Here is a 72,089-nt window from a genome sequence, read left to right on the forward strand (position 1 = left end):
CCCTCATGAAGAAGGCAATAAACTGTGGCAGAGAAATACGCCCCAGGGCTGGCAGCAATGGTGTGTTAAACTGCTTCCCTGTATCCCATGAAGACCTTGACTCAGATTTGTGGGTTTGAACCCATGGCAACAACAAAGCAGCAGCTAATAACTTGCTTTCAGTGAAGTCAAAGTCAAAACTTAAGTTTCCATGGAATCAAGATTCGACCTTTTAGTTATAGTGATGATCATTTGTAGAGCTCTGCTCGCCTGTTGAAGAACACAATAACCACAAGTTCTTTGGGCACTAACGTGGAAACCTGCAAAGCGTACCTGGAGGTGAGACCATACTTCAGGAGCTGCACTGGGGATGCTGGACAAACAACTATCACCCTTCAATGCCTTTAGATAACAGAGGGTTACTCCTCTGATATTTGTTTGAAAAATAATGATTCAGACTCTATTCAGGCTCATTCTTATTTGTGTAGCTGAGAATAATCAGGTGTTATATTAAAAAGCCTGGCAGCAAGTTCTGTTCACTGTTGTCTCACATACTGATAATTGCAGCAAGTTCCAATCACTGGCAATGTCAAAAGTACTTTATAGATCTTAGTGTTATTTGGTCAGCTCTCTAAATCCCACCCTCTGTGATCATTATCTTCAAGAGCCTCTTGTCTCCACGTTTATATTTTTACTCATCACTGCTACTCACAAGTACCTAATCATGCCACATCCTGCCTGCAGTCACCTTACCCCTAAAGCAAATAGCTCTGTACTTGCACACCGCCTCAAACTGCAATCAGACAAATGAATTAAACATCGCAGAATCAGCCAACAAAGTGGCAAAATACACACAAGTCATCTTTGGGAAAAGCGGTTTCTGTGCTGGAGCATGATGCACATGTATCTCTACGTAGCATAAAAACTGTTTTTATTTTTCTGAGATACATAAAAAACCACACTAGATTCCCCTCTCTATCCCACTGGATTTTAGACTGAACAGCTATTGCTGATATCAAGCAGATAATCAGCTGTAACTGTCAAAGAACACATCTCAAACTTGCTGGGTTAAGACAGACACAAAGAAAGTGTGTATGCATTTGCCACACCTTGTATTAAAACAAAACAAAACCAAAAAACACAAGAAAACCCCCTAAAACAACAAACAACTTACCTCTGTTGAGAACATGAGGGATGGCTCTTCAGTGGCCCCTGCAAGCAGCCTGGGATGGCACCTGCTACTCAGCCAACAGCTCCTACTCACCTCTATATGAGAGGCCACCTTCAGTTTGTCATGTAAGTATGGCTCTGTATAGCTCAAAGAACTGTTGCACATGCAGTATCTCTATTATAATAACATCATAAACCAAAATAAAAAGTATGCAGTAATTGCACAAAAAACCACATTAATTTTAGTGTTTTGTAGTCTATGAAATGTTGAATATCACCAGAGGATACATTAAAAAGTGAGACACTTGTTCTGTTGTGAAACATTCACGTTAAGAGTAATGGAACATATGTCTTGACAGTATTATTAAATATATCTTGAAATAAAAATAAGCTATCTTGGAAATCCAGTTAGGTCTAATTAACCCATTTAGTAAACACACTTCCCTTCTCGGAGAGAGATTCATTGGGGGGCCTGCTTTCTTACTATAGGCTTGCTTTCATTGGAATAAAAAAAAAAAAATAAATCCTACTTCCAAAAGGAATTGATGATCTGAGCTAATTTACTCCATGATCAAAGGGAAGTGCATGTTCACCATCTTTTTAACATGAGATAGTTCATGATCACTGGAGCACAGAAAAGTTCACACTGTTTAGCAGCTAATATAGGTCCAGAACCACGGCAGCATCTGCATTGGAGGAGGGGGAGTAGCACTGTCACCCAGGAGGAGGGTACAGGGGAGAGCTCTGCAAAGCTGTGGAGCCAGCTGGGATGCAGAGATCAGGTCTGACCTGCTGCTGCCATTTGTTTCAGCTTTTTTCCTCAAGGACCAGGGATGCTTTTCCTCTATGTTCCAAATTCTCCAGGTAAACAAATCTGTTGAACCATTTTGTTGTTATCTACCACACAAGAGAATTAGCAGATTGTAGGTCTAGCCGTAGAATTATTTAAGGCAGCCACGAAAATTTGGATTCTTTCTTCTAACTGAAGTAACTATTTTTGCTTACAGCCTAGAAGCTACTTACAGAGGGACTCTCTTCCATTTCCTTTCATCCCCTGACACAGGAGGGACTCCATCACTATAAAGCTTTTAAAGGCTATTTTGCTGGAGATCACAATAAATCCTTCCTCCATTCACCTTCTTAAAAGGACCTTCTGTTAAATATATGCCATTTCTGATGATAGAATAGTTTTGTGGAAGTTGTTGTGAGAAAACATGAAATAGGTTCTTGGCTTTGAATTCAGGAATGTCTACAGGTCTTCCAGATTTGCTTAAAAATAACCTGTCTGGCCCTTTTCCATATATACTCAGTCTCCTTGAAAGTTTAGTTATATTTGTTATCTAGTTTTCATGATAAGCCTTCCTATAGTGTGGCCTACTAGGTAGAGGAGAGGCTTCTGAAAACACAAGTTTACCACTCATGGATGACAATAGGAAAACTACTCTGCCTCTGTTTTTGTCCTCTCAACAACACACCAAGACAAGACCATATTACATTTATTACTATAAAACCACTTTACATTTTGTAATAAAATGTTTAGGAAGTTGGCATCATCTTTAAGTTCAAAGGAAATGGCTTATTTAATGTAAAAACATGGCTGTGAATTGCAAAGGCTTGATCTTAAGTCTTTGTTACCAAAGGTCCATTCCCAGCTAGTAAGCAAACATTTGAGCGATCTCATACTCCGTTAACAATAACCTCAGCTATGCCTAATTCCCTTCATTTTGTACATCATACAAAAAAACCCCTGAATTGTTTTACAGCTGACAATTAATACTTTAAGAGTTACAATTCTATGTGTGCTCTTGCTCTGATTGTGAGCAATCCCAGGGCAGATACGCTATTCAGTTTCGCTCGAGTTGCTTTAAAATAGCATCTTCAAGACTCTAGTTACAGTAATTATTATAACACGCAGAAGTTAAATTAGTGTTTGCTAAGTATATTATTAAACAGATCACACATTTTGACAAGTAGTAAATAGCAAAGTTAATATAGCATGTATTAAAAAGGCTAAAAACCTACTTAAATCAGAACCAGTGGTAGATTCACAAAAGTACAGATGGCTTGAATTTAAAACATAGTTAAGCTTTCACCCCACATTGTGTTGTGAAGGAAAACTTCAGAAATGGTCTTACTAGTCAACATTTCTATAAGAAATACCAAAATGGCCTTTCATTGCATTGCAATAGGTAGTGATGACGGTGAAATTTTATGTGGTATTTTTTTTTTTTTTCCCTGCATCTTGTTGCACTGAGATACTGAAAAGGATAAATGTATTATGCATATTTTGGTCATTCCATGCCATGTACTTTACTGCAATGTGATTAGTGACCTTCATATATTGCTTGTCAAAATATCCATTATTGAGATCTCCATCAACTGCTGAATGTAACTAGCTGTGAGGAGCATAATTTATACTTGATTGTGTGCAGCAACACTACATAATCATATGGAGAATGGAAAGAAGAAACTGAGTTTTTTGATGAAAAAGCAGAGACAACTTTAGAATTCTAAACCATAAATCCTTGAATTTGACTTGTCTTATATGCCTGCTTTTGTAGGTATGAAGAAGTAGACTCCACTTTCTCTGAGTTATCCTGCCACTTCTTATAGTTCAGTATTTGCATTTTTCTACTTCATAAACTCATTTGTCCTCTTCTTACCAGTATGAGGTCAAAACACTGCCTGCATAAAAATACAGAACTTATTGTTCAGGGAAAACAGACTATAGATCTGCTATTGTTATATGTATAAATCCATATATTAAAAACCTGAACATTCTCTAGTCTCTTTCTGATGCTGCTGTTCTGCAAATACCTTTAGTACCAGGAGGTAACGTTTTCAAGGCAGAACTGTAATTTTTAAGTTAGCGAAGTCTTTTTAAGACTTTGATAGTAAAAGCTAAAGTGGGATGTGTTGCTTTAGGGCTCGACAATATAGAATGGATTCTTTTTCTATTACCTCAATAGCATAATAACATTGAAACATCACTAGCACAATAATTCCCTATTACTGTGAAAGAAAAATATCCCTTGATGAAAGAAAGGAATTGTACATTTCTCAGCAACTGTGCAATGCTCAAATAACATTTCTCTAATGAGACAAACCCAGGAAGATCAAGAAGTCATGTAATAAAAATCCAAACTACATATGAACTTAGGATAAGTTACATGTTAGAGATGTCATTGCACTACTTCAGCAGGTTTGTAACTCCACACGCCTTTCTCTCCTTTTGTAGTGAGCATCATGGTTAAGTATAATCAGACTTTTAATTTTCCTTATGGTATCCTTCTCCACATAGGCTGTGGATCCCATTTCTGAATTTTTCTTCAGAGTGTCACCGCGCTCACAGATCGCCGGTGGCTTCTACGGTTAACATTGCCTTTAGTCAGTTTGCGACTGTCCTGCCCAGGAGGTGTTGCCCTGCTGGGTACAAGGGAGTATTGGCCAGAGAAAGGTCCTGTCGAAGGGTCCATAGCAGTAGGTTCCTCCTCTGCCCACCTATTAAAGAAATAGTAGCCTTCTTCAAGCGTTTGTTTCCTGATAGGATTCACTTCAGAAGCAGAAAGTCCCTGACATCCTGTGTGCCCATGAGACACAGCTGCTGCTGCTGCTGGATGTAAAAATGGTGACACACTTGAGTGGCTGATGTTTTGCTCAAGGTCATCATTAGATGCAGGTGATGCCACAGGTGCACCAGAAGTAGTTTGCTTTCCTGATCTTAATTTCTGGATTTCAAGATCCTGTTCCTCTTTAGGAAGTTTATCTAGTTGCTGTGCTTTCAGAATCAGAGATGCTCCAAAGGTTCCTCGTAGAGCAAAAATAAAGAACCTGATAAGAGAGGAAGAAATAGTCTCACCAATGGGTTCCTTCCATAATTTGTATCACATTACACAAATCCAGTTGCTAATTTTCTGTTACTTTGCAGGCATCTGGTAGATACCTTATACCTGTTAGATGAAAGTTGACTGTTGAATCTTAATGTAACATGTAACTATACGCTTATCTTGACCTGTATAGAGCCAAATACATGTGTATAAATACTAAATAAATGATAGTAGAACCACTTGGTTGCTGAACAGTGCAAGAAAGATAAACAGAAGCTGACCAAGAGATGCAGTATTTGAGGAGATTGAAATTATATTTATACTTCTAACACAGGCTAAAGAAGGGATCTTAATTTGGTAGATCTCATAAAACCAGAAATTTAAAAACCTCAGCTTGTGGATTTCCTCAGGAAACAGTAAAATACCCTTGTGTCCTACCTGCCCTTTGCCCTTATATAACTTTATATTATGTGCAGAGAGAGAAGACACATCCTATCTCCATGTCATGTTAATTTTGCCAGAAAACCAAATTCTCTTTCAAAGCATCGTTCTCATAGGATTTGACCTTTATGTACATGGCCTGAATACACATTTTAAAACAAACATGGGGACTCTTTGAAATTACATTAATAAAGTTACAATCTTCAAATCCTCCTGCTGAATCTATGCATAAATAAGGATAGCAAGATTAAAAAGCCTAACAAGCTAGACTAAGTATGGAAAGGACTTTTAAGGTGATGGATTCCTCAGGCCTCTCTGCACAAGTAGGAGTGGGTGAACACACATTTGGTGTGCCTCTGCTCAGGCTGGTTGATCCCATAACGCCTCAGGTCTAGGAACTGTGCAGTTGCTGGTCATGGCCAGGCAGCTAAGAGCACAGCTACAGGGAGCCAAGGTCCATCTGCATGGAGCTGGTGTGGATCTTGTTGTCCTCTGTCTTCGCTCTCAAGTTGTCCTTTGTATCTTCTGTGCAAGTTGCAGGTGAACCAGACAGGAGGACAGAGAAGGGAAGGAAAACCATGTCTTCCATCCCGTGAACTGCTTTTTCATTTGCTCCTGCCCTTCCCTCAATCCTGCAGGGTGCAAGAGTCAGTTACCTTTTGGGCCTCTGCAGGGCTTCCTGGCAGACTGCAGTCTGCCTTCCACAGCTGGAGAAATAGATCTGGTTCATATGTTGAAATCCCCCAAGAGACACAGTGCCCTCCCTTGCCAATAAAAGGAAATGTAATTTAGATCCTTTTCTTCTCAGTCTCAAGGGATTTAGTACCTAACGCTGTGTAGTTCATGTCCCAAAACCAAGTTCAGAGGCAGTTTTGAGATGCAGATACACAGAGGATGCTCTGCAAAGTGCTGCCAGACAGTGCTCCAGGAAAACCCTGCACACACGCAGCCCCAGAGGGTGTCTGCAGCACAGACAGCAGCAGCAAGAACTGAGGAGAGCAAGGATTTTAACAAAAGCTCTTAGAAACCAAAATCCCAAGGCTCCAACTGGTTTCTGAGGGAGATAGGGAGCAGGCAGTGTGGTGCGATGAACCAACTGAAACTTAATTTTAAGTATGTTTTAACAAAGGGTGGTTTCCCCACTGCTGTGACATGCTGACACCACTAAGTTGCAGCAGAAACCGGGGGCTGGATGTTCTGTGAACTGACGACTCTGCAGAAAATAATCTGGGGTACCTACATGAAGAAACAGCAGTTCTCCAAATTTGAAGATATCAAGATACAAATCTTTAAACTCAGCGTCCCACTGAGACAGCAACAATCTTAACTTTGCTGAATTCCCAAGATGAAGATACCTATTCTCTAATCACGTGTTTGATGTGGCTCTCAGTAGAAAGCTCAGGGTCAAAAACAACACTGTGAATGAGGGCTGACAGGAAAACAACAGGCACACCGAAGGAAAAACAGGCTGGAAAAGCATGCCCTGCCTAGGAGACATGAGACCTTTCTGAACTATGTGTTATTTATCCTGACTTGAAGTTATATAATGTGATGTAAAATCACAAGAACGTCTCAACATAAATGGGAAATAATAATAATGATAATAATAATTTGAAGAAAAATATTATCTAGTCTTGAAAGGTTCCTTTTTAGCCAAAATTAAGACTCAGATTCTAAAGCCTTAAAGCACTTACAAAATCAGATACTAAAAACATTTTCCTGATTCCTGCAATACAATTGTGCTGCACTAGTTTATGACAACTAGGATGAGGACACCAATAAAATAGTAAACCAAACCCATTTCTTTCACTGTCCAAGCACAAACAAAGATTTTAAATAAGTGGTGCAACTCAAAGCATATATGCTGAAAGAATGATTAAGCACCAAAAGTAGCAAGGTTACCATATACATATATTGGAACACAATCATTATGTTTTTCAAACAAGTTTTTTTCAGCAACCTATAATACTGCTTATCTCTCTTCAAATATTATTCAGCCTCAGTTAACTCTATCTTTAACATACCTGATTTATTGCACAAAGTAAAAAAAAATTCTGGATGCAGAAAATTATTTCATATACAAACATGGTTTTAAATTTGGCTTAGTAATGCACTGTAATATGCTTAAGAAGTAGAATACATTTTGTACCTCTCAAAGCATATAGGAATATTTCAAAGACTTGCTTTCTAGTCTTGATCAGCTCGAGAACATTGTGTTTATGATAGCAAACATTTATGTAACAGATTCGTACCGGTAAACTCTGAAGCAACCCAGATAGAAAGTTTTCCCTGACGGGAAAACAAAAGCGGTAGATATATAGTGACTTATCTAGGGTTATATAACCGAATAAATTAACGGTTCATGTACTGGAAACTTGACTTCCACACTGATCACTTTTCCCTGTGCAACACATGTGCCCAGCATATCCCATATCTATACAGATTAATATCATTACTGTTTTTTCGCTCAAATGCCTACAAATCCAAACAAAGAAATCCGAGAGGAAAACAGTGCATCATTCAAACCTTGGCAAGAGTGCAATGACTGGGGTAATAAGGCACAGTAAGTAGAAGATGGGGTCTGACAGCTGCCTTTCCATGATCCAGTAGGGGTTGGTGGGAGGGTTGCAGAGCACGCAGGTGGCATTGTAGATCAGAGAGAAGATGAAGTAAAACGCCACACTGCCCATCATCGTTACCACGTGGAGCAAGGTCTGTAAGCAGAATTGCACAAAATGACAGTGATGCTTGTGAGACCCTGACTCTGGGTGTAAAACAGGAGGATGCAAAGAAAGATCGGAAAGAATGCATCCAATAGACCCTGCTACTGAAAAGTGCAGTAGTAGAAATAACTGGAAAATAACTTACAAACCAATGACAGTTAATAGAGTTCTTTAAAAAACAAGTCCTCATATATTGAAGTACGTAAAAATTGTGTACTTCTTGTCCAAAGGCACAGTAGAAGCAAATTCTGCCACTGTGCACATGGAGGTATTATCCTGAGGCTAATATTATAATAAATTCTGGCACATTGTGAAATCTCAGTGCATCTGTTGCTTACTTGTTGTGACCCAGAATTCAGGTAAATGGCTCTGAAAGGCAAGGTCATGTCTAAATAGCAAGCTGCATTCAGAAAAGAAAAATAGTCGTGTGAACAGGACATACCAAATACATACCCACGTTTTCATTTCTAGAGCCTGATGCAAGAGAATGGTCAGGAGAGAGATGCTATTGATGAGGTTTCCAAAGGAAAACACACCTATGTCAGAGTCCTTGTATGTCTAGGAAACAGACAGGTAGACTGTGATGAACCTCTACTCTTCAAAGGTAATTTTTTGTATTTTTTAAGGTGGAGAGGAGAGTGAGAACATTAATGACCTGTGTGGTACTTACCAAATAGGGGACAAAGAAGCAAATGAGGCTCTGATAGAAGGCATCCAACATTGTAATAATAAAAGTTGACAGCTTGTATATCTGCAGGAGTTTATAGATAACAGTCATTATGATGGAACACACATCTCTAGTCTGTCCTGCAGGCATAATTTGCTGTCTGTTTTTCTTCCATTCAGACTATTGATTATAGATAACGGGTCTAGCTTCAGGAGTAAACACCTCCTGAGCAGCTGATTTAGACCAAAGGCTTATGTGTGAACAGACATTTTCTCTGTGTTAACTAAACACAGATTTCAGAAAGATTAGTCAGTCAACTACGTCTTAAAAGCTGAATGTCAGGAATGCCCCATCCATCCTCAAAGGACCCCGTGCCTCAAATTATTTTTCAAACAAATCTCTTTCTGCAGTTATAGAATTGGTCAAAATCCCTTCTGTTAATGCTCCTTCTACTGAAACTTCTATTCTGTGCAATTTCAATTTGACTACTTGTTATATTTAAGCTTCTCCAGGAAGCTGTGAGGCCACAGCTCCTGTGCAGTGGCACGCACTAGTGTGGTGACAGAAGGCTGGGCTCCTACTCTTCCAGGGCAGACAAAATGTCAAAGCAACAGCAATGATCTCTTCAAAATGATAAAGAATGTATATTTTGCATATATGTGAGATCTAAGAGCTCCTGAGAAAAGGAATGGGAAGTTTTACAGAGAATCTTCAAATTCTGCACTCCTTTACCTAAGTGTTTTAAAACATCATTAAACATAATGTGGATCACCAGTGTTAAAAATCACAGTCCATGATAAATAAAGTAGGTACTGGGAGAAAAAGGAGAGAGAAGTTTTCCTAAGTACCATGCGATTTTGTGATTTAAAACTAAGTCCACATCAAATTTTGCTCATTAACATTTTCATAATTTCCCATTTAAAATGTTGAGGCAATTAGAGAATAAGTACTACTGTGCTTTATGTATGTGCAAAACCAGGTATGTATGTCTGCATATGTGTGTTCTTCAAAAACATACAGGGATCAGAATAGTTCTCTAAACCTGACAGACAAACTGATGTAAAAAAATAACATAGATCATGTATATTTTCCGTGGGTTACCAATACTGACTATTCAAAGTGAAAGAAGTAAATCAGTGAAACAGTTCATGCCTGGAATAACCCAGACATCAAACTGTGACAAAATCCTTTATATATTAACAAATATATTTCTGAACCTGAGAATAATAATAAAAAAATGTTGGATTGTTTATTGACTTAAGGGGTTGTGTTTCCTTGTCACTTTTTGATGTAATCTTTTCAACAACGTTTTCTTCTTCAATAGGTTGAGAGATGGTTTGAAGCATCAAATCTGAACAGAGTTTAATCGGGGACCAACTAATCTACTTTACCCTCATTCATTACATGACCTCAGTGAGAAATTTTTTATATATATAGTGTGTACAGATATACATACATACACTAATTTGCTCCATGGTCTCTTCTTTAGATCAGAAATGTCAAACACAACATTAACACATCACTTTATTTATTATAATGCAGCATGCTTATACCAAATTGGACTAGTCTGTATATTTAGTGGCAGAACAAACCTCCCTATTTCCATCTTCCAACTGTGACCAAGGACCCAGCTTCACTTCCAGGAAGCCACTTCAATCACGTGTTCCTTACTAGTTCTTCTGACAGCTACAATTGTACCTTCTTTTATTGGACATTAGTAAACTAGAAACCGTAAATGGATCATTTTGTTCCAAGTAAGTCTAAACTCTTCTCTCTCTCCTCACAAAACCAAAAATCCTGTGGTGCTTCGGCTTATCAAGCAGTTATTTCAGCAATCAAGACATACCTCTGAATTTTGTCCATTCTTGTACAACTCGGGCAAGCCTAGAAGTGTTTCTGCAGAAACATCTCTATCCAGGACTCCAAAGAGAAGAGGAGGCATGGAGGTGAAGAAGAGATTGAAAAATATCATCTGCCAGTAATCTATCATTGTGCTGCCTGAGAACCCACAGAAGAACTGGTACCAGAAGAGCAGGTTGACATAGGCCTGTGGAGAAGTAAACACAAATACAAAGTCCTGTTACAAGCCAGCTGTGGTTCCCACATGTGCAGAAGCATATCCTTCACACTGGCGTGATTTCATTTCTCTTTGGGCTGTGGGAGTCGTGAAGCTGCACCTCTTCCTTCCCCTGTGCTGTTCCCTACTATTACAGCTGATCTGGACCCTTCAGTTTGCAATGCATAGATGGTCTATACCTCATAGTTCCACCTATGAGGCTAATGTAGTACATTGGTTATTAACAAAGGCTCCCAAGATTTTGTTATTTTGGTTAAAAGTACCGTCAGTAGACAGCTCTGCACTTTATTCCATAAAGCAGTGTATTATAAGGGACTGCTTCACTCTGATCCACTGTGATACAGCTTTTTAAAAGCCATTAGGTTTCTTTAATAAAATAGCAGAGAATAATTCAGTAAACTGTTCACAGCTCTGAGCATCAGATTTTAAAATCCTTTTACAAACTGGTTGTCTGTGTGGAATCAAAGGCCTCCTGCACCCTAATGGTACTGGAGAGATAATAGAACAGCAGCATCCCAGTTTGAAGAGCTATTTCACATTGCAAATAAATAACCTTTGAACTCTAAAAGGGTACCCAATCCAGAAAAAGAAATAAAAAAAGAAGTTTCTATTTCCACTACGAATTCTAACACTGATAAGAAGCAATCCTTATTCAAAATTATTAAAAAAGTACAGATACTTTGAATTCTAAGCAAATATTCTTTCATGTTCAGAGTGTATTTCCCCTCAAATGGGCTTGTTTGCACTGTCTTGTAGAAACTGTATTACTATCAGTTTTTTCCACTTTACATTATTCTTCAATGCGTAGCTCATTTGCATATACATTAAATTTTTAATAAAAATGCCAGATATGACTGCATCGTTACTTGCAAGTTGTTCCTATCAAATTAAATGCAAAAATTCAGAGGTTTCACAGGCAGTCAATTCTTAGTGCAGAGCCTTCTTCTGTATTCGAGCGCTAATAATCTGCTCTTCCTTATGCAAATTTTATTTTGAAGCTCATGGGTATTATTAATAGTTTCTCGAACTACCATATAAAAGTTACTAAGACTTGAATCCTTTTTCCTCCTGGAATAATGCTTTTTCAAATTATATTTAGAATCCATATTTTCCCACATGCTTTATGCAGCACATTACTGAGAAGGCAGTAGCATACTATAAACTTGCAAACTGAATGAACAGGAACTGTAGCTTCATAAAAAGAGAGTATAGCCTGCAAAACCAACCAAACAAACAAATCCACCCAAGAAAACAGGAGTGGAATGGAGAAGGCAGAGCAGAGAAGAGGAAAGAAGAAAAAGAAAACCCTTCAGCCCTGAACTTAACCCTTGCAATGACGAAAATTTTAATAATCTTACCACATTTTTGTAGAAAAAGTAAATCACCATCTTTGCCAGGCGAGCATAACACCAATGGCCATGGACAAGAAGTAGCTTTTTGAGATGCTTAAATCGGGTTATTGCAAAGTCACTAGCCATCACAGCCTTGGGGAAAAAGAATAGAAGTTAATTTACAATAAACCCTTTTTCCCCACCCAATACAATGAAATTTGAACATGGACATTGAAATGATTTCCTGCTACTGAATATGTAGGAAAACAAACAAACACACACCAAACCCAAAACAAACCAAAAACCCCTCCAAACTTTGAGAAAATATTTGGAACTTCCTATCTCTGCAGAACTCTCCATCTTAGGAGAATGAGGAAAGGGGATGTATGGGAAAGAATTTGGTGCAGAAAACACTGAAAGAGAATCAACAAACCTGGTAACGCTATGTTAGAGATAATTCAGAAACCAGATGTTAACCTAACACTGGACAGGCATCTGCTAATTTTCCAGGATTATGAGCAAACACGTTTGTCCATGCATGTTAATTGTTGGCTCAAAACACACTTTTTTTTTTGCCTGAACTCATAATTGGGAACTGCATTTTAATTTACAATAGTAACTTGCATCTTTAATGTGACACTCAGGAGTACAGAGCTGGTATGAAACTTATTAAGCAGCAAGAGACCACCTGAGAAAAGAGGACAGGAAATAAATGGAGGCAATACCTGCATGCCTTCTTGGCCAGATATCCCAACTCCAACATCAGCTGCTTGAATCATACTTACATCATTTGCACCATCACCTAGAATGGGAAGACAGGAGGGAACAATAAATGTGCAAGAAGGGGTGCTCAGAACATAATGCCTATATCAGAACAAGAAAAAAAAACCAGCTATGCTGATAAACAAAGGCTATTCTATACTATTGTGCATCTCAATGAGGGTAACTGATACTCAGCATCAAGCAATCATAACCTCTAGGATGTGATGTTGGTCAGAACATCCTTCTTTCCAGGAGGCTTGGACCCACCAGGGCTAAGCCTGACGTTGGGACCGGCTGGGTGGTGGCCTGGACACCCTGACGCCGTCTATGTATATATTGTTTTGTATGTTTCTGCTTGGCAAATTCCATTTGCTCAACAACACACTTTGCAGCAATTCTCCAAACTAGATGATATACTTGATTGCAGCAATTTCAGGAGTTATTCTACTCATTTCAACTTGCAGCAATATGTCAAATACATAACCAAATTTCCATGGAAAGAACAGCCATGGTTGCTGCCTGCAACGTGGAGACTGTGAATGAGGTTAGCTGGTAAAGAAAAATAAATGAAGGCTGAAAGCTTTTATTTTGAACTCTGAGGCAAAGCAGGGATTTTTAAAAATACATCAGGCTTCCTTTTCTGTTTGGTCCATAGAGATGTATTTTTTTTAAAATCGATTCTGCAAGGATCTTAGTGGGATCACTTACCAAAAGTGGAGCAGGAAACTCAAAGTACTTCACATTATTTGGAGGTAAAACTAAATGCATCAGTGCTTAATACCACTCTGGGGATAACTTTGTTTTCAGAAGTTTGGAAACTCTGACAGGGAAAGGGCTTTATGGAAAGACAAACGGTAACTGCTATCGGCTGTGTACATACGTTTGTACTGGTGCACATGGAAGTGATTGCTGGCAGAGTTTGAATTTGGAGTGCATTTGTCTTGTTTAAATGGGGGCCAGATTTGCTCAGTGAAAGCTGAAGAAGGACTTTCGTATGGCTTTTGATCAGGAAACACTATTCGTTGCTATTTTTTCCCACTGTATCCCAAGGCACAAGAAATAGCTCATAGACTATATTCCATACATTTCCGTAACTCATAAAGGAAGAACTTGCTTCCCTCTTTCTCCCATAAGATCCAAAACAGAGGTACCTATCGACAGGGTCATCACTTTAAGCTGACTCCGGACAAGTTTGACCACCATGCTCTTCTGCAGAGGGGTGGACCGGCAGCACAGCACCGAGCGGCAGTGCTTCGTCAGCGCCAGGAACTTCTCCTCCAGGCCCCCCTGGAAGATGATGTTCAGCGTCCGTCCATCAATCACCAGTCCAAACTCAGGACTGGGGGCCTCAGAGACTGAGAAGGATGTGGGGATAATGCCAAAAAATTTCTTCTGTGATTTTTCAACCTCATAATTCTTCCTCACCTCTTCCAAGGTTAAATTCAGGAGAGATTCACATGTTTCCTATGAGAAAACAGAAGTGGTTCTAGAAATAGTTATCTCCAACTCCCTTTACAGCACAGCACTGACAAAGCATATGTTTGTATAGTCACACCAGTGGGCTTAAACCTATCAGATTAATATTGTGGAAAACTGACTGAGAAACGCACTGATTCAACAGATTGGAGATTACTTCAATGACGTGATCAAATCCTTCAGAGGAAACACTGTGTATCTTATCACTAGTTAACTGAAGTAAGAAATTATTTTAAAAGAAAATAAAATAATATTCACATCAGGAGGACATATTTGTATTTGCAGTTCTGAGAGTACAGATATTTTAAAAAAATCCTTTAAAAATCCCTTTTTTTTCTAAAGGAGATTTTAAAAATCGAGTTCTGATACGAATGATGTGAGATATTGTAGCATTTGCTTCCCTTAGAAGTAAACTGCAGTAGAGAAACAAAACTAGAGGTTCAGATTCTCAAAATTACCCAGTAATTTTGACATCTTGGCCTTTTCTAGATCACAAAATCAGGTGTTTGTCACAATTAAAGACAGAAGTAAACTTCATAAGTCTCAGCACTGTGCCTCAAACACAAATTTAGTCTTTCCCTCTTAGCAAATTTGCCTCATGTTGGACCAAACTCCCCTTTCAGATGCAAACAACTGGAATTAACTTAGTATCAAACACAGACAGATTTGAGGGGAACGTTTTTACCTCTCCTATATCTCTTAAATTGGCACACCACTGTCAGAGGAAACCCAGAATGATCTAAAAGCTATTTTGCTGCCTGATAGTACTTAAAGTCCTCCTTCTGTTGCATGGCACTGAATACCTGAGGAGCTAATCACTCCCTTTTTCTACCTTTTCTGTCAGCTTTATTGAGTGATGATTCAGTTCTAAAATGTTATTTTCACTTTATGTTGCATAAGGTACATGTGTAGGATGCTTGCAAGATTTAAATTACACTTAAGTGGGAGGTTCTGCAATCAAATGTACCTCTGACATCTAATAAAAAGCTGCATATAGCCTGTACACTGAAGACTTCTAAAAAATATTGGAGAAGAAACATCTTCCTGTGAACAAGCCAAAAATTGAAGTGGAAATTCCTGGCTTGTCTCAGCTTGCCTCTTTAAATAAATCCCCCAAACTACCTAGTTATGTTGCTTCTTCCTGAAAGATATTTAATTTCCCATATTTAAATAAGCTACTGGGTTCAGGAGGGGTGAGAGAGTCCCCTCCCACTGAAGCCAGTTCAAGGGTTAACTTCGGCAAAATTAATGGGTTACTGTGAAAGCAGAAGCACTTTGTATGTATTATTTGTTTCCCCCCCCTGCTGCCATTGGGAGACACTTTCAGAAACAGTGTTCCCAGCTTATTTTTGAAAGGGAGGGAGCTGAATCTTGTTGGGAGGCAACTCCAGAGTCCACTGAACCACATGTATTCACACAAGCACGCACATGGTTGCAGTTTGCATCTGAGTCTGGATCGAGGACCATAGGGGGTGCTATGGGTGAGTGCACACATCTGTGTTTCCTGGAGCCAGGGTGGTCTCGCCTGCAGCATCACTTCTCTGACAGAAACCATCTTCTAATTTCCATCTTAAAGATATTCATTCTGCCTTCCGTTAAGGCAGATATGCGTATCAAATTAAATTACACATTGAAGCAAGGAATGTATTCTATGCCAAATTCCATATCATTGCGTGTTTTCCTATTTCCATGGCATTAAAAGAGAGAGACATTTGCACGAGATTTTATTCTTGTTTGGAGAGCTACTAACTGCAGACAAAACCAGTTAGAAAGTAGGCCAACTAACTGCTCTGTAGAGTTGCCTATCATAAGAAAAACATTTTATCTCTATTTCCTCACAACAGCTTTATAGATAAAGACAAGTTTGTATTGGTAACCCCCATTCTGTGGGGAGTAAAACTGAAGCAGCCGAGACAAAGAACTTGCCTAGCGGCAGAAAGCAGCCCTGCCTTCACTCCCCTGCCGCCTGTCCACCCACGGAAAGGCTCGTCTCACCATAACTCCTGTTATTTCAAGTACGGGCCATGGGCACATGCTGCGCAGAAAGGACAGAGCAGCACCCTGGGCAAGTGGCAGCGGCTGTGGCCTGGACACCTCAGGGGCGTCCAAGGCTACGTGGGAAGAGCGAGCTCATGGAAAATAAAGAGGGCAACACAGATGGCATTTTGGACTCAGTTTTAGGTTGTAGAAATGGTCACAGCTGACCCCTCCTTAGCAAACGTGTCTGTTTTAGCCACATAGTGCTTGAACTCAAACCCTAAATCCATCTCACAGAGCTGTCTGTCCCACCAGAATGCCTGGAGGGATGAGATGCTTGGCTCTGCATGGCAATGGTCATCCTCCTTTTTTGCTGGTACCCTACTGATGTTACTTCACAATCTGCAAAAGACAAGGTTGCTCTTCCAAAGCCTTTTACTTTCACCACCCTTTAACAGCATTTATCCTCTTCAAAAGTTAGGACTCTATTTTCTCCCTTCTATTCAGACGGTTTCAGGAATAGCCATAGATTGCACCACAGATTGTTCACTGTATTTCAGTGAGTCACAGGATCTGACAGATGCGCCCTTGAAATGATTATCCTCATTTTGGAATATGTTTGCTTTGCCTACTCCCTGACCTCCTTATTGCCCATGGAAATTCATTCTGTGTACATCAACAGCTACGTGCACCACCACAGAACTATAATCAGATTTCCAAAAATGTGAAATTCTGCTTACAGAAAAAGATACTGGATTAAATAATTCTGATTAAGTCTAATCCTGTCAGGAAACATGTGACTAGAAAGTTCTGAATTTAATTAAAACTACACCTGCATACTTTTTCTACACTGACTCATACAGTACTTTCCAAGTGTCTTCCTACAGATATCAGCTGGGGTTAAGATATCATTGTAGCTGAAATTTCCATTGCAAGGTGAAAAAACAGATATCAATATTATTAAGGAATCAGGCACTAAACTGCATATTACCTCCTTATTAAAGCTCACTATTCAGGTAATTAAAAAAAATCATTTGGAAAAATCATTGCCATTTAATTGAATAAAACTCTACATAGCTGTCTTGCATTCTAATTCATACTGTTACATGTGGTTCAAAGAGTTTCTGGTCTAATGCTACTCTGTGGGTTTTTGGTTGGCTATTGTGCTAAATGCAGCCTAAAGCAACACAGTGCCAAGCTGCAAGACATGAAGCAAGGGGAAGGTATCAAATTCTGTGTGTCTCTCTATGCTTACCTTGCTTTCAGTGTTAATCGTGAAGACAGTGTCTCCTTGCTTCAGGAGTTTACAGGAATATGCAATGTTTACTGCTGTTTCCTGTTTGTCTCCTGTCAGCACCCAGATTTGTATCCCAGCTTCTCGAAGAGCCGTAATAGTGTCAGGTACTCCATCTTGGAGCCGATCTTCAATCCCTGTTGCTCCTGGGCAAACAGAAAAAGAAGTAGTGAACTAGTTTTCTTTCATTTGGAAATCATGTAGCCATTTTCTTTTTTCAAGAGAAGGTCTTTGACTTCCAGACATGATCCTGAACTTATCAAAAGCTGAGCTGAGGTAGTGTCCAGCAAATAAACACACAGGCACAGGATCTGCATTTGGATTAAGACCTGAATGTGTCAGCAATCAAGTTCTGGCTCTTCATTTTACTTGTTGCCAGAACAATGCATTTCATTTCTTCTTAATAATCCAAAATGACAATGTACTGGCAGAGGAATTACTCCATATGCATTTTTAAAGTATTGCATTGAGCCCATCAAAGCAAACAGAAAATACCAACTTTGGCTATTTAAATGAACGCTATCCTTATTGTCAAGTTAGATGCTTCACCCACCAAAGGGAGAAGAAATGGTACAGTAAATTTTCTTTTTAAAAATATGCAAACTTTGAAGCAGATGCCAACACTCATCCTGATGATAAGTCACCATCTGAATGTTACAACACTCCTTATCTCTTCCACTAGGGGTCAGTTTGAAGATGCTGTAATTGCGATACATTAAAGATAGATATTGATTTGAGCTGAAATAACACTTTTTCTGAAATAAAGTATGAAAGCACACAGAGCCTTAGGACTTGGCAAAGGTAACAGATTCTGGCAAGATCTACAATACCTCTTATGTGTTTCTGCTTATGGCATTTACTGTTATTACTCTAATTTTTTAAATCACTGCAGAGATTATGAGAAGCCATAATGCTAATAGCTTGCAATTACAGAAATTCAGGCTAACAAATTATGGGCACAGGTTGTATTCACAGATAGATGAGGCTGAGACAACTCTGAAAATCAAAGTCTTAAAGAACAACATGTTTGGAAACAACTTAGAAAAGAAAGTACTGAAGTGTTCTGTAATTTAACAGAATAGTAGTGTTAGATATGATAGTGATGGATGATGTACAAGTACCAAGGAATCTAAGTTTTAGCACAAAATATGCTTTTATAGAGGACAGAAAGCAAACATGACAATGCAACAACATCAAGAATTCACCAGCAAAAATGCCTATGTGTGGCCAGCAGTTTAAGTCACCGTTTTTTATAATACAGTTTAATTACTGAAATTCCCTTGGACTTTGTGCTCAAAACTGAAGTTAATTTATAGTATTTTATAAGTTTAGCTAAGGACACAGACACATGATTGAATTATGGGAACTTCATTATCTACTGTGCCAGCTGAGCCACAGTAGCAGCTGACGTACGTGTTCTTTGCTCCTGGCACACGATAGTTTCAGTACACTTTTTCAAAGTTACTGCTGCTCAAAATGCATAAAAACTTGTTTAGACACTATCATTGGACTCTATACCCTAGTTCTGAGATTTCCAAACCACAGGGGAAGACTTTTTTGTATAAATGAATAAAGTTGTTGTCTGATTGCCAAGAATATCACAGGAGAGAAAATGATACTTATGATACTTATGATACTTATACACAATGACAATTCTTATTTTTAGCTACCCAGCAAGGTGAGTTTGGTCTCCAGATGCTGCGCTGTCTCCATTAACAGCTCCTCTCTGTTGTCAATTGCAGCTTCTGCCTCCCGACGAAAATTGGCCCATTTTTGAAAGTCATCTTCATTCAGGACCTGCATAACACAATTTAAATGGAGCTCATTTTAAAATTAATACGAGAAGCATGCCAACCTTCTGGATCACAGAGATTTAACTCCTATCCAGGCTGGTAAAGTACTATGTCACCTTTAAAATAACAGAAACTTTTCCAAGAGACAACTACAAGAACTAGTAGTAATGAGAAAAATAGACCTGCCTTCCTATTTGTGTAAGTGGCCTACAGCTGAGACTTAAAAACATGACCGAGAGAAACTCTTGGTCACACAGCCTGTAGTTGGGACTCTGAATTGGAACACATGGTTTTCTGAAGGTTGCTCTTCATTTCTCCAGAGCTTAAATATGACCTATTTGTTGCACATAGACAACTTCCGTATTAAAGTATCAGGCTAAGTTGTACTAACCCAGGCTGAGGGCAAGATTTTTGAAAAGTGAAAGCCAAGCAAAACAGAAAAAGGTTGGCTCCTCTGAGGACTTTTTATTTCTTGCTTGGAATCACAGTAGAGAAGGTCAGCTAGAGTTACCATAAGAGAAACAGAAACGCATGTTTTGAAGCCGACTGAAAATTCATCATCTGCTCACACTGAGGTAAAGAGGGAAAAAAAAGATACCAGAGCACTCAAACAGAAGGACAAAAGGATGGGCTGTATCTGGCTTGCTCTCTGAAGCAGAAAGAATTATAACTATTACATTTCTCCAATAAATCTATTGACATGTACAGAGCAAAGCTGTAAACAGTATTAGGCTAATGCCCTCCTACCTTCTTAGCTATGCACAGAGTTCGTAGGCCATCACGGGCATAATAGTCCAGATGCTTCTGTGTTTTTTCTTTTATTCTCTTCATTCTCTTCTCTGCACTAATGTCATCTGTGGAATACAAGATAAAGATTCCATATTTTAAGCACAGATCATTTCAGACCTAATGGACTAAGATTAAAAAAAGAGCGGGCATTAGAGAAAACTGGGCTCCAGTATAATAGGAATTCCTTTAAAAGCTCAAATTTTTGGCTGTGCATAAGCTGAAAGCTTGCTAAAGATCCTTGTTTCCTTTAAGAGAACATTGCTTGTGTTTTTTTGGTTTGTTTGTTTATTAATGTTATAGCACACTTGCTGACAAGCTGAAATACAATGGTCAGGCCCTCATGACAGCATTATTGCAGAGTATACCGCGCACATGGGTTAGTGCTGTCAGTGAATTTTAATTAGCCCATTCTATATTCTAAGCACTACTCAGGTTAAGTAAATATCTCATTTCTGATCTGCAAGGATAACACTAGAGAAAGCTTATTTTTATTTAATATACTTCTAATGTCTTCTATTTCATGCAGAGAAGAGTACTTCAAACTTCTCGTGCTTCTTTATAGGAGACACAACAGAAATAGTTCACTGGGAAATTACCTTTGGCAGAATCTTCCAGCAAGTCCATTATAACAGAGTCAGCTCCTTTTGTGTAGACAACAATCTCCTTACTTAGAGGGTGTCTCACTACTACAGACATCCTTTTCCTTACTGAATCAAATCCCAAAGTGTAGAGAATATCAAAAGTCAGGAGTGTGCCTTGTGGCAACCGTACAGTCACCTGTTCGGGAGTTCGGGACACTAAAGTAAAACTATATGCCTGGGCAGCATAGACAAGCGCTGCCTCATCTGGGCTCTCAGCCTCATAGCAAAAGTCTGTTGGCAAAGAACTGTTAGTTACGGATTTAAAAACCTCATCGAGGGAAGCACCACCAATATCTGTGCTGCCCTTGCCCTGGAGCTCATAGCTTCTACTGCTGGTGCAGCAGTTGTCGTCATTGTCACAGCAATCCAAGGCAGCAAGATGCTCCTCAGTGTTCTTTGCACTGAAGCTAGCGCCTAGGTCTGAACTAGACTGAGAGGATGAAAAAGACTGACTCAGGCTTGCTAATTTTAGCCGTTGAAATATCTGATGAATCTTATCCAGGGTGATTCCTGAAGGTTTTAATGGTGGTGGGACTGTGACCTAGAAATACAAGAACAACTATGGTTAAAAATAAATAAATGCAGACTACAAGATACTTTTCAAAATCTTAATATATTTTTCTGTATCTAAAAAAAATTTTAAAAAAAATCTAAAAAGAAACTGCAGATATTGTGGTAGCCATAGCTATTCATCAGACATAAAAAGCCGTATTAGAAGGGGATATACACAGGCAGGGAAACAGTAGATATTACACAAAAGGTAAAAAAGCTAAAGGAGAACTCCCAAAGAAACTATTTTTCACCATTTCAGGTTTCACTGAACACTGCTCTATGTTTTTAAATGAAAGCATAATCGATTTTCCTCGTACACTTAAGGTTAGATTACCCTTTGTCTTGGCTCAGTAGCTGTGGAAACCAGGACTGTATTGCAGATGGCAAGAGCAAGAAAAAAGTCAGTAAGGGATGGGGAGGTCTTCATATGTATAAAAGGAGAAAGATTTTCAGTCTGGAGTGCAGCTTCTCTCACTCGCCTCAGCAGCCTGCTATCGGGAGCCACATCCTTTTCCTGGAAGAGAAATTACTTAATGAGGATTATTCCCATTTGCCTTTGTTCCCAAGGAAGAAATATCACCTTGATAGTTTCCTCTTGCATCTTATTGAATTTACACCTAGAATTATGTAAGGTGAATACCTTTTTTTTTTTGCTTGACATCTAGGGAAAAAAAAATACACTTTTCTAAAAACTACATAACTACATAATTAGAAAGAAATGAATCTTGATTTTATTTCTATTGAGATCTGCTAGAATTCAAGAATAATTTATACTGTATCCCCAAACTTTGAAACTGCTGACTACTGAATTAGAGTACGTTCCAGATGCAAGTGGATTTGGAATCTCCCATTTCAGTGTGGGAGCCAATTGTTATTTCAACAGAGAATATATTGTGGTTATGAATTGGTTACAGTGCTATCATTTCTTATTTCTAGAGTCTGTTTGCTTTGCACCCAGGAAGAGAAGCTGTCTCAAACTATTTTTCCTCCATTTTTACAGTAAATAAATAACTGCATACATTCTTCATTTGTTCCTGAATGTTACTGTAATTTTACTACCACAGTCATTCTAATCAAACCTAAATTTGCAAGCCAAAGTACTTAAAAAATGTCCCTTACCTACAATCCAATCTGATGTAGGCCTACGGGAGTATTACCTTTAACAGAAATTACATGTTCGCAAAGCCTGGTTTGGATTTAATTCAGGGCCATATTTAACAACAGCTTCCAAATTTAAAAGGTACTTTCCTGTGAGCCAACACTTTTGGATGCCTTCTTTAAGGAGCTGCCAAAGTGATTTAGCTGTTTCCTAGTTCATCTCAGCTACTACCCTCTCCTTCTTCATTCTGGCACAGTTTTCCTGAGTTGCCTAAATATCCAACAGAAGTTGCCCAACCACCTTCATGGCTGTGTTGTGTTGGGGTGAGGATGTTGCCTTGCAACTCCTGCTTGCTAAAGTCAATTGAGGTTCTTAAATCATCCTCATAATTGCAGATAAATCTACTGCTCTTTTTGCAGCACAGAGCTCAGTTGAAATCCAAAGATGGAGCAAGGTTTTGCACTTTCTGTGCTGCAAGAGGCTCTGGTTCCTCTGGTTCAGTGTTTTCACACTTTTTTGTTTCACATATGGGGAAAGGTTTTCTGTACAGATGCAGTCCTTTCTCTAGCAAACTAGTACAGACTGAGGACAAGCCTGTTTTTTTTTTTTACTTATCTTCTTGTGTCTCTTAAAAGAAATCAGAGTCTGAAAAGTTGAAGTTGTCATTCTCTAGAAACTCTTTCACAACATTGTACTGCAGCAGTTACTGTGGGCAACTGTGAATCTGTGGCCTGTACTGTGCTTGTTACGTATAGCAAACCCAAATAGTTTAATTGCACACTTCCAATGAAAAACAAACGTGCAGACGAAACTCTATTAACTATATTAACTTCAAAACATGAATGATTAGAAGCTCATTGACTGCTTGCCCAGCTATTAATAGAACTTCCTCATGCACCACCACCATCAGACTGAACCTCACAAACCACAAATTATTACACATGGATCTTAACCTTTCCTATCCATCATCATCCTGCCTCATTTCTGTTACATCTATATCCTCAATATCTGGCTCTAGTTCATGTAAAGAATTACAATGTACCAGGAGGAATTCAACTTCAGCAGAAATTTTCTGAGTTCAAAATTTTCCTCTGGAAAAAGAGAAAATGGTCAGGTCAATTTTGGCCCCAGAGACAGGTTTTAAAAATGAAAGAATATATAAATCAATTTTTATCAGAAAGTATTTTTTTCTTTTTTCTCTTTTTTTTTTACATTCAGTAAAATGTAGAGTTAGGCTCTGCATTACACATGTTACTTTTACTCTAGAAAAGACAAGCAATGCTATTTAGTTATTCCTCTAGGATCTGCAGGCTCCAGTTTAATTAACTTTATCAAATACCATGAAAAACCCATCATCTTCATCTCTATCTCAGAAAGGCACTGAGAAGAACATGTTAATTTATGAGAGCTTCTTGTATTTCAGCAAAACATGGAAGCTTGTCAAGCAGAGAACACTCACACAAACAGGCAGGCTGAAGCACATTCTGTAGCTGCAGAGCTTCCTAAATGCAGAACACTGAAACAAAGTCCGAACGTGCTGAGTTGCAGGCACGATCAATTAGTACTGTACAAAGCACTCAAAATACCATATGCAGCCTGCTTATCACAGTTTCATGTGAGGCTGATTGAGAGTAAGTACACTTTGCGATCACTACATAGAGAGTTTTCCTTTAAAAACTGATCACAGATAAATTTGACATTTGTAAATGATTATCTTTTGTTTGGCACAGTTACTTTCCAGTTAAACTCTTTACATTTTGTAGGATACTATTATGTTAACAGCCCTCTTGCTTTAAAATGCTTTTCTTGGCAACGGTTCTGACATGCAGGTGCTCATAGCAGATGTTGTGCTAACCCTTACCCAAAAACCACTGTGTCTTCTCAGCAGTGCAAAGTTCTTCAATTTTACTGTTACCTGAGGCTACTAGTTTTCATGAGTAGTTTCATGGGGCTGGAACATCAACCCTTGGAAACTTGACATTTATTAAGAAAAAAGCAAACAACAGCAAATTGTAAATGCCAACTACTGGCCTTTGGACTTCACATTATTATGTATTTTCTTGATCTGAAGAAGCTAAGGCTCACAATTTCACAGGGAGCATTGTGTTTGACAGATACTGACTGCCACTGAATACTTCAAAACTTTTATTTTAACAGAGCCATTTATCCAGAAGTGCTCTGCAGGCCTTAAACTAATTTAGTCAAATAGCAATCTTTGTGTTTTCAATCATGCCTTGTTAGAAGATAAAGTTTTCTTAAAAGACTTTAACTACTGAGATGCATTCAGGCCCATGATTCTACCTGTATAACTGGAGTACTCAAGATGCTCCAGATCTGTAGCAAAGTATAAATGCATCAGACTATGTGATATGAATTCCAAAGGACAGGAACCAGAGAGACACAAACAATTTTAATATCCTCATTTTATTAATAGGGAATGGGCTTGGCTGATAAAGAAAGCCACCACTATGCATTTGAAGGATATCTGCATACAGGACAGCCTCTGGGCAGCACCTAAGTGTCTCCATTTTTACTACGTGTTCATATTTGTCATAGAGGTTAAACGATTTATGCAGATAGAGCGACACCTATTAGCAGCCAAGGCTGGTTATTTCCATGACAGCAGCTTAATCTTCCTCTACAAAGATGTTTGATACTAGTTTCACAGAGGAAAAAAGAATATAACATGGCAGTTTATTTATATTCATTTATATTGCCTAGCAGTAACAAACAAAATTGAGGAAATATACTGGCAAGAGATTCCTTCAACACACTTTGAAAGTCGTGATCCATGGGCTCTCAAAAACTCATGGAGAGATTCTCAACATCCCATGAGGACTGGGCTGGGAAATGGTAGGATAACAACTGACAACCTGTCTTGTTCCAAGGGCAGGAGGAGTACTGGCTGATGTATACTACACGACAGAGGAACTGGATGAGGCAAGTAGGATCTTATAATGCACCTAAACTACTTTGCCAAGAAGAGTAAGTGCAGAAGATAAAGTTCTGAGAGTTCTGTATTCGTTAGATATTTTTAAAAACACCTAATTTGGAAGGGTTTTCTAGGAATTTAATTTTAATTGGAATTCTAATTTTGAAAGTGTTCAACCTTCTCCTAGAGCCCGTAAGAGCCTTTTCTGAAATGTCTGTTTCAAGAAGAAAAGAACAGACAGACTTTAATTAGGTTGTGTTAGATTTTAGGAAGTTTCAGATCTAAAATTCAGCTGAGTCTAAGATTTTCCTAGAATTGCAAAGAAAGCATGTATTTCCAAGTCAGTGCATGTGGCTAGGCAGAGGCTACCTAGCTATTGAAGTGGGATAAGGCTCTTCAGCAGCTTGCAGAGTTCAACATCTCGCAGGGTTTAAGATTTTATTCTGATAAGACCTTTTGGCTTAACTTTTATTATCTTTGTGAGAAGTGCCTTTTTAAAAGACAAACAAACAAAACAAACCACAAAACCTTGAAAAATGCAACATTTATATTTTGACACACTAACCAACTCCCAGAACTGCTCTGGAGAGTGACACTTGGCCACTTGGCATGGACAGCGCATGGGTGGCTGAATTTTGATTAACAGAGGTAATAATTTGCAGCACCAGCAGCAGAAGTAGTTTGTGGCTTTCTGAGCTCCCTTCAAAACTCAGACTTCAAACTCATGCCCTCTTCTCAGCCATCGCCTCCCAGGAGGACCTATACCTCCTGTTTCTGCTAAGCCAGGTGCCAGACTCATGGCCATAGCTCCTCTTGCACAACCCCAGCTCAGAATCTCCACCTCACTTCCTCTGGTGTGCCAGAACAGTACAAAAAGCTCATTCCATTTTGTGCAAAGTGTCTCCTGCCGTTACGAACCACAGACTCGATCCTTGAACTCCAAATTCATGCCTCCTTTTCCTATCAAGCAATCATCACAAAAACTCACCTGTGTACTGCAGTCTTTGGTAAAAGGACCCAGATTCCCAAGCCCTCACTCAGCTCCCCTATTACTGCAGCCTGCATGGACCCCAACGCTTTGTTTCCCCTTCCTCAGCTCCAACAGGGCTTAGATTTCTCCTGCCCACGTGTTGTCTTCCTATCACAAAATTCAACAGGAAGGAGAACTCCTTAAAATGTGTTAGTTCAGTCTGCTCGTACTCACAAGGGTACTGCTGAATGCCACTTGAGACTGGTTGCTGTCACGACGACCGAGTGACCTGTTCCTTGTATGCCCCTGAAAATGAGCTCTGGCACTCTGGCATCTCCTTAAAGGTCTCATGGTCCTCTGCTTTAAAGTGGCTGATGTCTCAGTATTCATGGGAGGAAGAGTGAAGTGTTGAAGTTTTGAAAATTCCTCATCATCTAAATCCAACTCTTTGTGTGTTTCCAGACGTCTGGCTGTAGAAAGAGAAAAATGAAACCTTACTTCTTATTCTGTTCCTTGCATTGCTCAGTAAGTATTCATCAGTTAAAAAAACTGAAACAAACCAATTCAAAGGCAAAATATCACAAATGCCTGCAACTGAAAAACTTTGCTCTCCAGTTCCTGGCAACTCCCACTCTCCAATCTTTATTATTGCAAGGAAACAAAAATGCACTTTCAAAGTAATCAGTCATTTTTATGGACTTCTAGTGCTTGCTCTCTTTAGTTGCATTTTGCAGTTGCCTGAAACAGGAGAATGAAATACAGTAATTCACAAATTTGCTAATGTTTTCAGTCAGAGAGCACAAACATCTTTCTGGCAGCTGCCTGCCGGCTTAATAAAATCCTTCACACCGTGGAGAGAGAGAAAGTGGCGACCAAGAAAGGGCCCGAGTCAAACCCCCAGGTTCAGAGCACTGAACACCAAGAGGCTGCAGATATGGACTGCAGGTAGGGTTGACTCAAGAAAACATGCATCTGTACCTTTCATATCACACAGAAGACAACGGTACTTTTGGACCCACTGAGTCTAATTACTGTCTCAGTTTATGAGTTTATAAAGGGTTGGCTGGCTTTCACATAGAAATGAAGGAGAAAATCTTCTGTTTACACTCTCAATTGCGTATTGAGTGCAGGGTAAAGCCTGAGATGCCTGCAGAGGGAAGCAAAAACCTTTCCCATCTGACTTCTGAATCTTTTAAAACACTTTCACAAATCTCAGTAACAGGAGTCCCTCACAAAATGGAGACAAATCCACAAAGCTGCACATTCAGTCAGAGGGCTCAGCAGCTTTAAATATTAGTATTTAAATTAATAACATTTATTTGCTCAGAGAGAAAAGCAAATATAAAAAAGCATCTCTCACCATTTTCCTGATGTGAAAACTCAATTCCATCGACAGTACAGCGTCGGAATACCATTTTGTTCTCTGTTAGTGTCCCGGTTTTGTCTGAGAAGATATATTGGATTTGTCCAAGATCTTCAGTAATATTTAGGGCACGACATTGTATGGGCAAGTCTGCTTCTTCATCATACAGGTCAATGTCATTGTGGATTAAGAAGACTTGGCCCAACTTGACTAACTCAATGGACACATAAAGAGAAATGGGGATTAAAATCTGAAAGAGAAATGAAATTCTCAGTGAGGGGTAAGACAAGTCTTATTGCTTTTTGTCCTGGCACAGGTATACTGACAATTTTCAGAGGAATGGTTCTTCCTAGAGAGATCTTGTAGGACTGAATAATAGTAGTTTAGTGGAGAAAAAAACCCCTGCACACAAGAACAATGGATAAAGAGGCGGGGAAATGTGACAAATGTGACACAAGATTCCTAGAACACCAAGTGCAAAGATGGGTCTTTCAGAGGATGGTCTTTCAAAGCACATTTTCTGGACAGAGGTGCATGCTGCTCTTACACTCCTGAAACTCGGAAAGGATGCACTAGCACAGACTAACTCTTTATGTAAAAAACTTTAACAAGCAGTTACTTTGCACACACTTCCCACCCACTAGATTCCCTGCCCTGAAATAATAAGGAATGCTTAAGATGTACAAATATTCTGTTTCAGTAATGAAGAATGATTCCCCAAGGAATCTCTGAAAGTTATCTTCACATTTCATTCACATTAAAGAAATTCTGTCCACTAGAATCTCAGCAGTTTCATCAAGAGATCTGAAAAGTAAACGTAATTTTTTCCCCCATCCCATAAAATGTTCTCTCCCAATTAGGCTTAATCAGACTCAGATATATAAGCATTCTACTTCTAATTTAGCTTCTTTCCCAAACCAGCAAAACCATAACGATTTATTATTTCCCATTAGCAAAAATGTCAATTTTGGTTTCACTATTTTCCTGAGATATCAAGTGACATTCTTATTTTGGAATTCTGGACTTTGACAGGAAAAAAAAAAAGCTGACATTTGGATGTAAATCCTTGTGAGGTTTCAACAGCAAGAAAGAAAAAATATGCAGTTAAAAAGAAAAAAAAACCTGACACATCATTTCACAATTGGATGAGTTGAAGCACTCCTAGCAATATTTTCAAATAGGGCTAAGAATAGCTGCACAGCTATTAGTTGATATTAATTGTTCATTAGTAATTACACTCAGTTTTGAATAGCTTCTTCCTTGAAGGTAACAGGCTTTTGTCTTTTACCTGCAAGAGGATTATCATTGTCAAAAACATGTAGAAACCGGCAAGAGCTGGAGACAGAAAATTGCCATTCTCATCTGGGATGTCATAAGGTGGATGCTCCGAGAAGTTTCCAGTCCAAATGCCATGTCCTGCAGGAATGATAGACAATACTGATATATGCTGAGCAGTCAGGTGATTGACAAAGCTTCTGAAATTTGCCGATATGGACTGCTATGATAATTAGAAAGAATGAACATTTCAAACCAACAGTTCCCAAACAATGCTGTAAATCTACTGGAGAATGAAACATGTACACAGAGCTCTGTAGCACACGTGTATCACTGAATGCTAGTAAGAAATGAGCGGGCACAGGTATTTTTATTAATCTCTCCCTCAGCAGATGTCCCCTAGGGCTCTCACCTCTGCACAGATCTCTCCTCACTCCATGCTTTGCTGCTGGAGGATTCCATCTCTACCACCTGTCCTTAAAAATCCTCAGTGCTGAAGACTGCCATTTCACTTTCTAACAGAAAGAAACCTAATTGTTATGTAGACAAACCAAAATATTTCTTATCCTTCCTGACCATTCTTGATTTCCGTCTGTCTTATAAGCTCCTACAATTCAGTCTGGGCAGCTCTTTTTTACGTTCCCTTCAGTTAAGTCATACCATGAAACTGCTTTTTCCCCTGTGCCTTAAATATCAGTAGATAAGACTGAATTGCTACAACAAAGCCCACAGTTCAGGACTTACCAGCAGCCCATCACAATAACTTTACCACCTTTCACATCGCCTTTACTGAAATGAACTGCGCAAAAGGATGTTGCTAAATTTACAGCATCAAAAACTTCACACAGAGCTAGGACCAACAACTGAGTTTCCCTCATTACATCAGTGCTCCAGATGCCAAAAACCTCGATTAGTCCACTTTGCATATTCAGCTCTGATAAAACATCTATGGGCACTAATTAAGCAAGCAGTTGTTTTGCAGCATCTGCCCACTAAAATGCTGCCAAAGGAATTAAAATTGTTTCAGTAGTACTTTTTGGCTTCTAGAGACCACAAGCACATCTGAACACGGACAGTGGTGCTCTACAAGCCTCTTCTTACACAATTTTTCACTGTGTGTGAGAAAAATCCTGATCACAGAATCACAGAATGTCAGGGATTGGAAGGGACCTCGAAAGCTCATCCAGTGCAATCCCCCTGCCAGAGCAGGAACACCCAGGTGAGGTTATACAGGAAGGTGTCCAGGTGGGTTTGAATGTCTCCAGAGTAGGAGACTCCACAACCCCCCTGGGCAGCCTGGGCCAGGCTCTGCCACCCTCACTGAGAAGAAGTTTCTTCTCAAATTTAAGTGGAGCCTCTTGTGTTCCAGTTTGAACCCATTACCTGATAGCTGATTCACCAGTAATATAATAGTTCTTCCTGGAACCCCCACATTCAGACAAGGCCAAAAAGCAAGAACTCATGGTAGAGCTACAGGACATTTTGAATGGCTGAAAGCTAATGGACTCATTACTGTTTTACGTGTTTCGCTTAGATTATGAACACTTCATAGATATATTTTTTTTAACCAGAGTAGATAAATTGTTTTTTAAGTGATTTTTTTTTTCAGCTGAGATTACTTTAAATCTTAAATTAAAGAACTTTATTACTCAAGGGCCCCTACACACCAGACAAAGAGAAGCCTCTGAATCTACATAACAGCAGCCAGAGAACAATGAAAATAAAGTCTCTCCCTCACACAGAGCTCAGCTGTCAAACTGAAATCCCATTTCTGTGCCAAAAAATCCCACTGCAACATCAAGCAGCAAAATTAAAAAGTGACTAAGTCAGTTCAATTGTTCATCTTTTTGGATGGACCTTGCTTCTAATGGTATTACACTGATGACTGGCTGGTACGTCAAACCACATGCCTCGAGGGCAGGTTCAGGAAAACTTGACAGAAACACGTGATTTGACTTTGTTGTTATTAATACAAAAATAATTCAGAGCAGTAGCACTAAGCAAGTTATCACTGAGATAAAACAGATTAAAAAGAGACTTTGAACACAAGTGCTTATGGGAGCCTCTGTTATTTCTTCAAAGCTCTGACCCATTCAAAAGTCCATGGGTTTAAAATTTGGCCCTTCCCTCAGGATTATGGGAGTCTATTAATCCTGACCTGCCTGGGACAGATTGCAATCAGAGCTGGAAGGTGAGCAGGTGCTTACAGGCAGCAAAGATGATGTCTTTGAGACTAACAACCTAGCAAAGTCTAGTCCCCTAACCACAGTTACTATATTCAAGGGTGCTCACTTGTAAGGACCCCAGAAAAATGCAGGCTATTCCTACCTAAACAAGCCATCTTGCAGCCTGCTCTAAAGAGGCTTTTGAGAAGGAAGGTAGCTGTAAAGTTGATTAATTACTTATGTGCAGCTCATGGATTGTAAATTAGGTAGCTCTGGATAACATCGCTCCTGAAAGTATTGGAGGAAAATGTTATGGAAGTGAAGGTAAAGCCACGTGGAACAAGCATCCACGTAGGAAGTAGATCTCAGTTGGCAAGTACTGATTCCTCTAGTGTATTAACCCAATGGATTTCCCTTGCTTGCTTTACACATATTTTACCACAGTGGGGATGTGGCTTATCTGAAATACTTATAGCCATGGCTGAGTTTTCTTCTATTTGAATTGCTCAGATTTGCGATTTTAACTTACCTTTTGGCAAGACCAGAGCCTAAAGACCCCAAGAGCATTCAGCTCTAGATCTAATCTCACTCATGTCTACAAGCTGAATTTTAACAACCGTTTAGAAAAAAAAGCAATGAAATAGAAGAAGATTTTTGTCAGTGCTTCATACCTACGGCTCCAACAAGACACATCACAAACAGGAGTCCCACACATAAGAAAATATCCATATTCATCCGACGCTCTATCTTGCTGCGCTTGTAACGAGGACCATTGTTATTTAGCATGGCCTTAGTTTCATGACCTTCAAAACACAAATGAATATCACCATGTTTATGTAATATTTTACACTTTTTTTTTTTTTTTAACTATTTCTCTCACAAGATGAGAGCAGAATGCTCATAACTATTGTTAATTTGACTCTAGTTTCATTCGGTAATTTTATTGCCTATCTTCTCATTTGACTGAATAGCAGAATATATCAAAGACTAAATCTAGAGGTTTGCAAAAGGCCTCCATTACATTACAGATTTCAGCTGTTATATACATTTTACTTTCCCACAGATAGCAGATTCGGTAGGATTACAACGTTTATCTAAATTTGCAAAAGCCAAATCTCCTTGAGAATAAGAGGAATAAGAACAATAATATTTTTGTGTTTAACAATCGACTTGAATAGGTGCTATATAGATTCCCGAAACCTACATTTGAATGTTTTTCAGCGGCTATTTAAAAGCCACAAAACACATTTAATGTATTAACTTAAATCCAACATACCAGAGCCAGCAGTGTTATTTAGCTTTTCAGTATGTGGTTGTAAAATGCTAGAAAACAGTAGGGTTAGAAATGAGAAAATCCCAATCCTTAAAATCTTCTGAATTAGAATTGAGCTGGCATATTTGTAATGAAAAAAGAGCAGTGCTCTAAGAAGCTAACAAGCAGAAATTGCTTTTTCTACGCTATTAATAGTATCTAAACTGTGGCTCCAAAGTTGAAATATCTAGATACTGTCTGTTGCTATATTAAATGCTATCTTTTATGTTTATTACTACAGTCCTTTCCCTTGAAAACCCAGACCCAGCAGACTTGTATTTAGTTTTTATTTGTAGGTGCATGGTGTGTGTGAGATGGACTGTTTTCCAAGCTACCTTTTGGCTTTCTCTAGGGAAGCAATTTGAACAAAAAGCTGAAAGTTAAGTGTGATTCAATCACGCCTGCTGGATCCAGTCCAGGTTTATATCAAAGGTTATTAATTGAGGCAGAGAATAAGAGAGAAAACTACTCTCCAGCCTTATGTTCAGGACATTCACCCAAGAGCTGGGACTCTCAGCTTTTTGTTCCAATGAGTATGTAATTATTTACACAACCTGGAGCTATGTCTGTGGGACCAGCTTATTCTACCAAGGCTCCTTCCTTTCCAGCTCATGTATATGTACATACCTACTTGTTCCACACAGTCAGGTATTAAGGGTACAACTTGTGAAGCAGAAGATATGTGTTCACTCCCATACAGGCAGAACTAAGAACAAAACCCAAGTCTTCCCTTTGGTGAACAAATGCTCTAAGCACCGAGCTGCACAGAATGGGAGGGTACTGCTGCCTGCACGTCTGTTCCTCCAGCAGTTATGTGAATCTTGTTCCTCACTTTTCTTTTATGTCAGGTTTAATGGAATGTTTTGTGTTGAAAACAAAACAAGCCAGAAACCTCTAATCTCTTACAGAAAACCCGCAAGGAAATGTTGATAGATTTATTTCAGGAAGAAAATGGTAAGAGATTTCTTTCCAAATATCAGTTCTATAATTTCCTTCCACTTCAGCTGGCCAACAGGAAAAGTATACAACTCTAATACAGATACCACTTTGCAAGAAACAGAATATCAGAAATAGGAAGAATGAACTACTTTATTCTCTAATCCTCACAGTTTCATGTGCTGTGCAACCCAGTACCTCATCTACCATCCCACTAGTACCTTGTTTCTCCATTTATGGGTACTGATGGGCTTATCTAAAATGTCATTCTGGCACTTTATTATTTGAAAAACTTATAATTCTTGATGCTGCTCCTGTCAGAATGAGAAAACTACATTGACTGTTGCTCTGTAATGAGGTTTTTGTGCATTAGCTCTATTGCTATGTGTCAAACCATCTGGGTAGCCATGAAAAGTATAACCATATTTGGGTCAGACAAGAACTGCACAGGCTAAACAATCACATTAAGTGATAGCTTTACTCTTCACAAAGGCTTCCATTAGAAAGTAAATTTGAGGAGTAATAGAGCTATACAAATGGAGAATGTGCCATTTTATAATGTGATTGATCTTGATTGTTCAGAAAAGGTCACAGATTATGATTAAAAGCCAGAGCATAATCAATGCCAAAGAACCCTAGACATTAAACCAGTACTGTCTCAAGTGAGTCTATTTTTAGAAGACTAAGAGTGAACTTTTATACTGACAATAACAGAAAGATGTCAGTTGGAAAGTGAATTGAAGACTTACTCAGATCAAAGACTTTAAAACTCCAATCTGTGCTACTAGCAGCTTAAGCAACATTAACAGAGATCCACATTAGAGTCTGTGCTGGTGGTCAAAGGAACATACTGGGAAATCTCAACTAAAGAGAAGAAAAATAGGAATCCTAACAGGAGTAGGGAAGACACGTTACTGCAGTTCTATAGGGAATTATCCCTGCAGAGATTTTTACATAGTAGTTACTTGCAAAAAATGAGTGATTGGTTTGGCTCTGGCTGTGCTGTTCTGTCTGGTAGGTGCTGGTGCCATCCTTACATGTGGCATTCAGAGAGACAGGTAATGAAAGACCACAAAGCAAAGGTTACTTTGGAAACATATGGGAGCTATAGCTATTTAGAGTGCACTCCAGTAGTGAAATAAAATGGTCAGTTGTCAGGAAAATAATCTGGATTGTGGACATTAATGCAAGATAAATGACTCTTGACTTCTGTTTTCTCTCAGGTGGCTCAGCCTTGAACCCCTTGCTGCTAGCTAGACATAAAACAGGTGACACAACTCTACTGGAAAGATAAAAATAAACAATAATGGGATTAATTGTTGTCCTTAAATTGACTTTCATTTAATCTAAAAATAAAGAGGGTAGCTGATACGCTCTATCTGAAGCAAAAGAGGGCACAACTGGCAAAGCCAATAACAAGTCATGCTCACTGAGAAAAAGCAGTGGTAACACTCCAAAGGTAAGTGATGCTGAGAAAAAGTTGAGCTGACCCACTGCTGAACCTGGCACTGCTGCATCTGATCTGGGCACTGACACTGTCTTGCTCGGTTCATGTCTCTACTGCATGTAATTCTTGGCTGTATGGACACACTGCATCTATGTCAGCACAACCCTCTGTTGCTGCTGTCTCTTCTGTCACCCCCAGCTGCTGGTCTCACTGTCTGCAGTTGCTTGCCCTGGCACAGCTTGAGCTGCATCAGTTTCTGCCCTGAGGACCCAGTGAGACCTCCCTTGGGCAGCCATGTAGATTTTATGCCAGATGGAATTAGCATTATAATCAGAACTGCAGAGCTGAGAGTTAAATTCACCTTAGCAATTTTTACTTGTCTAGATATTTTTGCAAGATATTGCAAAGATAGCAAGAAATTTGACATAGACAAGGATACTGTCAGTTGCCAGAGACCCAGAGCAGGACTCTGACTTTGGAGATCGATGAGTAATACCTTTATGTCAAAAAGTTATGTAATTTTCTAGTGCACTGCCAGTTCTTAAAGCAAAATGTCAAATTGTGTTGCAATATTAGACTACACATATTTACTTAAGGATATTTACAGGGAAATTCTATGTTTACCTAGCTAGAAAGTACACCTTACCTGCATATATAACAATTCCTATTGCAGCCTCAGTATTTCTGATTGTACATCCACGAAGCAAGAGGCTTTCAATGTTAAAACCAATCCGTTCATGATTTGGCTGCTCCCTAGAAGGAAGAAAATAAGTATTTTTTATTTCCTGCTCTAATAAAGTATTAAACACAATTTTTGTCTGCAGGTCTGCTTCAAGTTGAAATTGAGGAACTGTGAAGGCCCTGTTTTGCTTGTATTTCACTCAAGTGCAGTAAAGACTCCAGTAAAAAGTTACAGGGAAGTCCAAGTATCTCTTCTGAAGACCAGTTTCATTATGTATGTATCATGATATCAATATGAAACGTTTGGCTTTCACTTAGGACCTTATCTGACAGGTTCAGTATATCACAAATGAAGTCAAGACTCATTGTGTGACTTCATTTAGATTAAATTCTTCCAGAAAGCTGAACTGTGTTTGCTTGCTGCTAGAGGTTCACGTGAATATGTCTGCACCCTGCAAGAGCCTCTGTCTCTCTGTCAGCCACCAAAGGGCTTCTCATCTTCTTGCCTCAGCTGAAGGGTCTCTGGTCGGAGACTCCTTCTTCCTCACTCTCACACTGGATGGAAGACCTTCCATCCTGGCAGAAGATGTCCTGTCTCACACCAGATCCTTCTGCTAGCAGAACAGATGGGTGAAAACTCAAAGTAAATTATAAGGTCGGTGCTCCACTAGGCAGGCAATTTGTTACTTGCCACTGGAAACAAAAACATTAAACTACTTTTGCTCACAGTTTTTATTATATAATCTGGTAAGCTCCTCCTGAGATTTTTACCAAAGCTGAGATTTTTCACCTCAGTCACTCCATCTAATTTTGTCATGCAAATATCAGCATAAGAAAGATCTTTTTTCTAGAGTATGTGTTTTTTGCTACTTTCTGTTTGATATTTAGCATGGCATTTACCAGTAAATTGCAGCATCACTTAAATGGAGGACAAGGTGAGGTGCTATCTCAGGGCTAAGTACAGGCCTATGTCTGTGTACAGCTGCACATGACTACACAACATCAAACTAGACAAGTGAAAAGGTTTAGGTACCAACAACCTACAGCTGGTAGAATTGTAAAACATAATGCCAGAAACCTGTTTTTCCAGGAATCCAGATTCAGCCTTGGTGAACTCATTTAATAGGAACCTTCTTGCTTTCCCTTGAGGAAAATTTGCTGTGGTCAGGCATGTCAGATGGACGTCACTGAGTTGTTATCATTTTTAGCAGAGAGAGTACTGCTACTGTTTTATAGCAACACAATAGAGCCTCAATAATTTATTAAGGGTTCTTGGAGAAAAATGTAACCTGTTCCAAGCAATTTGTGTTTACGAAATAGCTCAAATAACAGCAGATCAAAGACAGAAACTCCACTAAAAGTTAGTAAATAATTTTCACTGCAAATTATTTTATCTATCCCTGAAGTGGTGAGAGAAAGACAACTAATTCCACATTCCACTAAGCAGGTGAGATAATAGGCATTTCGAAAAGAGGTTTCTGTTACTGACTTTCAACAGAGATTTGAAGATTTTAAAGCAAATCCTGAGTTCTAAGGGTGTGCATGTGTGTGTGTTTTCTTGTGACATGTTACCTACATTTCTACAGTCTCAGTGCTCTTCTGCCATATTACAGCAGGATAATTGAAAGTATTGCTTTAATTTAGATTATACCCAATGGTCCTCAAAGCCAGCAACCACAGCCAGTGATCAATACAAACTTGACCTCTTTTTCTCTTTTAAGATATCACAGCAGCGGGGAAATAGCATTGCTATTAGAGGCATCAGTCTTACAGGGCATAAATTCTCAAGACCAGACTAAGTACAGTCAGTGTCAATATGCGAGAACCCTCTGGTTTACTCATGTCAGAGTAAACAGACCATTTGCAACTACTCCAGGTAACACTCTCACTGCATTCTTGCAAAGGTATTAACTCGTATTTTAGCTACTAGCAAACTTAACAAAGCCGCGGCATAGATTAGGATGCTTGCACACTCATACAGTCCAATTATTTGCGTAACGTGAGGCATGCATTTGGGTTCGGGCAGCAGGTATTTTGGACAATTCTCTGGTGTGGTGTGGGAATCAGCATGGACCAACAACCACTCTGAAGAGGATCTTGGGAAACAGATGCCCTGCGTTGGAGGGTAAGAGAATTTTAGGACATGAGCCATGCCATACAAATTGGACTTAGAGCCAGGGAATGGCCTTAAATCTGTTGAATTTGCTAGTACAGATTTCCCTGTAATGCCTATGCCAGAACTGTTTAATGAAGAAAGAACACAGGGAACAGAGGATATGGCTTTTTCCTCACACACATAGGTTTACACTAGTAAAAAAAAATAAGCACTTTTTTATTCCAGTCTAACACATCAGTTCAGTAAGGTTTTTCTTACTTGCTAACATTTTCTAGCTGTAAGAAGAAAATCTGATTTGTTTGTTGGATCCTGGATATGTTTTCCCTGTGGCCATAAATATGAAGAAACTAGAGCCATGCAGCTGAATATCTTTAAACATTAGAAAGGATTTAGATTTGAAAAATAGCCTAGACTAACCCTCAGGTCAAATGTAAATGAGCTGATATCTGAATTCTGAAAAGAGCTGAAGCTTGTGAGAACAGTTCATATTAAACAACCACAAAGTCAATGTCAAGCCTTGGTCCTGCCTTGCCTCAAAACACAGATTCCAGTCTACATTTTATATTGATTTCTGAATCCAGGAATAGATAGTAGTGGCATCCATCAATTTCTACAAAGTATGTTCCTTCCATCCAGTTCCTCCAAGAGAAATATTAAAGTTCGGACAAAAAAAAAAAAAAGCATTTATGGATCATAAATACTTACATGTACCCTTTGAATTTATTGAGATCGTTGTTAGGCATTTCACAGACAATGGTGTTTTGGAAAATTTCAGGTTCAAATAAAGCATTCTGTAAGAGGAAACAAACTGAGAATGAGTGTCAAATCCAATGAGTACTTGAAATGCTAAACACTAGGAGCAGTTCAGTGTAAGCCACCAGGACAGCTGGGGACCGGAGCAGTTGCTGTGAGGAGGGGCAGAGGGAGTTCAGCTCATTCAGCCTGCAGAAAAGCTTCAGAGGGGCTGGGTAAGGAACTGAGATTTTCCTCTCTTGGATTAACAACTGGTTAAATGAAATAAAGAAAATGCTGTTTATTGGACAAGACATCACAGATGCCAATTAGTGAAAACATCTGTTTTCATTTTAAGTGAATGTAACAAATAGTTCAAATTATTTATGAAACAAAGCCAGCCTTCAACCAAAAGCAAGCTCAAATGAAAATAATTTCAGGATTTATGAGGATTTTGAGATACGTTAGAAGAGTTACACTACTGGTGGTGTTTTTTTTTTTTTCTTGAGTGAAAAAAATACACAAAACTTTTATTTTAGATTAAGAAAACATAACAAAAATAGGATGTGAGAAATACGAAAGAGAATCATTATTGTTGTACCATATAATCTTTAAAAGAACTGAAACTAATTTTAATCCAAACTCCTTCCATTAGTAAAACTTGAAATCAAGTTTGCTTCTGAGCCTCCCTCTTGTTCAATTCAATAAACTCAACAGGAAAACCAGTACATATTTTCTGTGCTAGAAATATTTGTACAACAGGAGAACAGGAAGATGCAAAAGGAACCTGGAGGGTTCATTACTAATGAAGAAAACTAGCAGCCTTCTAGCTAAAAAGGTGTAGAGAAGGATGATTTTTCTCCCTTTTTTTTTGTTGGTTTTTTTTGGTTTTTGTTTAAGACAAGAATTTTAAATTCGAAAATCCAAGTTAGAAAATGGACAAAGGAAAAGGAAAAAAATAATCCTTCAGTCCTTCCTCTCAGTCTTTTACAACTGGGTGAACTCAATATTCCTAAGGGTTGCCTAACAGAAAGAGCTAATGCCACGTCATATGTATTTCCTCCCTCCTTAAAGAGCCTCACTTTATAGACACAGTTAAATCTGAGTAAGTTTTATACAGCACATAAATCACAGGAACAAACAGAGTTCAAAGAACAAGGAAGAAGTTGGCACACTAAAACCTGTACATACGCTATTTAGTACGCTGGTGTTTTTTTTTAGCCCACGTACAACTCACACTAACAGTAAAATCACAGGGTAATAGAGTTGACTATTTAAACTCTGAAGAACTGTATTCCTCTGTAAGTACAAACACTTCTGGGATACAGTTTATCTAAATAACAACTCAAAGCCTAAAGAAAATAACCATGAATAGGCAGTCTGAAGCATAATTCAGAATGTGGGGATTTTCTGATTTAAAGAAAGACTTCCTTGTGTTATAAACGACTGAGGCAAAAGTTTGCATTTTGTATGACAGAGCACTCTGTGTTCCTCTAAAAGCAAAAATACAAAACCCAATGTGTAAACTGTGACTATGTGACACAAACACAACATTTTTATTTCTTCTATTTAAACACCCAATTTGTTGTTCTTTTGCTAAATCTCTACACATTCAAAATCTTCAGTTTGTCTCAGGAAAAAAAATCTCTAATTATCACTGAAAAAGGTATGCTTTGTACTATGGCATCCTGAGACAGCCTTTAATTGTGCTTGCAAAGCGATTCCCATTTGAACAAAGAGCAAGTAACACTGGAGTACCTGGCCATGGAAATGGTGTACTTTTATTTAATTAATCTGGTTGCTCACCAGCAGCTGTGTCCCACTCACCAATAACCCCAAAAGATCTTCCCAAAGGCACTGCTACTAATGGCTAAATAAAGGGATGTAATTCCTAGAATTATTTGCCAGGTTTTTGGATTTCCTGTCTGCTGGAGTGATTCCAATGTAACAAATTATTCCTCTTCACATACAACTCCTTAAACTTGTTCTGTGTTATTTGAAAAACTGCCCTGCCCTGTTTGAAAAGGTATGTAAAAATGTAACAAGTACAATACTCCCTAAGTCATATTTTCTTGTTTACTTCAGGTTTATCACAGAATCACACAATGTTATGGATTGGATCTCAAAAGATCATCTAGTCCAATCCCCCTGCCAGAGCAGGAACACCTAGATCAGGTTGCACAGGAATGCGTCCAGGCGGGTTCAAACACAAGAGATCAAACACAAATCAAGAGAATATCTCCTAATAATCAAACTGATGTCAAACATACCAGCTTTATTTAACCTTTCACATTTTAATTTACCCTGAATTCCTATTGAATTGCTTATTATACTCCTATAAAAGATTCCATTATTTTGCTGCAACTCAGTGTGCCTTAGAGCAGTTCCAGTTGAACTGATATACGTCTACCTGCCCAGCAAACGAGCGACAGAGATGCAAAGTCCATCAGGAAGCTGTTGACAACTTTAGAAGAGGACCATGAGCTCTCTTCCCATTGCCAAGCACAAATCATTCACTCGGTAGCAGTGGCTTTGCTATGGGTTGCACTATGTGCCATGACAGCCTGTGGCTTATACACAGAAAAGCCTTGCTGCTGTCCCAAATGGTGACACTATGTGTTGTTGCTTAAGCATCTGTTGATGCAGTTTGCTGCAAACAACTACTGTCTGAGCTACAACAGAATATCAGAATAACAGAAAATAACAGAAATCTTCTGGGACAAACTGCTGCTTTCTATACAGGGTGTTGGCTCCAACAGCAAAATGCTTTCACAGCTGCATCAGCACAGCCAGCCCCTCAGGAATGGTGCCATTCATGGCTAAAGTTGGGGGAGAAATGGGCCCAGACCAGCCCTGCACAGGCTGCACTTTCAGCAGAATTACCTGGCTGGAAAACCCCAGCACAACTCGTCGTTGCTTCAGGTTGGTCTCCCCATCCAGGTTGGCCGTCTCCAGGTGGCAGATCCCATTCTGATCAGAGGAGTACAGCAGCAGGATATCGGCTGGGATGGTCTCGTTACACTGCAGCTGCACAAAGTCTCCAACACGGACGTCTTTCCAGCATTTCTCAACATAAGCATGTTCTTCCCTGTTACATCAAAAATATCATGGGTGAGCAGTGACAAGAGGAAGTCAGGCCTCCTGGTTAGGGGGCTTTAGAAAAATAAAACAAGGATGGTGGCAAGTTGCTGTATTTTTTTTGGAAAGACACAGCACAACAGCTAGAAGTTAATGATTTAGACACTTCTGTAATATCACTTCACCATATATCACATTCAAATAAAATCTTCACCTGGAATAAAAGAAAACTACAACAAAAGCTCTCTTGCATTCTAGCATTAGCCCTATAATCTTCACAGCAAAAGACAGAAAGTTGTTCAGACTAACAGAGCTGTTTTAAATTCTCTTATTCAAGAAATTTAGGCATTTCACACACACAAAATCATAATTTTTGACTATGTGACTATTTCTCAGAGATTTTCCAACAACATATAAATCTTGAAATAAAAAAACTACTTTCTCAGCTATGCTTGTTTCAGGTCTCCCTGGTTTGTAACTCTCAAAAGGTAAATACAAATCTTGAGCTTACCTCACAGAAACAACTTCAAGAGGTAGAACAGCAGACAAATGACCCTTTAATATTAAAGCAGTAACATGCAACTAGAGCCCAAGTATAATGGAAGAGTTAAGATAAAAGAAATGAAGATCTTCTAAAGAAAAAAAAGAAAGATAAAAAGAACCTTGGAGTTCAAGGAAAAGAAATTACTATTTCATCAACATATTGGTGCTCAATGATTCAGGAAACAGCAAACTTTTTTTGACATTACCTTTTCAATAACTGATCCTTAAACTGCTCTCAGTCACCGAAGCAAGCTGAAAACTGCACAATAAGCTTTAAAATTAATTGATGGGAAAAATGCATGGGCAACAGTGGCCCAATTCCTCTAGCTCTGAGAGGAAATTATTTATTCAATATGATTGATCAAATCATCTAATGTCTTGCTCTCTAAGAGGGAAAATGCTCATGATAGTTTAGCAGACAGACATTAAAAGGCTTTTTGTGATAACTCAGGGTCTTATTTGTGCTTAAGCTTTTAATCATCCTCATCTATTGCCTGAAGAATCCTGTCTTTCAATTAAGAGTTTGTATCACGGGAAGGGAAGCAGTGATACAGTAGATAAAGCGTTTTTCTCCAGTTCAAAGCACATATCCAAGCTCTGCTGCAGTCAGGCCAAAGGCTACTTCTTGCTAACCTGTTTTCTCAGCCTTCTGTAAAGGAGAGCCAGCCCAATGCTGACAGGCAAACCCTTGCACTTGGCAGATATCCTTATCTGTAAAGCAACACGAAATAGCAGCTTCTCACAAAGGTTATGCACACAGTTAAATTCTGCACATTTCCCAGTGCTATCCACTTTTTATTCAAAACAAGAACCGTCAGATCCTAACTGTTTAAATCCCTTTAATGCTAGATGTGAAGCACTTAAAAAATAATGGTATTGTAGAAATGATTTTTTCCTTCTTCCATCATTTTTTCATTTCTGAACTTCTCATTCTTCTTATTTTGTCTGACTCTACTTCGTGTCCTTTTTAGTTTTGCTCAACAATGGACATAAAAGAACACAACGAAGAACAGAGGTTTGTTGTAAATTAATTTGATGTTGCCGCAAACTTAAAAATTCCAGACCAATTCTTATTTGAAAAATTTTTAAGCAGGTGTATTGAGTATTTGTTGCTCTGCAAAGTAGACACTAATGTTAATACAGCAAAACAACTATGTAATTGTGAATCCTTCCCATGTCAAACACTTTCCAGGTAGAACTTCTTAATTTGTTTGTTTAAGACATAAAAATGACAGTACAGAAGCAGTTTAGAACAAGCAGATGGCTTGCCTTGCTATTTGGATGCCGTGTGTAGTTTGCGTATAACATTTGCCATGACTTCTGCAGCGCAATCCTACCTCTCTGTATTTCTGCTCTTGCACAGTTCTGAAGTTTATGGAACACACTCTGATTTTTTTACTGCTCACAAAATGCTGTAGAAGGGCCTTGCCCAGTTGATTGTCTTCCTTACCAGCCTTAAGAAACCAGGTTAGCAAAAATAATCCATAGAAATCATAGATTTGTAACATTTTTTCACTAATTCCCTGTGACACATACATTACATGTAAAGCTTCAGTTCTGCCCATTCACTAATTAAAGAGGAGACAGTGAGTCAGAAAAGCCAAATGACATCTTTCAGATCAGAGGAAAAGTCTTATTCAGCACAGGGACTTGAGTTTTCCCAATCACTAGAATCCCAAACGTATTCAGTTGAACAGACTGTTCCTCTCTCCCAAGGAGCACTGAATTTGGTAATGAAACGCATTTTCTTTCCCTGAAAGGACTACTCAGCTGGAGCTGGAAGATTTACAATTTCCTACAGTACAAAGGTTTTCTACAACTTCGTAGAGAATTGCGAACAGATGAAAGGAAGAAAAGCTCTTCACAAGGAACCTGGTATACCCCACAGCAGCACTGGCCCAGTTGCCTAACAAGATTTTTCAGATGAAGCAGTTTCCTTTCAGCAATTCTTGTAACTGGGAACACTGCCCATTTTCTGTTCAGTGATTAAAGTTCATAGATCAAGCTCCAGTTGCTAAATAAACAGAGGAGCTTCGTAAATCTATGATGGTCTGACGAGAAACATATAAAAAGGGCAGAGGTGTTTATTCAACAAAATAAACAAGATGGGGTGGTTTTCAATAGGTGGAAATCTGATTCGTACAGCATGTAGCAGCAGGGCTCTGGCAGGTCATACACATGAGCTAAGATGACAATTTTTCAGCACCTTCTCTCCTTTACCAGTCAATTTATCAAAAGCACACTTAAAAAGTGTTCCCTTGCTGTCCTGGGATATCAGGTAGCATGATAATGCCCATCAGCGGGTGCACAGACAAAAAGAGGCAGCTGGTCTTGACCAGTTGAAGTGAAGTCTGCCAGGATTTGTTATTAGACTCATCATATCTGACTAGAAAGCCTAAAGTGAATAGACTTTATGAAGTCATTTTTGGGAAGAAATGATCGTAAAAATAATTCTGCTGTGTTTGGAGATCATGGGGGGAACATGAATAAATTATTGACTTTGTGTCAACAATTTAATTTCACATTCTTGGGTTCAATAAAGATAAATTTCAAACAAAAAACTGGGACAAACTGGATAGTGAATGGCAGCAAATAAAAATTATTGTTCTGCTCCCCAGAGGAAATTAAATAAAGGTCATTTTTCATGTACACTCCACAGCTTATGTGTACTAGATTGTCCCAGAGAAAGATCTTCAGAAATCTTTATAATCTAGAAGCATTGTATCAACCAACTAGTTCAGTGAGTCATTTTCTTGAATTACTGCAAGCTCCATCTCAGGATCCTTTGCAGCTTGAAGACATTGTTTGCTCTGCCTTTCACCTCCTAAATTGCCATTAGGTTATAACACTTCAAATAAAATAATATCAGTGTTATGAATAGATAAACCCAAATATTCATACTTCATTTTACATAAATTAACTAGAATGTTACATTTGAAAATGACCCCCCGCAAGCATCACCTACTTTATTAAAAATGCTCATGTTCTGAGATTCTCAGTTCTACACAGACAACAGCCTGAACCACACAGCTACTTATCCTTTGTGGTCTATTTTTGCAAACAGAAATCCCACACATTTTTATCCTATTAAAGATCACACCAACTTTTATATGGAAAAACCTCACAAAATGTTTTCAAAGACCACCTAATGACCACGACCTCAGTGTTAGGAGCCACTGCCATAAAACTTCAAAAAACTGACAACAAAGGAGCAGATTTCAGATGTGAGGAAGGCACTGGACTGGAAAGGGACTGATCCTGAAACCTGTCGATAGGTCAGCGTACAGCTCAACTCGGCTGACAGTATTCCTGAGCTACAGATATTATCTGAGCACGAGAAGCTGCTGCATCATCTGTGCCAACTCAACACTGACTTCTGCCACATCACTATTACAGTAGCTGGGAAGGTTGTTTTTGTGACGTGGACATCAGCCCAGCAGCATCAGTGAATGATGTCATTTAGCAGCAGTCCATCCTGTAACAGGCCCTCGTTAACAAGCAGCTGTAGCCTTCATCTGTAGCCCCAAACTCTCAGGCTTTATGAAAGCAATGAGCATCTTTCAGAGATAATAGCAGTGAAATATTTCTGAAGTCTAGTAAAGTACATCTTTAATTATACCATTTTGGTATTCCAAATTCCTTACTGCTAGCAACAGATCCTATCTTTTTATGTGCTAAAACTGTCTATAGCATCCTACTGAGGAAGTTATTATCTCAGTGATAAAGAAGCCTATATTCAACTTCTGTAATATTTTTTTTTTTTAATACTGTCTTGACCAAAATGCAATTGCTGTGATTTTGCCTGGCACCAGCTGGAACAAACAGGAAACTCCAAGATCAGCCACTTACTGACTGCTAATCATTAGCATTAGTTTCTAAGGACTCTCATTAGCTTATCAAGTTTCTGGAAGCCACAACCTAGATCAGCTTTTTTTGCTACAGTCATCTCCTTACATGTCCATGTAGCTCTTGAGGTCATACAGTAGAAACTTGCTTTTCTCCAGGTTTTAATGGTGTCTTAAAAATCTAGAAAGTTAGGATGGAACTTAATACCATGAGGTCCTGATTCTGCAGGTCTTTGAGCCAAACCCATAGGTTCTTATTTATTTGCCCTTTGTCTTTAGCCATTAATTTCTGCTGCTATCTAGTAAAGCACTGTACTTTTTCTGTGAAGCAGCTTTAAATGTCTTGGCAGGTAATAGATCTTGAAGAAAGCTCTGATAAAGCAATACACAAAGTGCTGGTAGCATTAGTAATGTATTTACAGGTTTTCTTCCACAGAGACCAAGGGTCCTCACTGTAGTGATACACACTGAATGATGCGACCTGCTAGCTTGCTGCTCTTTGACTTTTAAGTGTTACTGCATGGACCAGCTGAGTGTTGAAAACGTTTTTCTTTTGCATTTAGTCAGTTCAGCATGTCACATATTTCTTTGCCAAACAATCAACATGCTTATCATAAGATGAACTTCCATTTTAATGATTTCTTCACAATTTTGGTCTCATGGTTGCATGGTGATGTAAGAAACCTGAGTGTACTATTGGTTTAGGCCATTTTCTCAGCTCAGGAAAAGTTTGAAGAGTGCCTCAGGTTGCACAAGCAGAAGGCACTGTCTGCACCTTCAGTAAAACCCACTGTTAATTCAGGTATCCATAGTTAAACTAGGGCCAAAAATTTGACAGTATGTGAAATATATTCAAAAGTTACCCTGATGTCAAGAGCAGAGGATGCTCACTGCCAGTGACAGTCCCACACAGAGAACAGTATAACCATGTTTGACATTAAGCAAGGGAGAGGCATTGGGTCTTTCCTGAGGGATAGCGAGTTGCAATGATATCGTAGTAGATGATAATCCTGCAGTCATTGTAACTTATTCATATTGCTACTTTTGTAAGAAATCATTCATATTTCAGTTGAGCAAAGTTCATGCTTTATGGCACCTTCAGCCATGCAGGAACTGGAGATCTTTGGATCTTCAGCCTCCAGCTGAACAAATCAATGCATCGTTAAGAGAAGGGGCATAAAAGCCTTGCTATTGCCATACTCAAGAAGAGTGACTGTAATTTTGCCTGAGAGAATGTGATGGGACTTCAAGCAGGCCACAGGATTGAGACCCTCTCTTTTTTTTGGTGTATAAAATGTACCCACCAAAGCTTCTAGCAGGCTCCTAGTCTTTAAAGTTCTGTTTTGTTAGAAAACAAAAATAACAAAGCAGAAAGAAAAAGCTCTTTAACAAGTGAAAACTCAGTGCTGCTGAACAAGACTTTAAATGAAAGTACTGGCAACAAGAATCTCTTTTTGCTTACTGTGCCCTTGGCAGGATGATATTTTCCTCTCATCCTACTTTCTACTCTGCAAACTTTTAGGTTCACCCTGGGTTGAACAAGCTGCAAATGAGGTTTCCTGGGTCCAGAGAAAAGTTGTCTTTTTTCTTTCCCCTCTGAGATTTGACAGGAGGTCAATTCCTCTTTTTAAGCATGCTCCCCACCCTTCTATGTCATCTTCCAGATGCCACAGACCACTGTTGGTCATGATGTCTTTGGGCAACTCCAGTTACTCTCCCAGACATGAGGAGCACCTAGGGGAGGTGCAATCCCTCCTCCCTTCCAAAGGTCCAGCTGATCAGAGCATATGATGGAGGCTGAAACAGAAAGGCAGCCTTTGTCTTCCCTACCCCACTTCCTTAATTTTAAGAAAATATAAAGTATACTATATATATTCAGAAAGCTGTAGGTAAGCAGATCTCCATTGCTGTCATAGAGATTTCATAAACAATGAATCTAACATATGCCTCATAAATTATCACACGGAATTATAAGACTTCAATCAAGTGACATATTTTAATTCTCTTTCAAACCAGTGAGTATATCTTAAGCCATTTCCAGTTCTTCAGCTGTTGACAAGTTGTGACTTTGTGCAATACAGAGGTTTTTTTTTTTTCTTTTTTCCACATTGCTGCTCGAGGGACAACCCAGAGTTAGTGTTGATGCGGAAGGCTCTAAATGTTCTAAAACCTTACACTAAGTAGATGAAGAGTCACAGCAAAGGCCAGCCTGACTTTTCTGTGTCACAGACATCAGTGGATGTACAGAGGAAGAGAAGATTGATACTTCTAGGAACTACTTGAATACCACAGGGCCTGAAAGCGTCAGAGAGGATCTTTCTATGGAAAGAGTCATCAGGCTATCTCATTTACGATGCCTGTTGACTTACCTAGTTTTCTGACAGCTCCAGAGGGTGAGTCAAAGCATATAAACTGGGATTCTCTGAGTCACTGTCTCAGATATCCAAGTTTAAGTGCTTAAAATTAAGCAATGTGAGTAGCTCAATTAATGTTAATGTTTTTATAGCTGCTACTACCTGATGTATGTGCATTCAAACAAGCATGTTGCTGTGTCATCTTGAACTCTGCACAGACCTTGCATTTTTATTTGAGTATCTATTGAGACACTGAGAAAAATTCAGGTTAAATTTTCCAGAAACGCAAAATTGATGTAAAAACCTGTCTGGATGGTATGGAGTATTTACAACATTGTTATGGCTTAATCCTATGGCTATATTAGATCCAGGCCATACATTAATTACATACCAAGTAGCTATTTGAACATTACAGAACTTCAAGAAAATTAAATAATAGCTTTTAGCAGCTGCTGGGTTGACATTCACTTACAGATTGTATGTGACACTCAGTTCCGGCCCCTGCTGTTAATAAGTTAATGACAAACTGGAGAGACTTCAGAGAAAAGTAACCACAGTAGGTTTGGAGGGGTGACTGACAAGAAAGATGAAAAGAGTGATCTATATACAGATCATGACTAAAAGATGTCTGGGCATAACAAAATGAACATGATAAAAATCACACATATTTGAAGATTATAATTAAATGTTGTGGTTGAAGAATAATTAATTAGGGTTGCATGAAACCAGGTGACTTAAGGAATTTGAATGAAATTAAAGAGGAATAATAAAGCATAATATCATAGAAAATGCTTTGACAATCACTTTTGTAGTAATGGAAGGCTCTTTTCTCAGAAAACTGGAAAGCATACAAAGTATATTTTGAAGAATACCAGGAAAAAGGAGGTATCTAAATATGAGTCTGTAACATCTACAACTGAATGTTTTGTTTTCCTCTCTTGGTGTTGTGCAATTTGATCTGACAGTACAACAGTTTGCACACAATTATTGTGGTTCCAAAAGTTTGATTCAGAACTTAAAATCTCCACAAACACCAGATCTAAGTTATTGCATCTCCCCAAGACACTTAAATGTCTGTTAATTGTCTCTCATTTTCTCAATTAAACATTCTTCAAATACACGTGTCTTTTCCTTCATTTGACTAGCAGACTAGATTACCCATTCCAGCTGATCTCTGTGAAAAGAAAATTAGACGAAATGTGATTACAGGGTAGCCTATTTAAATTCAATTTCCCTTGGTCTGTGCTGAAAGAAGGCAAGTTACTGCATTTCCCCCAATCTTCAAGATAGTTTTGAATAACATTTGGCATTTGGAAAAGACTGTTCTGTCTTCACGTTTCTCTTGAAACTAGAACCAGAGTGATTGTTATTGAAATCTGAAATAAAGACAATGTACTCTCCAAGATGAACTCTTAAAATCAAAGTAATTTTTTATCTTAGGATAGAAGATAAGTTGATCTATTAAAAAGAAACCTTTGCTGCCACAAGATATAACAAAATTTGCAGTGTCTTGAAAAAGACTTTCACCTATGTTAAAAAATTACCTACAGCAGATGATTCATAAGGAAGAAAATTAGAAGACATCATTATCTTCCACGACTTTGCAGCTAGCAAGAAGAACAAGAAATATCAGCTTCCTGAAGCACTATAGAAGCCTGATTAAAATTATTCATGACATAATAAGCTGTATGATGAATGCTATAGTCTGAAGCTCTCCTTATTTTCCTTTCCCTTACATCACCTTTTTGAGCCATAAAGCTTTGGTGAAAGACAAGATTCCAGACAAGATTTATCCATAGATCAAAGTATTTTTAATGGGATGGGATAACCAATTTTAAGACAGGCTTGTGTCAAGATTCCACATAAGAAAGTACTCATGTCTAGAATCTGGATCTGGATCTGTGTGTTGTAATTCCATGAGGGACATCTTTCTTTTACACAAAACAAGTTTTATTGTATTTCTCACTTCTCATGTTCCCATGGTAAAAGGTATAAATACAAATCAGCATGATTGCTTTATGTAAAGAGGAAACAAATAAGATTCCCATGCAGTTCCATTCATTAGTACCTACTGTACCACCTACTCTCTTTCATACTGTTTTTCACAAGCGTTAAAAAAATGATCCATTGCCTCATGGATTAATGTAACATTGAAAAAATTAAAACACCCAACTAGATTGCAGTCTCAAAGATAGGAAGAGGCAATTTTGCCACCTACCCAAAGAGCTACAATTGTTGACAGTCTTCTTGGTGGAAAAGAGAAGAAGTCTTAAATGAACAATATTTAGAAACTTGTAAAATGTCTGCTTTTTCAGACAAGTTGGCAAAGAAAGCAGTGTCATTTGTTTTTTTTCCTGACAAGTTATTATCTATATGCAGAGATAAGTTTAGCCCCCAAAGAAGAAAATCCGTTGTTCTCCTGTTTAAATAGCAGGATGTAAAAATAAAAATCTAACAAACACATGGAAGACAAACAAAAAGAAATGACAGCACTGTGTGATAAAAGCCAGAGTTCTGCAAGATCTTGTTTGTGAAAGCGTACATTATATAAAGCACTGTTGATTAATTTGAGGGATGACAAGCAACATCCAGGAAGATGGAAAGTTCCCCTCTTCTGACTCTCAGAGGTGATATTTTAACACGGAGAATTCATTTTCTACTTTTCAAACAGAACAGTTTTGATACAATAAAACATATTTTTCGAACTTCTGAAAGTCCTAAAAGCAAGAGGTCATGAAACACTTTGGAGAAGTGAGCACAGACACATGTAGTGAATTCATTTAAAGGTGACTGAATAGAAGCATATATTACCATCTCCCATTTTCAAATTGCATTTTTACACAGTTTCATTTTATATACAACCTAGCAAAAGAAATACAACTGAAAGCTAGTCTACAGTCTGGAGTATGAAATTCAAAGTAGTTCAAAGAGCTGCATTTTTTTAACTAGCATTTTTTTCCCCCATATCAGAGCAAATACCAGGCATTATGCATACACTATGACTTTTTTCACTTTTACTTTATCACTGTGATTTTCCATAAGACATTTATTATTATTATTTTTAAACAAAGTCTCACCATTGATAAAAGACCTCAAGCCACCTTTTTTTTTTGTTTGTTTTGTTTAAAAAAAAGCTATACGAAACTCACCTGCTGTAAATGTAGCATCCCATATGATTGATTTCTTTGTCTAATTTATACCGGCAGAAGTCCTCCCAAGCATCTTTAATGGCTGTAATGGCCATTATGGCACAAATTGGGATCACAGAAACTTCTGGTTGGAAAGCATTCACCACTGGCACAAAATTCAGCAACGCAATAAACACAAAATAAATATTGGCAAAACGGTGAAACTGCTCATAGATATTTTTAGGGAGGAAAGTCAAGATGGTATATTTTGTGGTCTTAATTTTATTGGAGTCATAGTGTCTGTTTGGATTTTCCTTCCACTTCTTACTTCCAAAGGGCAAATTGGAGATAATCACTCGTTTATTTTCATTTTTCTTCTTTCTTTTCTTTACTTTTCCTCTCTTCTCCAGCTCTTCATTTTGGATTTCAGTGTCTGGAGCACCACATCGGCAGCAGGTTTCCTTGAAAAAATGTTTTTTCCATATCATCCTAGAGAAGCAGTTTGCAACACTTCTCCTTGACATCTTGCTTTCCTCTCAAGAAGTAGTCTCAAGTTGAATAGCAAGAAAGTTAGAAGAGTTCAATAAGCCCGAGAAGCACCCAAGTGGTGGAGAGAAGAGTGAAGATGTCCAAAGTCCTGGGCTGCCTCTCATTCGACTCCAGGCTCCACCTGCCCAGGGCCAGGTCTGATCCTGACTCAGCTGCACCGATCCCAGTGCCTGTGCCTCAGAAGTGACAGAAGCATCCTGAATGTGTTGTTATTCCTGTTGGCGTATGCCCGGAGGCCCTGTACAGAGCGTTTCCCTGGCATCGACTGTCTGCTCACACGGAGTGTCTCAGTTTCAACACAGAACAGGGACCAAGCTGAGAACGTACACACAATTCTCACAGTTCACTCCATGAGTTTCAGAGTCACTTTATAAGCCTGAGAATTGCCAGGAAGTTCAAAGGTAAAAGGCAGAGCTCACATCCCAGAAGTCAACAGCAAATTACTGTAAGCCTCAGTGCAGACAGTATTTCTCTTTTACTTCCTCTATCTACTCTTTGTTTTCATGACCATAACATGGATTATTAAATGAACAATGCCTATCCCCTCAAACCAAGCAAACCTGTGGTTTGGTAGCTGTGAGAATAATATGTAGACACAGGCAATGAGGACAGTTTATTGAGATTACCCCTCAGCCTGATCCTTCTCCTCTGATAGATCTCCTGTTTCTGGACACTCAAAGCATCCCTTACTCACTCAGTAACCCATTTCCAGTCTCTCATTTCTTCTTCCTCATTGGTCCTTGTGCCTCTGACACATACGTACATAGTACAGATGTGGTCTAATTTCCAGGAGAGCTAATGAGATATGTACAAACCATAGTAATTTTTTCTCTATGTCCTGGTCTTAAGAAGAGGTGAAAAAAGGAAGAGACCTCAACATTTAAACTTCTTTTAAATGAAACCCCCTGTCTACTACATTCTGTAGTGACAAACTACGTAGTCTGAAGACAAGTTAGTACTTGGACAAGAAACTCTGATGAAATAGAAATGTTGCAATAAGAATTGCACATGAAAATATTTCTTCCTTCTGAGTCAGTACTGAGCAAACATCTCAGCTTATTGAGGGTGTTGTGCCATCTCCAAAGTGAAACCATGCTGTATTCATCACCTGTGTTTACTCTAAGTCCTACTGGTTCCTGCTTATTCTTCACCTTGAATTTAGTTGATTATTAATGTTTGTATAAATGGTTATAGTATAAAACATCTCTAAAACATTGCTCCAATAAGTTAAACAGCATCAGTAATCCTTTCCAGACTTGGATACATTTCATTCTTCCTTCAGATCCTCCTGCTACCTGGAGAGGATGTTGTGTGTTTTGGCAAGTCGGTTTGGAAACTTGGAATGAAAACCTGTATATCAGCACACATTGCCATGATATGAAACAAAACTTAAACGAGATAAATGAGATATATTTAAAGGCAAAATAAAACTATTTTATAATAGATCGTCAAACTTACTGTAATCCAAAAGGTCAGTGAGGGACTTAATGCAAAAATCAGATGAGCAGTTTTCACATAAAATGCAAGGAAAAATAATTAGTTTAGTTTACTTACTTGTCATATACCCTGGTTTTAGAGAAGTTTATAGTCTTATCAAATTGGTGTTTTCTATAGTCTTCAATAGCATCCTTAATCATACTGGTAAGCAGCACCACAATCAGAGGCAGCATAGTAATCTCTCTGTGGAAGACTTCCACTTGAGGGAACCAGTTCAGAACCACCAAAAAGAAGAAATAAAGATTACCCAGCCTGAAAAGTTATAAAATAAATAAAAAGTAGTCAAAAATTAGAACGTGTCGTTTTGTTAATGAACATCCCCTGTTTTGTGTCAAAAGAACACTAACCATTTCACGCCTCTACCCTCCTCTTCCTTTCTGTACATGAGTTAATCACTTAACTGAGATGCTATTTTTTTCTTTAGAAGGGCCTGTGAGATACATTTTCATAATATTATAGCTACCTCCATTTTTCCACATATTACAAGTACCTTTTATCTCTAAGAGCTAAAACTTCTTTAATGATCCCCCACTGCCTCAGTCTTGGAAAAAAACAAACAAACCAAAGCCACAAATAAAAAAAACCAACCCACATTAAAAAAAAAAAGCGCCACAAAAACTTAAAAACCAGAATGGGTGTAAAAACCCACATGTTCAGAATTATGAAAATGACCCAATCAGGAACCTATGGAGGATTGCACACACGGAAGGTCAAATTATGAATGTGTAAATCTAATATACAGAATGCAAATTTCAAAGCTAGAGATGGATATACAACTTTCATTTATCTTTATCACAATGATATTTCCCTGGACATATTATTGACATGATTCATTATGCTGAAGGAGGACAAACTATTCCTTGGAAAGAAACCTGACCTAGTGCTTGCTATCTTTAATGTAAAACACTGTATACATATACATATGTACTGTTTATAAGTCAGTGGAAACTCACTTGCATAACATTAAAAATGTACTAAAATTAATCTACAAGCCTCTGAAAAGTATAGAATTTCATAGGTGTCTTAACACACCTATTGAACATATTTTCCTGTTAGAATTTTATTCAACACAGAAACAGAGGGATTTTCAAATAAAACCTTGACATTTTTGAAAAGAAAACTGTTCCAGCATTCAAACATGAAAGCTAGCGACAACATAATTTTAAGCACAGCTACTGTTTACTTGCTTTAAACTTTCATTTCAGTCTGAATCAAGTGACATTTGGTTACAAATAATTATCACCTAAATTTTAGTACTGTGGCCACAATAGTGGCTCTTCATCATGACTCTCAATATCACTCTTTTAGAGACATTTCTTAAATCTTGTGTGCCGTTGAATGGTTTTTGCTTTTTACCTGTGAAACTGCTCAAAAAGATTTTGGGGCAAAAAAGTGAACCATGTGTATTTTGTGGTCTGCATCCTGTTTCCAGAATAAAATGTAGAAGCTTGTTTCCAGTCTTTCTGCTGTCTCCCATTGTTGGGAAACACAATCCTCCATTTGTTTAAGTTGAGTTTTGGTTTATTTCTGCCAGAAAACAGCAGTGGTGTTGATTCTGATAGAGTCTGGGAGGGACATTCATCTCCGCGTCGCTGCCAACGGTACAAAGCAGAGTCCACAGACAAAGCCATTCACAACGGGGATGTCAGGCTGAAAGACAAATGCATGACAAGGACTGAAAACCAATTCTATTCTGGTAGAAAATTCACTTCATGTCTCGCTAGCAGAGGTTTATAATGTAGCAAACAATGCTGCTGTTCAGTGTGTTACATATTCAGTCTTCAAGCTCAGCAGTTTCTACAAAGAATGCACAGAATAAAAGATAAAACAAAATCTTCTCTATGGAAAAAAAATCTATTTCTATCTCTGGGGAAAAAAAAAAAATCCCAAATCTATTTTCTGTCTGTTGTAACAGCAAACTAACATAGATAAAGCCAATTTAACAGAGGTGAACAGTAGCTTTTCCACCACAAATTCTGTATCAATTTCCTCAGTCATAAGCTGCCACCAAATATGTTCAGGCATTTTTCTTCACACGTCTGACTTTCTTACAATACTTTTTCTATTCACACTTAGTTACGAACTGGCTGGTTCAGGTGTTGAATCTTAATAACTCAGATAATAAAGAACTGCAGCATCAGCTTAATCTCATTTACACTCACATAACAGTTTTTCAGAGTCTCCACAGAAATCTGATTTGAATGAAAAATGCCAGCCAGCACTAAAACAATGGATGTTTTATTGGTTGGAGAGATAAAGGAATTAAATCTCCCAATACTAATCCTATTATTGTTGAACACTTGTCTTCTGACTTATTCTCACAGCTGCAACTGCAATAGCGATCCAACATGCAGGATACTCAGGCTCCAGCAGCGCAGGTGTAGATACTATTAAGCTCAATCTAAGCACAGTAAAATCTCAGTCCAACAGCAGAAGCTTGAGGAATGGAAGCTGCCCTACAACATGGCACTAAATGTGAAAAAAACCAAAAAAATGGCATCATACTTGTCCAACTTCAAAGTTCCACTAAACAAAACACCTGACCTGAACCCACCTCACTCAGATTTCAAAAGGCAGTGGTCACAAACAGTGCCATATCCATGAACAAAGAAGCCAGCTGGCACCATCATCATGCAATTAGATGTGTCACAGGAGATGTAAAGAGTTCATAACATAAACCATGCAAAACTAAACAACTGTTATATGGGAGATAATTATGTAGCAGGATGCATAATCAAAGCAGCAAGCTAAAGGCTTTCTTGACACATGAATTTTAGTGCTGGCAATGAAAAGATAGCAGGACCAAATATAATACTTAGTATTTCAGATCTGTAAGAGTAAAAAGGATCCTAAACTTGCCATCAATGCTAGAAGATAACCTAGCAAGAAAAAAGAAACAACTTGAGCATGGGTCCTTCTGTAAAATGACAATTTTCTATTATATCATCCAGCCAGCTACTTACAAGAGTCTTCCAACTTACTGGCACCCTGATGTGTTATGCCAGTTGCCTTCTATATGTTAGGAAATCCATAAAAAATGTTGCATTCCTCTGACAATATATCTGACGTGTCTGTCCCAACTCTAAAAGAGCTTCATAAAATCTCTCTTCTGCAATGGTAGAATATTTTACATGTGTGCACCCATTTGATTTATATTTTTATACAGATGTATAAAAAATATAGAACCCATGAAGTATGAATTTTTCCAACATATATTTACTGAAGTGACTGGTTTTCTTCTGTCTGGCTAGTGACACTTCAGTGCTGCAATATATATCTGGAAAGGGAAATATCAAGGTGATGCAGACATTTCCAGCACAATTTTGTTTGGGATTTGCCATCTATGCCACCTCAGCATAGAGATTACAACAAGTCCTAACTGCAGTGCTGGCACATTAGAGCTGTTGCTTTTTTTGTCTAAGCTCCTCTTTACTACTCAGATCAGAAATGCTTGCCTGTAAAAGGAATCAGCAAATTCCAGCAGTCTGATTTATTTCTAACTGGAATTTTGAGGCTTTCCACAAGAGGAGATCAGAAATGCCAGAGAAACGCCAGCCACGGCTGTGGAAATTTGCATTATGCTCAGTCACCCTGCAACTGCTCAAGGCACAACATGAGAAACACAGGGAAAGCACATGGCTGCACTTCAGCTCAGCACTTGCCAGGCTTGGAAACAAGGGAATGAAAAGAATACCCCCCTTCTTAAAACGACAAAACATAATAAGTGGGAGGAAGCCTGGAGAAATTACTCAGGTAAGCCATACAGGGGAATATCCATGACAATTTCCTTTTATTATTATATAATCACGGTGGCATAAGCTTTCAGTGTCCCATCGTCCAATCTTTTGTGATATTGCAGTCATTAATACTATTACTATCATTCTCGCGGAGTCCTACTCAACAGCCGCAAAAGCCTCAGTTTCAATAAACTATTTTCCCTCTTTCTTTCTAGCCCATTATTCATGGATGTACCTGTGGGCAGCTCTCAACAGGGCAGACACATTCTTCCCATCTGTAACTCCCATGTATTTTTCCAGAGAGAAAAAAATTGGACAATCTAACCTAGAACAAGTCATCTCTCTCCTCGTGTAGATGCCTCCTCAAGGTTTCCACAATCACAGACATATATTCATTATATGAAATTATAATGATTCATAATGTATTTTATTCTTCCTTCTAGCAGTGACATTCCTTCGCACAGTCCAAACTTTTGCCACGCTTCTCTGACCTTCCAGTGAAGATACTGTGGTCTCAAGTGACCTGCAAAAAGCTAAAACATATCTAGATACCTCGACTACTGAACTTTTGCATTTGGGAACAAAAAAAAAAAAGCAAAACAAACTAGGCAAGAAACATATAAGTGATTAAACTATTATCTATTTATAGCAAAGGTAACTTAACCATACAGAAATGTGTCAGCTTGATATCCAGTTATGTAAAGACATGAGATGAGAAGAAATGCGTAAGCTGGTGTTAGCACAGGAGGTTATAAGCAGCAGTCACATTATTTCATGAGCCTGCATCAACATTTCTGAAATGTGAAGCAATAACCAGAGTGTGAAAACCTTTACACCTCTTCCATAAAATTATGGAAAAATATATGTCCAAGAAAGTTTTCACGATTTCTGATGTCTGATGGAAAAGGGATGTGAACAATAGACTGTAAATTAAAATGGTATCGGTTCCTACTGTCATCAGGGAGCTCTTGAAAAATCAGGGTTTTTTTGCAACAAGAGGAGGATCAACATCATATTCTTTCTGTAGGGTCTGAGGTGCAATTTGATAACTTTCATCATCAGGAAATTCATAGGGACAATGTCATTTAGCATTTTTTTCTTTGCCATTTGCACATGGATTAAAATATCAAACTTCTGTTAACTAAGAACAACACATCATGTTATTTTTGGAAAAGTTTTGTAATGACACTCTGAAAAAGATATTGTTTCTGAAATGCTATGGACTATCCTGACTCAGAAAGAGGATTTTGCATATGCAATAAACACAACAGGAGCGTATTTATTGCAATAAGCAGCCATTAATCATATCTCATATAACCTAAGGCCATTCTTCAGGTTTTGAAAGCCTCATTTATTCTCTTCTTGTTGCATTTAATTGGTGAGTGAAACTATCACCATTGTTAAGATTAGTGCCACATTTCTGCCCTAAACATCTTCTGAGAAGTCAAACTGTGCTCACGATATAGCCCATGCTGTGGTAAGTTTTCACAGTTAGCCCTTGCCTGTACCCGTAACATGCAGTATCCAGGGGATGTGAACATATTTGGAAACTAGAGAGAAACAGGATAATGATTTATTCCTTTTGTTGGGAGAAGAGCTGAGAGGCTTATTGTGTTGGCAGAGACAGAAGAAATTATATCAAGTCATTTCCAAGTGTGGATTTCAACATGTTTGAACAGTTCAGCATATCAGAGTTGAACTACTCTATACTTATCTGTATCAAGCCCTGCAAGGCAGGCCTATGCTTTTTTCATTTTCATTATTTTATATATATGTCATACTACAGTGAGAATATGTAAGGATACTTATATAAGAGAGACACTTCTTAGACAAGAAACAAACTGGAGGAAAGCTAGCACTATCAAATCCAGCATGCAGTTGGTGGAATTTGGCATTTACCCACAAAGGTTTCAAGCTTATCTTCTATTTGTGAGTACTGCAATTTTAAGTTAGCAAGAGTATTTGTGAATTATTTCCCTGTCTTAGAAAAGGGATGCTACAACAGCACAATGATTAGTTTTCCTCTTGCATCCTTGTGTTGACAATGGGAAAAGACCCTCTTGATTTTTCATAGATAGCCTATATGACTAGCATTCTGCCTCTGGTTGCTTAATCTCATCCAACACTAAAGAAAATTTATCATTTATATGATAGAAACTTACTGCATTAGAGAGGCATGACAGCACTCTGAACTAGGAAGAATTAGTTGTGACACACACTTTACAAGTATTCTTTTTAAATGCTCTCTCTTTTTCTTGTATTCAAAAAATGTATTGTTGACTGTAAAGGAAAGCTCATCAGAAACCCAACAATAAGAAAACAACTTCTCTTTGAGGTTGCCTCATTCCTGCCAAAAAACAGGCTCAGCTGCAGATCTCTGCATCACAGACTTCAGAATCCTGCTTCTCCTGCATATGCACAAAAACTTGCACACAATCCTACCTTGTGCTGTTTATTAAGGAGATGATAAATCCACATAAAAAAAATCCCCAAACCTGCTCATAGGCACATGTAAAAACAACTTCAGAAGCTGGGAATACAAATCCGCAACTGTCAGATCTAAGACAGACAAGATATATTCCTGGTTTCAAGAAGTTGGTTGTGTATTTCTGAAAATTTGACTTCACGTAAAAATTTCAGACAGGGTGGAGCTTACTTTTGAAATTCAGTACTGTGAGCAAATGCAGTGGTACCACTTAAATCAGATGTGTGTGTTATCAAGAACTACAACTAGGAAAATACTCTTCAAGTTTTCACCAGCTATATTCTTTTCTACATTGCCTGTAAAGCAAGAAGGCATTAAATAACACAAGTATCCTCTAATACTTAATTCTATTTTTCCAAAACTTTTATTGTATTTCCTAATTGAAAGCAGCAGCAATTTTTCTTCTTGATGTCCTATATGGATATGGTGACATCCATTCAAAAGATCCATTCTCAGGGAAGGTTTGGCTGGGGAGATAAACTTTGCCAAGTGAGCTCAGTACTAGAGAAATTTCAGACACAAACTTCTTTATCTGCTTTGCAATTATCTCCTAGGAAGCTCTTTCATTTTTTGGTGATACTGTATAGAAAATCCTCCTCAGTCACATCAGGTCAGAGAAAATGCTTTGTGGCTAAGACTAATAGAAAAGGGAAAGGAGATTGGGAAGAATGAGGAAGGCAATTCCATTGATTAGCAGGATACAGACCACAGCCTAAAATTATGTTGTAACATTTTATATTACAGAAATAATACTTGCAGTATCAAATAAATTTGTTAGAAATTAAGAAGGAGCTCCAAAGAACTGCTTCATTCGAAAAGAGCTCATAATTGCAGACTTTTCATACAACTGGCAAAAAAAAAGTATTTTAGATTAACAATTATATCATGTTCTTGAGTGCAAGTTTGTGTTTATGTGGGATAAACAAAAAAGAGCTTTTCATAAATCTAATGTATCATTAGAACACAGAACTTCACTATTCCAATATTATATTAGATTGACACATGTTTTCATGTCTCAACTAGCTTCTCTTTCCTTGGGGAATAAATCCAAAATCTTGCAATAATAGGTTAATTATAAGGCTCTTTCCCAAGGACAGGCTAGATTTCACTGGCTGATGCAGAACTTTCCTTTAGCTCGAGCTGTGCGGAGGCATGTTCAGGCAGCACAATCTTCTTCAGGGCTGCAGCTGTGTTATTAGGACTGGTTTCAAAATAGATGTGCTCTCAGCATATGCTGACATACAGGTCATACAGACAAGGATGATTATCACGTATTATTCAAGAAGGAAGTTGCCAACTTGCAAACAGTAATGCTGGATGCTGTGGTTAGCTCCATTTTGTGAAAAAGGAGTTTGTCCCAGTCTCCCATATTCCATGCTCATTTAGAGAGACTCAAACTCTCAGGCTAGCCACAATGAGTATCACTGCTGCCAGCATGCCCAATCCTACAGTGATCTGTTCTTATTACAATTGGGCCCACTGCATTTTTCACGAGTGGAGGCATAGGTAGCTTCTGCATCCATATCACCTTCGACACAGTAATTACAGTTGCCACGCTCCCACCTTCAGCTGAGGAGACACTGGGAACATACACTTGCACAGAGTTTTTACAGAGTCCCTAGTGGCAAGGTGTTGCTTGGAGACATCAGATTGAAAGGGCAGACAGGTCTGTGGTTTTCATGACTTAGAGAGATATTCTTGAGGTTTCTCTTGCAAGTTAGTACGCAGACATGAGCAGTGAATTCCACTATGTATCCTAAAAATGTTTTACGTGCATATATATATTTTCAAAGAAGTAAACATAGTCCCAGACACAGGATTGCAGGCTTCAGGCCAGTGCAGAAATTAGAGTGGTCATTATAAGAAATAGAATTACACATCTTGGAATGTGTGTAGTTCTGAGGATGCATTTGAAGGTACTGTCCTAAATACATGTTTTCTGAAATCAGGCTTGTATTCCTCTTATCCAGGAAATAAAAGAGATATAATATAGAAACTCTCTTATTCACACAGTTCAGTTTAATATTAAATTTTTTTCTATGCCACATGAAAATATATTGGCCTAAACAAAACTATACACAATACAGAGGTATATACCTATATCCCTGGTCTTTTTAAATGGCCTCCATGTGAGTTCCTAAATACAGGCAAACATTTGATTCTTCCTTTTTTCATAGAAAAGGTAATTCATAAAGTTGATAAAAAACAAAATCTAAAATTTAAAATGTTTCACCTCTTCCTAGGCTCTAGAAAACAACATCTCCATTCTTTCCATAACCTGGTTATCAGAGAAGAAAACTCAGGTGGAAAATGAAAAGATGCATATGCTACACCACCTTTCACTCATTCATTTGACATTTCATATTTCTCCAACTCCTACTTCTTGGCAGACAGCGAGTTCTGCATCTGAGGATTCAGCCTTGTTTACCTATGAAAACACGTAGGACATCAGCAATCAGAGAAAGCAGCAGCAACCTGTATCACCAGGATTCTGCTATTCTGACGTCTCTCCATGGTGGGGAAAACTCCATCTTTAAAGATTTTTAAAGGATCGAAGAATTTTGGGGTCAGTATTCATTTTTTTCCTGGGCCCAAAGCAGTCAGCCTAAAACTAGTAGTGTGGTTATGGACTGCAATAAGCTCTCAAACCCATAAATTAAGCATGACTAGAGAAACTCTGCCTGAGCACCCACAACCCAGGGGACAATCTGCACAGCTGTTTGCTAAGACATCTCCCCCAGATCCTGGAGAAAAAAACAAGCACAGAGACACAGGTATGCCAGGTCAGGCAGGCAAGTCAAGCTTAGGACAAGGCAAACCAAGGCAAAATGTAGACCCACTATACTGGAAGCTCATTTAATCACAAAAGCTTTACTTGGTAAAATGCAAATATATAAATCCAACCCAGTATCTATGTCAGGGGATGGGAGGGGAGATTTTTGCACAGCTGTCTCTTGTTTTTCCGAATATATCACGAGAAGCTTTCTCATTGCTGCAGGTTGGGGAAATTTTCCCCTGTGCTCTCATCTGGCTATTCAGAAATCTTTTGAGTTTGCTATTGCAAAAGAGACTAATATCTGTTTCAATCCATAGTATGCCTCTATCTCTAGCTCTTTGAGTTGTCCTGCACATCACTTAATTAGAAGACCACTTATTTTGAACTCCGGTAATGGTAGAATTTGGTTACATTTTAGTCCAGAAATGAGGACACAAAAATTAGAGCAATTGTCTGAAAAAAAATTTTTTTTTGTTTGTTCCACTTAATATTCAAAATCAAAGTGAAGTGGTCTTTAGAAGACAATCTAATATTTATAGTGTGTATGATTATAAAGCACTTATGATCAAAATTATGTTGCAGATGTTCATGTGGGAACTCAGCAATACTGAATAAGTCCAAAAGGAAGCAGAAAAATTGAAAATATATTGGAAACTGACCAGAAGATCCTTTATATGTAAAAACCTTTTATGCAACTATGTTTTTGTCAGAATGTGCTGACTCTAATTTCAGTTCTCCAAATCTGAATATTAAGCTAGAGTGCCTCAAAGAGAATAGTTACTTATTTGTATGAAACGGAAAGAAAACACAGAGAGGCTAAAACAACTGCCAATTCAGTAGGGCACAGCTCCATGTCAATCAAAGATCAAGGGAAAGCTTAATCAGGATCTAATCACCCAGTATTGTTGAAGGAATGTCCAGGAACACCTGGGCTGGTGAACCAGGTGTGTACACAGGATAAAGCCCTCTGGTTTGTTAAGAGCAATGCTTTACAGGCCTATCTTCCCTCCCTGCTCAGCCACAAGTTTTACGGCCTCAAAGAAGGCCAAAAATTTCCATATAAGAATCTCAGCTCAAGATGCATGATAACACCACATTTCTGAAGTGCCCCTGGGAAGTGTTAATTCCTTTTTAAAAACAGCAGTAAGATTCCCTTCAGTCCCTTCTCTTTTTTACTCCTAAACTCTTTCATCATCCCCCCAAACTAAGGTAACTAGGGCACACATTTTTGCATTTAATTAAACTAGATAGATAAAATAGAAACAGTTTTATAAGACCACAAAAAAATACTTCACTTATTGACAAGGTATTTCCCCCCAGCTTCTTGCTAACAAAATCTTAAAGACCAAAATTTTCAACATGACAATCAAGGCTAATTTTCCTAAAAAGGTATCTAATCACCTCTATCTATATCGCATTTCCTCCATGACCTTTCTCTTTCCTACTTCTGTCAGGTCACATCGATATAACATTAAACCTAGGAAATGTCACCTGTCCCAAAGAAAATGAGTCAGTTGACAGGCAGCCAGCCTGGGCAGCAGTGATGGGGGAAGGTGTGAGACAACAGGGGTAAATGCTGCTGCGTTCACACTGCAAATTATTACAGGTGCCTAAAACTAGTTAAAGTATTCTGGCTCTTTCTAAAGCAAGAAATCAAGGAGCAGTGGCCTACAGGCAATGTTCCACAGACACAAAAGGAGACTGCATTTTTACTGCACGGTGACTCAAGACAGATCTTTTGCAAGGGAACAGTGGTTATTAAGAAATCTTGGAAAACTTCACTTCTTACTCCCACAGAAAAATACATACCCAAAACAAGAGAAACAAACACTTCAGAAACTGTTTTTACAGATTATCAGATGTACTGCAGCAAGGTAGCACAAACAGACACTCAAAAAGTACATTAAAAAAGTGAGGTCTAGAAAAATTTCAAAACTGAAATTTTACTCCAGTTACACAGGCTCCATGTAGAGAAAACAGCGATTATATTTAAATATCAACACTATTAAGCAGAACTGGGGCAGACCTGATGAAGCACCTCTTTGTTATTCACTAGTGCAGTTCTTAGGCAAAGACTTGCCAAGAAAAATGGGCTGATGGGAAGCATAAAGCTGTAATGTTCCACGCCGTGACTATTTTGGGCCTAACAGAGACCCTTGTCCTAACTGAGCATCTCGTCATGCTGGGGTACAGACACATCCTTGACAGAATCTCTCAGGAGCACAGACACAGAGTTCAGAGTTTCTCTCCCAATTGATCTTCAAGCTCTACGTTTCTAGCAAGGCTTAACACAAAATCTGTTGTAACAGAATGAACAGTAAGCTTTGGCAAATTCTTATATTGGTCTGAAACCTCATGTGAAACCTCAGGATAAAATGCAAACAGGTGACAAAAAAAAAATAAATCTCTGCTATTGTTTTAATTTCTAAAATATCCAAGAAATTATTTTAGAACCCAAATTCTAACACATGAAAATCGGTTTTGGTCACCCATCCTGAGTGATATTTGGTTGGTTGTGGTACGTGACAGCTTTGTACTATCATAAACACTGGCACAAAATTAGGTTCATGAAACTATGTAGTTAAAAAGCAGAACATGGAGTACACAGTCACTCTGATGATTTGTAGTGAAGGCTTGTTTCAACAAAAATGGTAAATATTTTTTTCCTTGCCTTTATGATGGTGGCTGATTTCTCATGCAAATTGAAAGACTGGTAATACAAAGTACTCTATTCATTTCATTATGACCCAAAGCAGCCAACATTCAAAGTCAAACACAATAAAAAGCATTAGTAAGCATAGTCTAATGTATAAATTACTTCAGTTCTAGGCTGACTTTTTGCATATAATAGTTCCCACTGAAATTGCATTAGATAATGAATCTGGTTTTGAGTCAAAGGACAAAAAGTTCTTATCATCCTCTTCTTGGTCATACTGTTGGCACAACAGAGACCTGCAGCCAGCTTTTCCTAACAAAACCTGAAGTGTTACAGCTGGTCACAAAGAACACATGAAAGATCCTTACAACCACATCCAAAGATTGTGTTTTTGTCAGGTCAGTCTACTTGTGTGCTACTGCAGTGATTTCAAGATGACTTTTTTTGCTTTTAAAAGCACCTGGTTGTAATCTATATCTTCACACTGAAGTTGATTACAACCTGCTGTTACGGTATTCATCTTCTCCAGTCACTAACTGAGCTAGGTTTAGCTGTAACCCTGAAGTGGATGATGGAAATGATAATTGTCTAACAGCTTTGCTTTAAACAGGCAACATCATGAGCCAGTGAAGTAGTCAGTCTAACTTCCTGGAATTTTTGCTCATTTATTAGTTATTTTTATGTAAGCCCTGCCAACATGCTGAAAACAATGGAATTTCTTTTCCTCTAAATTCAGAGACAGATTCAAACCTTCAAATTGTGTTCCTTCTTTTTCTACTTCTTAAATATTTTCTCCAATATGAGTATCCTGGGTGTTGATCCTGCTGTCCCTTCTCATTACATCAGCACATAGGTCATGTTGGATAACCTTGCCATTACACAGAAATCTAACAAATCTGTAATATCTGAGCACTTTTTTTCAGGGAATACTATTATGAAAGATAATATATACATCCTTGCAGCCTTATTCATGAGAGCTAACGGTGCAGTCTTACCAAGGAACTGTATTTCCATTGGTAAGATAAAAGTGATCTGTTTTTAAAACAGAACTGTCAAGATTCCTAGTTTTGTAGCATGAGACTTCATGGCATAATGTCCCATTAACACTGGCCATTAGTGTTAACAAATTGTTCCTTCATTAAGTATAAGCCTGTGCTTAATGGAACTCAAAATTGATGACACCAATATATAAAGTATGGATCTCTCCTAAAACATATTTACCTTAATTTCATAAAATATAGTTATAAAACATATATAGGTAAATTTAGAGTAATATCCTACAATAATCTGAAAGGAATAAAGACAATGTCAAGATTATCGTATATGAAATTCCCTCTTTTGCTGATTAGAAGTGACACGCATTGCCAGCTGGTGGTGATGGTATTTGGGATTAATGGTGCAACATGAGGCAGTTTTCCTCAAGAGATGTCCCACACTATGCTGTATAGAGATGGTTACCTGAAGAACAGCAACACAGATGCTAAGATTACAAAATGAAATGTGTTTAGTCCTTTTTCAGTGAAGAGGCATGACGGGGGGTTGTACAACCCTAGCTAATCACACAGGATCTTCATCACACCTGGGAGAGGGTTTTGCAGATGTGGTTCCTTGGTTGCCCAGACCTTGGACATAGCTAAGTACATCTTGGGTCCATCCCTGCTTCATTGACTAGCTTTCCTTCTAACAGAAACCACACTGTACAGCCAAGTCTGTTCTGCACTCAGACCTAGCAGTTTGGAAGTGTTTTTGGCTATCACTGTTCAAATAAAGCCTCTTGAGAACCCATTACTGGAGCTTGGACTAGAGCTAGAAGTCCACAATTGAACTGGTAAGTAGTGACAGCTCCAATAAACAGGCAGTGTTTAAATATCAAATGATGCTCTATCCAATGGATTCTGGCTCTGATCAACAGGACAAGAAATAGTTTACTACTCCTTTTAAAGCCCTCTGTTTTGCAAACATTAACTAGGAAGCCATTGTAAAGATTTGATTATGTAAACAAACTACCCATTTTGCAAACAGGAAAATCGCTGGTAATGTCACAGCAAACACGAAAAGTCAGGAACAGCTGTCTCAAGCTTGCACTCTGTACCAACAAGATTTCACCCTATGAACAGAGATACAAAGCAATTGCTTGCGTAAGTGGAGAATTGTGCAGAATATGCTGTGTTAACCCATGTCAGTTGGTTAGCTTATAAGGCACAAAGGCCGGCAAATTCACAGTTGTGTCTCTAACAGGCACAACACTCGGAAGGCAAACAGAAGACAGAAAATGTGGATTCAAGACTCCATTTCTTATATATTTTTTTTCATTGTTTACATGCTTTAGCTTTGCAGGTCACTCCCATTTTTAAAGAAAGTTTAACATATTATTTGATCCCACTTACATCTGTAACACCAGTCAAGTAGACCAGTGCCATTTATAAGAAAGAAAAAAATGTTTTAATGTGGATTTTTCCATTCATCTTGTTGCACCTAGGAAAAAATCCTACAGATTTTTGTAGAAAAAACACATTTCTCTGCTCACTTAAGTTTTGAATGCAATTTTATGAAAATCTTTCCTGTTTTCTTAACAGAACTAGAAGGTGCCCTTCCTGAACTAAAGAAACTAAACTAATTACCTGTCTGAACTATATGGTGTTAAGAAACAAAGGAAAACCGGTAAGAATCTTTCCTTTCATAAACTGTGTAAGAGTGGAAGCAGAGTTAGATACCTGTGTTTTATAAGTTTACTAGTTGCTCACAGCCCAGATTTAATTCTTTTTTCTTTCATTATGCAGTATTGCAGAGGTTAACAGAATAGATGCAAAGGCAGTAAATGACTGACATGGCACACTGGAGATGAGCAGAACTGCCTAAGGAAAAGCTCACAGATATGTCTATTGAAAGTATCTCCACTCAGCCTGTATCAGGCAGCCAGTGAGGTATAAACAGAGCGAAGACAACTCTTTAAGTAGCAATATATTTATTTTACAACCTGCCCGCCCTGCCTGCCTGCTTCCTCTATTAGAGCACTTTGCTGCACACATGAGGAGCTCTCCTGGAGGCAGTTACAGTTATGAACTGTTTGCTCTCTGCTCACCTTGCAGCCAGCAGCAGCACAACCATCATTCATTCCGAGGAAAAGGGAATCAGGTGAAGAAAAATGACTCTCCCTGAATGCCCTAATAAATTCACATGGAGAAATAACCATGCACCACTACCCAAACCCTTTAGTTTTATTAATGGCAGGAAGGCACTATTTCTATCTAATAAATCTTCCTAGCTTCACCTACTGGTCAAAATGGAAGATGCACCATTTTGGCCAATTTTATTAGCCTCGTTATTACAGGTCCTGAAAAATATTAAATCATGTAATCTAGTTCACAGGACTGCCTGCTGGCAGAAATATGCTCTTGGAGAACAAGCAACTTGGGAGGTTGAGTGCCAACACTTCTCCCCATGCTCAAGTACAACTTCAATGGCCTGGAGGAAGGCAGTAGGATAAATGAGTGGTAAAATCAAACAAAACAAACACAAACGAATAATCCCACCACAACAAAACAAACAAAAACCCAAACAAAAGCCAATCTGAATATGAAACCTAAATACCTAAATGAAACCTAAAGCAGAATGACAATAATGACAAGAGTGTTGAAGTACTGGACCAGGATACAGACTTCAATAGTACACATGAACTTAATGGTCAGAATAATGTACACTGTTCTTTTCTTGATGGATAATTTTCCCTATCTGTAGCATGGTGTCAATATTTACAACCCCAGAAATGTGCTTTGAGGTAGCAATAGAAAAACAACTGGCTGCTCTAAGTATTATAAGAAGCACAGCAAAACCAAACTGCTGTCTACTTGCTTGAAGCTGAATTGGCTTCAGCACAACAGTTTCATCACTAGGGGAAACAAGTGAACCCTCCACATATAAATGTTAATAAATCCCTTTGCAGTGTACCACAGTCCTAACTACAGAGCTGAAAGAGCTATGTCTCAGGCCTACGGCACACTTTGTGTGGTTATTAGTACGTATTTTGCAGGTATGAAATGACTGACACCAACTGCTGTGTCAAGGGCCAGGGAGAGCACTGCCATTGCAGTTTGTATAAAGAAAAAAGAAGAATATACCACATTCAAACCAAAGCTGAACCAATTCTTGAGCCACGAACATGACTTAAGCACCTATAAAGTAGTTCAGAATACATTAAATATAAGAAGGCAGCTTTTCAAAAATAAGTGTAGATGACACAGTGATTTCACATCTCTTCTGACACTGCATTTTCCTGGACTTACAATATTTGTCACAATTAAAGCAAAGTCAGTGGTGCCTTTGAACTAAAGTGAATTGTAAAGGCATCAGAGGCAGAGGGATTCCCCATAACAAGTGTAGGAGTGAACAAAATCACCCTTACTGCTCAGCTTTGCAAGATCATGCTGTAGAAAACGTGCATCTTTTCAGCCTGGATGCAAAGGAAAGCATGTGCAGTTGTGGTACCAGTCTGTCCTTCTTCAACAAGAAATCTCAAATCAACTGAGTTCAAATTCAAAGACATTAGCACTCTACAACTTTTCTGAAAACAAGCAGCCAGACTATGGAGAGATGCCCGAGGTAGCCTCCCCCGATCAAAGGGCTGCGGTGCGAGCGCCATCATAACATTCTGCAGTGGCTGATACAGCCACGAGACTTGGTCCTCCCCTAAACTAGACTTCAAAAGTTGCACTGCTCAAGCAAATCCTTGTTTGTTTTCACAAAGCTTGCAGAGCATGAACACTATGAGGGTATTATCCAGGTTACTGAAACGTGGTCTCATTAGCAGGAATAGAACAGATTCATTTTTTACTACAGATCTTAAAGTGGGAGGCTCATTATGGTGTTGTTTTCAAAAGCTAAGAACAAGTTTGTGACTCTCCAATGCGCTCTACAGGCTTTGTTCTGATTTCTTTTCTTTGCCTGTGAGCAACACATTCTCCTAAACTGATTGAGTTTTTTTCTTTCCTTCTTTCTTTTTTTGAGAAGGCTGCAGAAGACAGGATAGAAATGGCATCAAAACACATTTTCAACAAGAATAATGTGAAGTCTACCTTACTCAGCTTAACATTTTTCATCATTTCCATGCATATACCTTATGTGAGGAATAAAGTTTAAATTATTTGTTTATTGATTGGTAGCAAGCCTAAAAAAACCACAAAACAGATGAACGGATACTCAAGTGTCTGCTTAATTACAGTTAAATATAGGAGAACATGTATAATTTCAGCCTTCAGTACTCGCACCTGGCACTACCCACTTCAGAGCTTTGTGTGATAAGCACTCTGAGCATCAGCTTTCAAATGGCTCTGGAAATGGGATTCACATATCATGTGGGTGCCCCAGCCACTGGGTCGACAAAATCCTGTACAGTACTGAAGCTGCTGATACTGATCTGCCTACTTCTGTACTACTTCATTATGTCTAATTCAACGTTATGACCCAACATTTTGGAGAGATTCTGGAAGCAAGAAAGCTTCTGCAGGGGGTCTCCAGCTCTGGAATAATGTCTTATCATTGTTGAGTTTCAGGTCACTTTAACCACGGGGGATACAGGCCTGTGATGCCTTACACATAGTGGAAAAAGATGATAAAATTCAAGAAAAAGGTAACAAAGACTTATTTCCAAAAGAGCAGGAAGTAACTGTATGATAGAAGAACTCTGAAAAAATGATATTTCTAGGTAAAGTAGAGGTGAATACAAGTACTCTTTGTGGAAATATATCAATGGGGACAGAGCAGATGGGATGAGGGGTGCATGGAAATGTACATATTTTACATGGATTTGCAATTTCTGATGGGGACGCCACAATATATACAGCAGGTCACCTCACCTGTCACTGAAATGCAATCGCCTGTAGAGTGGAAGGTAGTTACCAATTTAGAGTAGATAGCGACATTTTAATAACAGTTTTGAGCAAGGGATTTAAAAAAGCTATAAGGGGAATTTTAGGTAGGCAGAATGTAATTATCCATTTGGAATTCAGCCAGATACAACTCTTGAAACTCTGCATTTGCTGCCAATCTAAATAACACCACATCCTCACAATTTGCAGCAGCAGGACTGCTAGGCAGATCACAGACTGAGCACTAGGTACCTCATGAGCTATTTGCAGGATGGTTACAGCAAACCCTGCTGTCTGGGAAGAAGAAAGTCAGTAAGGTATCAGGCAGCGTGACACACTCTGCTACTTTGAAGTCAAGGGCAGAGCCTTTTTCACACATTAGAGATGTAAAAAGTTATTTGGCATATCAATCTTCTTGCAAGCAACTGCAGCCATCTGGCTTTCTTTCAAGTCTCCCACCCAGACAGCTTCTTTATTTATGTAGCCCCTGAGGAACCTCACACATTTCTGACAGCTCCAGCAAACGGGTACTTTCCCCTCTCTGTCCCTACCTGCCTGTATCTGTGCTTTGGCTCACAGTGGCTTTCTGTATCCAGACAGGCTGTTGAAGCTGGAAACAAGTGCCAACTGAATCGGATCTTTTCAAGAAGACACACTTGAGGCTATTTCTTCGCACATAACAGGCCATCTCCATTCCTCTGGGTGCACGCTCTCATTCTGTTTTCCTGCTACTACCGGATTCTCCACACTGTGCTATTCATTTGAGGAGACAAGAGTATTAGCCATGTTAGCAACACGGGCTGGAAAGAAACCCTCAGAGTCCATCTAGATCACATCAGTTAGTTAGTGCTGTAGTCTGTGATGCTCTTTTCATCCAGCTTGTTCAAGCACCGTTTCGAAGAGATCAGCATAGTAGACAGTAGAGCAAGTAAAACCCTCCCTAGCTCCTGAACTCTTTTCCCTACTGTCTTACTAGACAGAGTGTGATTGTTGCTGGTTTCTCAGCACCTCATCTTTCATGGAATGGTTTGAACTCAAACAGTAGTAGTA

General features: G+C 38.5%; 1 protein-coding gene across 1 annotated transcript; it reads right to left on the reverse strand.

Moving 5' to 3' along the window:
- Positions 1-4,478: 4,478 nt before the first annotated feature.
- On the reverse strand, positions 4,479-55,152 carry ATP10B (ATPase phospholipid transporting 10B (putative); the record flags this gene model as incomplete). The annotated part of the gene is made up of 20 exons (XM_080353333.1): positions 4,479-4,980; positions 7,944-8,131; positions 8,811-8,891; positions 10,654-10,854; positions 12,243-12,368; positions 12,941-13,017; positions 14,129-14,441; positions 17,686-17,870; positions 19,395-19,521; positions 20,265-20,371; positions 20,903-21,488; positions 26,735-26,970; positions 27,861-28,113; positions 29,152-29,279; positions 31,975-32,106; positions 35,645-35,751; positions 38,501-38,586; positions 41,411-41,615; positions 53,579-53,773; positions 54,878-55,152. 20 exons carry the CDS (start codon positions 55,150-55,152, stop codon positions 4,479-4,481), a joined length of 4,110 nt encoding a protein of 1,369 aa, XP_080209459.1.
- Positions 55,153-72,089: the final 16,937 nt, after the last annotated feature.

Source organism: Nesoenas mayeri (genome assembly GCF_963082525.1).
Source record: "Nesoenas mayeri genome assembly, chromosome: 14".
In the NCBI taxonomy this organism is placed as follows: domain Eukaryota; kingdom Metazoa; phylum Chordata; class Aves; order Columbiformes; family Columbidae; genus Nesoenas; species Nesoenas mayeri.